Source organism: Clupea harengus, chromosome 14, assembly GCF_900700415.2.
Source record: "Clupea harengus chromosome 14, Ch_v2.0.2, whole genome shotgun sequence".
In the NCBI taxonomy this organism is placed as follows: domain Eukaryota; kingdom Metazoa; phylum Chordata; class Actinopteri; order Clupeiformes; family Clupeidae; genus Clupea; species Clupea harengus.
The window spans coordinates 4695610-4767698 of record NC_045165.1 but is presented as its reverse complement, the minus strand read 5'-3'; the positions used below and the strand labels follow the sequence as shown (position 1 = coordinate 4767698).

Genomic DNA, 72089 nt, shown 5'->3' with positions numbered 1-72089 from the left:
ATCTTGTCTAAAGTCCTATGATTCGTATAGTCATTGGACTGGTTTTCATACCTGATAAGTCTATCAGCCTTTTTCAGCGGCAGGGATCCAGGAGCAAGTGTTAAGGTTGCTGGATTTATTCATTGTCTCTGCACGGCTCCGACGCGTGCTCATTGAACTGAGTGAAGAATAATGTGAGAGTGTGTAAACGACTTGAGAAAAGCTGTTGCCATTTTCTGCCTGCTTCCTCAGAGCTCCGACTCACAGCCATGCCTCGGCCAGAGCTACGGCAGCAGGAAGTGGACAACCAAGCCATCTCCCCCTCCTGAGTAAACCATCAGGCTTGTTGACTGTGTGTTTACGCAGAGTGCTACCTGCTGCTCAACCATTTCTGTGTGTCTTGGACACTAAACGGTCATCGCTGAAAGACAGCTGAGGGAGATCCCCTCCGTATGGGCGGTCATGATAGGTAGGTAGCCCGGCCGGCACCACATGTCATGTCACACACACTCCCAGGTGATCTCCATGCAAAAAAAAAAAGGCTTGTTTTGGGTATTTTAACTGGGAAAACTGACCAGACTTACAAACAGAACACTGGGGAGTCGAATATGTTCTCTACGAGAGGAGACAACGAGTGCAGTGGGGAGGCTTTTCTTAACTGTAGCCATGAAAATCCATCAAGGAGGATCCAGCTAGGTTCAACTGACAACTAGGCTGAGTAAGGTTTTCCGAAGCGTAGAACATTACAAAGCTCTCTGAAAAGAGCTGAATCGACCAGAAATACCCTGGAAGTTTTCTTCTATCGTCGCGCCACAAAAACAAGCTCTGTTGAGTCCGTTGAGACTCTTTATTATCAAATCAGTATTGCACAGACATAGCCATGTCATCTTTTCAGAAAATCCTCTAAAAACATAAATAAATGAACTGTTTGCCCCCCTGCGCAGAACCCCTGCATCAACTTGAGCTCAATGACAAATACTCATGGAGCCCTTGGCCTGTCTGCTGTTAAACAATATCCAAATCAATGGTTTTTCAGTCCGCCCCAAGCATCAGCAGACTAAACAAAGCCATTCCATTGCCATGAACTAGCCAGTTTTTTAATTACTATTCTTATTTTTTATTTTCTAATATGGCATTCCAGATTCCCCGACCCTTTTGCACACCAAAAATCGAGCTAAAAAACGGCCCCCGTTGTCATTTGAATATAAATCTTGTGGGCTTAGGTTTTTCTGGCACCCATTCTTGTTTGCTGCATAATTCTGAGGTTTCTCGCCCCCTCTCTGGCTGTGGCAATCTCCATCCCGCTGATTGTAAAACTGGAGCGAGGGTCCATTTTGGTCGTGATTGAAGGAAAACGGCCTCGAGCGCCGGAGGAGGTCAGCAAAACACCAACACAAAGACTGTGGCCCCCGTGTCGAGTGTGATGCCAGCCGATAAGAGTGTCTGTGCGAGAACACAAGAACCAAACGCGTATCAGGGCTGTGCAGCTGCTAATTGTTTCCGTGGAGTTAATTGGAATGTAATTATAAATATGACCCAGAGACGCCATTAAAGCAGCAGCTCTGACTCCAACACTCTCAAGTCACACTCACGCGGAGAGATAAACTCATGTGGGGTGTTTGCCCTGTGTCTCATTGATGTGGTGGTTTTTTTTAGGGGGGGGGGGGGTACTAACATTTTGGCACCCCTAAGCCATTTTAGATTGCCCTTGTTGAGGCATTTTTTGTAAGTTAGACCGTCACTCGATAATGTATTTGAAGTCAACTGCACAACTTATTCTGCTCAAATTCCCCCCATGCATTTCCCTTATGTCTCAAGGGCTTCCCTGAACATACAAGTGTGTGTGTGTGTGTGTGTGTGTGTGTGTGTGTGTGAGTGTGTGAGTGTGTGTGTGTGTGTGTGTGTCTTTCCTCATGCATTTCCCTTATGTCTCAAGGGCTCCCCTAAACATACAAGTGTGTGTGTGTGTGTGTGTGTGTGTGTCTTTCCTCATGCATTTCCCTTATGTCTCAAGGGCTCCCCTAAACATACAAGTGTGTGTGTGTGTGTGTGTGTGTGTGTGTGTGTGTGTGTGTGTGTGTGCGTGCGTGCGTGCGTGCGTGCGTGCGTGCGTGCGTGCGTGCGTGCGTCTTTCCTCATGCATTTCCCTCATGTCCCAGGGGCTTCCCTGAACATACGAGTGTGTGTGTGTGTGTGTGTGTGTGTGTGTGTGTTTGTGTGTGTTTGTGTGTGTTTGTGTGTGTGTGTGTGTCTTTCCTCATGCATTTCTCTCATGTCTCAAAGGCTTCCCTGGCCATACCCTGCAAACAAACGAGAGCATGCGGCTGTCTGACGGAGGCAGCCACAGGCTTGGTGTGGTACACATGTGTACATGGATGTTCAGGGTGTAACCTTGGCAACCATATAGTGAGAATGAAGGGTTGCACGAGTACATCATTTTAGAAATTTGAGTAACTGTTTCCTGAAAATCATGCAATTGTGCAATGATATGAGTATAACGCAATGGTGAAGTATGAAAGATACCAACGATATTTTAACGATAGTTACCAACATTCTACAGGAGCCCAAAACACAAAATTCTGTCAAAATGTGTGAATATGAGTTTTATTGTGTTTACATTGTTACTACCCGGCTCGTGAGCTGCAACATAAATTGGAGACAGACCACAGAGTATACAAAAAATAGGGATTTATTTCAATAACACAAAAATACGGGATAAAATCGTAAATGCCAAGCATAAAAAACTATAGTGTGCACCAGCATGAAACGCATGGTGAGAATGCAATGCCCTTTCTGAGGGCAAACAGCATGGCTTTTATCCACACCTCCCCAGGTGTGGACAATCAAGCCAACTATGCCCAGTCACCACCCAAAGGCTGTTGCACTGCCACTGCAAAGCTAGTGGGGGTGTAGAGGGGCGTAACAACATATAGCCGCTGTTTATTTTTTGTTTGTTTTTTTGATTCGGTAAAACCTGGTTGATCATCATTAGTAGGCTAAGCCCAACCGAAATTGAAATTAGTCATATTTGCTTGTATTTATTTTTAACAACATTAATTTGTTCAGCCATGTTAGAGTCGTAGCCTAGTCTATTATCTGACAGATTCAATATTTGAGCCATCCTTGAGCCGTCTACAACTCACAATTGCTAAACGTTTATTTGATCACAGTCTGTTTTCATCAAAGAACTTCCAAACAATTGATTTTTGCTGTCACCATCCTTCCTCTTGTTTACCAAGGATGAGAGCTAGTGTGAAACTTTCACAGAGACAGACGATTTTGGAGTTGAAATGCCGTCCAAAACACTCTTACTCTTCTTTTCTGCTCTCTACTCCCTTCAAAACCTGTTTCACCCCCCAACTCATAACAAAGCAGCATGGGAAATGTAGTCAATTCTAACAATGAACAATGTTAAGAAACTGACCCATTTTAAGTTCTTACACTAGCATCACATGATTAATCAGTACTTGATCTTAATGTAGAAACCCGAGAATTGCTAGAGTACTCTGTGCAACCCCTAGAATGATCATGGTTTAGATTTCTTAAACCTAATCAAAATGTAGCGCCCCCAGCCCATATATGTGGTACTGTCAGTGACGCTTTACAGGTTTACATTTCTTAAACCTTATAAAAAACATACAGTTATTGACATTGTGTTGGTGCGGACCACCTGTGTTTTCCCACTCCTACTCATCACATTTAAAAACGTTCATAACAATCCACCACGCATGACCTAAAGCTAATTTTGTTGTTAGCTCTGTTGTAGAACAATTACTAATCTCCGTGTGAACGTTAATAAGGTATGTTCAAAATCATTGTGATTGGCTGATTGTGATCGTATAATTGTGATCTGATTACTCAACTCATCTATGCTTCACTGCAACCTGCTTTGTATATAAAATATATACTGTATATACAGTGGGGAAAATAAGTATTTGAACCCCTGCCGATTTCGCAAGTTTGGCCACTTGCAAAGATATTTGTGTGATCTATAATTGTAATAGTAGGTGTATTTTAACAGTGAGAAACAGAATATCAACAAAAAAATCCAGAAAACTGCATTTTATAACATTTATGACTTAATTTGCATTTGATGCAGAAAATAAGTATTTGAACCCCTAGCAAAACATGACTTAGTACTTGGTGGAATAACCCTTGTTGGCAAGCACAGACGTCAGATTTTTCTTGTAGTTGGTCACCAGGTTCTCAGGAGGGATTTCAGGAGGGATTTTGGTCCACTCTTCTTTGCAGATCCTCTCCAAATCCTTAAGGTTGCATTTACAATGGGAGTGAATGAGGGAATTAGGTTCAAGCCCTATATTCCACGTTACATGGCCCCATCTATAGTCCCCTCGATGCAGTGGTGTCGTCCTGTAGCCTTGGCAGAGAAACAGCCCCAAAGCATAATGTTTCCACCTCCATGCTTGACGGTGGGGATGGTGTTCTTGGGGTCATATTCAGCATTCTTCCCCCTCCAAGTCAAGTTGATGCCAAAGAGCTTGATTTTGGTCTCATCTGACCACATCCTGTCTCCCAATCCTCCTTAGAATCATTCAAGTGTTCATTGGCAAACTTCAGACGGCCCTGTACATGTGCTTCCTTGAGCAGGGGGACCTTGCGAGTGCTGCAGTACTTCAAACCATTACGGCGTAGTGTGTTGCCAATGGTTTTCTTGGTGACTGTGGTCCCAGCTGCCTTGAGATCATTCACAAGCTCCCCCTGTGTAGTTCTGGGGTTATTCTGCACCTTTCTGATGATCACCGATACCGCACGAGGGGATATCTTGCATGGAGCCCCAGACCTAGAGCGATTGACAGTTGTTTGGTGTTGCTTCCATTTACGAATAATCGCACCAATAGTTGTCTGCTTGTCACCAAGCTGCTTGCCGATGGTTTTGTAACCCATTCCAGCCGTGCAGGTCTACAATCTTATCTCTGACGTCCTTGGTCAACTCTTTGGTCTTGCCCATGGTGGTGAGGTTGAAGGTGTGAAGTATGATTCTTTGGACAGGTTTCTTTTATACACGTCACCAGTTGAGATCAGGTGTACCTTGTTAGGCCTAATGAAGACTAATCTGTGTGCTTCTTGGGCACATAACTGGTCATTGGGAGCCAGAATTCTTGCTGTTTGCTTGGGGGTTCAAATACTTATTTTCTGCATCAAATACAAATAATGTCATAAATGTTATAAAATGCAGTTTTCTGGATTTGTTTGTTGATATTCTATTTCTCACTGTTAAAATACACCTACCATTACAATTATAGATCACACATTTCTTTGCAAGTGGCCAAACTTGCGGAATCGGCAGGGGTTCAAATACTTATTCTCCCCACTGTATATATATCCTTTATCTTATATCTCATATAGGCATCTTATTTCTCATTGCGTGGTTGCTGATGTGTTGATTACCGTCAGACTTTTCTGGCTTTGCAGTCCTGAGCAAGTGGGAAATGTACCATTCAAAGTCCCAACACTGTGCTGCAGTTAGTCTCTTTTCCCAATGTACATAATGAAGGTCAAAACGTCCATATTTCACATTTTTATCACCACTCCCTTTCCTATCTCCCAACTCAGCCAGTCCCTATATGCTTGAGGCTTTTCGCTGGGTCTCGTTCTTGCATGAATGAAGATAGTAATTCATCTCACACTTAAGAGGTTCCATTTATGTGCAGCATCTTGAGCCATTCAACACAGGATTAACAGCATGTGTAAAGACTCTCCTTTAAAAACCACAAAGAAAAAAGTACTTTCAGTATTTTCATGTATTTCAAGGTGTTGAAAGCCTTGAATATTTCCTGTAAATTCAGCCTTTTTGGTATATATAGCCATAAATGCATAAATGAATAGGACCGGCCACTGTCCATTAGTGGACCCTGTCAAAACAGCTCTCGGGAGACTGGCACGGTCCGACTGCAGGTGGCTGGTCAGCCCACTTTGATCTCAGCCTGTGGGTCCGGAGGGCACAGACACAAAGGACATGAGACGTCGACACCAGAGTGGCTTTTCAAAGGGAGCCGTGTGAAAGTTATTCGACTGAGGAGTTTTATCCAGAAGAGATGCAGCTGGTCTCTTTAACTTGGCCTTCTAACTGTAAATTCGTTTTTTTATGGTCTTGTTTGGACCGGAGATATATGGTATTAAATATACACATACAAAATATGCTCCGGAAAATTAACAATACCAGTAAACTGTGAGTTTGGAAGTCTGATATCCAGCCCTCTTTTGTTGGTAACTGATCGAAATACAAACGAAACCCAAACCCCTCTACAGTCCCTGCACTAGACATACCTGGGCTGGGGTAGCATCAGCAGGAAAGAATACAACATGAATCTATTGGAAAAGTTGTTCAACCAGCCCAGCATGGTAGGGTGTCACTGAGCAGATAATCACCACGCAAAACAAGACCATTAACCCCAATTAGTGTGTAACCGTAAATGTTTTTCATTAGAGGAGACAAAAAACAAAATGGTGCTTGTTTTCTTGTTGAAATACCCTACTTTGTTGTTGCATCTGGCCCATGGACAGGGTCCGCCACTTTACCGCTCTATTACCTTCTCAGTTACCTTACAGAGGCCCCCAGAACACAACAAACACACATCCAAACAATCAGCATTCAAACCTGAATCCGTCTGATTCGACCTCATTTGCTTAATGTGACGAATACAAATCATCTCTACCCGTATCATCGGTAGACTACTCGACGGTGTCACTGACTCATCCATTGAATGCCTGAGCAAATACGCTTTGTTTTACAAATAGCAACACATACTCTACACTACTACCAGCCAGACTTTATTTTGGCATTAATATGGTGGAAAAACAGCAACATCAGTGTGGCAAGCCAAAACGGACGACAAAGCAACATTAACCCACAACATTATCATATTAACAAAAACTGAATATAATACTTGATTTGGGTAGACATTTTCATAAAATCAATAACTCAAATTTTTATTTTATAACTAATAATATTTCCTGATACTTCTTACTTTGTATTCCAATCAGTCCCTCCAATTTTTCACGATTCAGCGATTTGCAAATTGAAGGCAAAATCAGCAATTTACCGCATTTTTGACGCTGCATGTTTTCTTATTATACTTACTGTATGTGGTGAATAAGAAAACATGCAGCGTCAAAAATGCGGTAAATTGCTGATTTACTAGTTGCAGAAAATAAACCTTAATGGTAAATTGCAACTTATTTCTGCTTCTTCTGGCATCCTGATGGTGGAATACGATTATGCTCTGTCTGTCTCAACCATGTTTTCTGTTCAGTTTCCTTTAAACAATAGTACAAGATTACCCATGATTACTGGGTACTACTGAATATTAACAAGAATTTATAGACAAAGGTTCAAACCATTCTTTATTTAAGAATTAAGAATAAAAATGTTTACAACGTTATCACTTACTGCTTATCACCTTTTAATCACACATCCACATCTAGCTTGAACCATGTGGATTTTCTTTCTTTTAAATCTGATAATCTGTTAATTTTACAGGGCAAGGGTGACGTCGTAATGATTCTACCTGTGACCTGACAGAGTATACGCCACGGCATGGCAGTATGATGCCCCTGCCCCTGGACCAGCTAATGTTCCATCTCCCACCCTTGTCTGCAGAAGTGGCCATCTCAGTGGCGCGCTCAGTTAGCAGCGCAGGGAAGAACAGTGGGCTGATGGGAATGATGCAGCCATTATACAGCGGACCTTTCCGTGGAGAAGAGGCTGCACTGAGTTGTCAGACATTTCAGGTTTGCCGGAGACTGCTCTGTGCTGAGGATCTCCAGGCCATTTGTGTTTATATATTTATTTGGATTATTCCCTGTTTTTGTGTGATGCGCATGGAATTGTTTTTCAGTTTGTGATGGCACGGCATACACACACACACACACACATACGCACATACACACACACACATACAGTACACACGCACACGCACACATACACACACACCTACGCACATACAGACCGCACATACACACACACGCACATACACACACACACATACACACACACCCACACATACACACACAGATACGCACATACAGACCGCACATACACACACACACACACATACACACACACGCACACATACACACACACATACGCACATACACACACGCACACACACGCACATACACACACACACACATACACACACTTTTGGGATTTAGCCTTTATATAGCCTTGTTTTTAAATTATTTTTTTGTATTATAATTCTTTTCTTCATCCAGGACTTAGGGCAGGGACAGATACGAGGATGAAAGTGTTCCGCTTGAAATAGGACAAGACGAGACAGAAAGCATTGCGATGCTGAACATGAGCGAGTTGGAGACGTGCAAGTGGGTCTTTAAAAATTAGGCACACACAATTCCAACTAATGATAGCGGCGTTATCTAAGACACACTCAACACTCACTGAATTATAAACATGCACAAGGAACACTCTCTGCGCTAAATGAAAGCTAGCGAAGCGAGGCACACAGCATAATGGTGACCATGTAGGGAGACACACTTAATTAAAGGTCACCTATGCCATTTGCAATGAGCCATCCAGCAGGGAGAGGAGAGGGGCGGTACTGAAAGACTGACAGATCGCACACACACACACACATAAACACACTTAACCCTTTCATGCACGGTGTCCACGTTTGGGGAGAGTTCATTGAACTCCATTTTGGATGAGTTAATCATGATGACGCTCTGCACGGGGCAGTATCAGTAGATATATAGCAATATTGCAACCAGGCCTGGAATTTTCGTCATGTAGAGGTCTTTGGTAGGGCATATGCAAGGGCATCAAGGTGGTGGTGATTTTATTTCACTGTGTGTCTCTGAATGGCTCTACACATTAATGCCCCGTCCCTCTTGCCCTTCCTTGGTGTGCTTTCTGAAAAGAAAATAAGTTATAGGGACAAATAGCCTATCAAGTGGGCAAAAGCTCACCGTTCCACATAAAAGGTCATGAATGATGACTGTAACAACGAGCATAAACCATTTTACTCTCTCTGTCTCTCTCTCTCTCTCTTTTCTCTCTTTCTTTCTCTCTCTCTCTCTCTGTCTCTCTCTCTCTCTCTCTAACATGTCCATTTGACCTCTATTTGAGAGGTCTGTAGCCTTTTTGACCTTTCCTTTAACAGCATTCGACTAAATGTAGTGTACAATCTGGCAATGACGTAGACACAACTTTGATCCTTCTCTAATGATCAGTTGAAACAGAAAAGGGCGAAGTAACGTTATACAGGAATACTGACTACTGACAAGATAACATTATGTTTCAGTCAAGAAGTGAAGACATCTGGCTAGATTGTTCTACACCCAAGCAATATTTGATAAGCATCTTTGAAAGGTTAACCATATTTTAGGTTTACATAGACATAGCCTAGTTCTGTAATGTTACATTGGGACACCTCTTCATAACATTAACATCTGATAAATAATTAACATTAATCAGATAAATTGGATGTTTCTCGAATGTAAATATCTCTCTTTTTTAATGATTTTGTTGCTGTTTCACGCCTTCCACTGAGAAAAAAATTGTTCTTGATCATGATTGTATATGGGGTCTTTGATTATGACCGTTTATGTTTAATAAGGCTATGTGTTTTTGCATCTCCCATCTGTCTATCTTAATTTCGTTGTAGGACAGTGCAATGACATAAAGACTAAAGGTCTATTATATAAAACACCATTAGGCAAGGTATAGTAAACTATACACTACGGTACTATATTAAATGAATCACTTAACACAAGGTATAGTATGCTGTACACTACGGTACTATATTAAATGAATCACTTAACACAAGGAACATGTTTACTGTACACAACTGTACTATACATGCATGAATCACTTAACACAAGGTATAGTATGCTGTACACTACGGTACTATACTAAATTAATCACTTAACACATTTGTGTGGTTATCAAAATAAAGGCTATACGTCTAAATGATTAGGCCTACAAATCGGCTATCTGAAAAACAATTACAGTGATAAGAATTTGTATGAGTTACATTGTTTGATTACAGTTTGTATCCACAGTGCTTTGGTATTAACCTGAAGCAACAGTGAAACAGTTGCATTAACCACGCCACCTAAACGTAAGCCTACTTTTTCATGTTCATTTATCATGCCCCAGCTCACAAAATGCACTGGACATAGAGGCCACCACCTCATTGCAGTTATTAATACCCTTTAAACACAGAAGGTGCATTGATTATTTTATTCATCAGATGGACCAAACATTGGTTGACCGCAATGCATCTCAATATACGAAGAGGACAACAACTTAATGATGCACTATTATGTAATAACACATACTTTTCCATCGTAATCCAAACAAGACTGAAATATTTGTCATGGCAAACCAGGCTCGTGCGTTAACCTGTGCCTTTGGTATAATGTGTCTTGATTAGCCAAATCTCCTCTGCCTCCCTCAGCGCCTTGGCACCTGTCAACAAGTTCTGACCTCCTTTCTAAAACGGGTCCTTTTAAAGCCAAGATGAGAAACCTTCTGCCATAGGTAAGCTTGCTTGCTGCCCCTTCATATAAAGACTTTATAATGCCACAGGTAGACTTAGAACTACGTCATGACCATGCAGTTCTTTAGAATCCCTGAGTCAGCCATGTCACCCATCTGAGCATTGCTCAGGCACTTACAGAGAGTCAGCCATGTCACCCATCTGAGCATTGCTCAGGCACTTCCAGAGAGTCAGCCATGTCACCCATCTGAGCATCTGAGAGGCCCCTATTCCCTGCAGGCACCTGGTCTCTCTAGTAGAACCCTAGAGGCCCCTCTTCCCTGCAGAAACCTTGACTCTCTAGTAACACTTCATCTTAACACGGGTATATGATCGATACAGTCATGTCATATACATGTTACGGCAGATGCTATTTGTTGCCGTTAGATGTTATGATAAACATTGACAATAACATTGGCATTGATAATCATATGACAATCGCATAACTGTGTCATGTTACCATTATCATTAATCAATTAATCAATTAATCAATCAATAACTCAACGTGGTGAATGTTATAAACAGGTGATCTGGAAAGTCTGGTGCTTGTGCAGCACTTACAATCGAGTGAATACTTTTAAGGAGCTATTTTTCATGATGATAGTTTTCATGTTGTTTATGATTATTCTTTGAAATGACATGAACCCAATCCATTCTTGTATCACTGGATATTGGTATAGGCTTTCATACTGTTAAATGAGGTCTGTAGAGTATCTTTGTTGATTTCAAACATGCTTCACATGTTGACCTGTATTAAGTTGACCTGTTGCGCCTGTTCCTAACCTCAATCAGCACTGTAAAATAGTGGACTGGTCATGTTGACCCAGACTGTTTGCACTCAGAGATCCTTGACCCAGAACAGGTTGCATAGCTTTACTTAAAGCACTTAAAACCCCTAACAGGAATCACAGAGAGAATATCATCAGGATGGGGGGCAAAGAAAACCCAGGGAAACAACGACTGCAGCCGCCCGCCCGCCCGCCCGCGTAAGTAATACAAGAAACCGAATGGCGCTCTTGCTCCCACAGGCAGGAATGGAGCAATCAGTTCTTACCGGGCAACCAGCAGATTAGAAAAAAAAAAGCAGCCAGGGAGAGATGACTGCACAGCCAGGAGAGAGTACTGCGCTCCATGATTAAATGTCAGGTCATGGTTAATGTCAGGTTAATGTGGGACCTGTGGGAAAAAAAATCAGTATGCCCAATGTCAGCATAATGGAAAGTAAGTTGTTCCAGAAGAAATAGAGCCAAACTACTAACTGCACTTTTTTTTTTTATCATTGCCCTGCGGGCTCAACCAGATAGATATGCATCCTCTTCCAGAAGGGAATTGAAATCTGCGTATGTGTGAGCGGTTCCTTCTTCATAACACAGACGTCCCTTCGGAACGGTCAACACATTAGCCGTATTGGCCCCCTGTGGACATTAGCATGCCGTGTGTGTGTGTGTGTGTGTGTGTGTGTATGTGTGTGTGTGTGTGTGGGCCGCTGGTCAAAGCAATATCATCTGGACCAGGATAGTTTAGGACATCTCTGTTGAAACGGATTTGAAATTACTTCCACTGATCTCCGACACCCTCAACAAGATGTCATTGGCATTATTACAGACAAAATCTTCAGGAAATCAAGGTTTAGATTGAATACTAGATATACTCTTACTAGCCCTACTTACTTTTGACTCAGCAGCTATCACCCAAAGCCAGTGGCATACACATGCAGTAGCGGTTCTCATATCTCGAATGAGAGGCTCTAATCATCAGGCTATCAGGCCTCTCATCAGGTGTGCGGGGAGGAGAGAGCCGCTGGAAATGAGAAATCTGTTCATGCTGCACTGAGACCGGAGACTGACTACTTCATTTCAGTCCATCTTCATTTGTGCAAGGGACATGGTAGGGTTTTGCAAAAAAGCTTGTTGTAATATTTGGCACTACGTTTAAGCAAGGTTGTCTTATAGTTTGAACCTGGTGCAAATTAGACTAGTTAATCTACTCCACCCTACCACAGATATGATCAGGGTAACGTTGAGAGTAGTAAATAAATGCTAGGCTACCTAGAAATTGGAAAACCAGGACAATATGTCTTTTACTGCTAGGTACAGCAGGAAGTACAAACAATTTCAGCTTGAATGTTTACTGTAGTTTCAGTTGTGCTGTTTTAAAAGCTTAACATACTTGTTTTAACACCAGCAATAGATTTCAGCAGTCCAATTCATTTAGATTGATGTTGTGTCTTTTTCAGTGAGGATGCACTTTATAGTACTCCTAAAAGTTTTCTCCTAAATCCTATTCGCAAAGCTGCAGCCGAGATCAACTTTTACTAAGGAAAGTCGAGAACTCCTAAGCTAAGGGAAAGACTCTGTTGCTAGGGGTGACGTCAGGCCTCATGCACGAGCTTGCTTTCAATGGCTTTGGTGATTGGTTGATGGGTGACAGGCCCGTGCTGGTGAGTAGACATGCCCTCTACATAGCATACCGCAAAGAACGCTAAACTAATAAATAAATACATTTGCCACAGGCTCCAAATGAAATGATAACGGGATACACTACTCACTGACTCACTGAGTGTCTTTGCTGTTTTCAAAACGCATCTCTGTGATGACATGTCAGTGCAGACAGGAGTTAGTTTGGTTCTCCAATAAAACATCATATTTCAATACAGTTTCGCAATAAATGGGTCGATTCAGTTGGTTGGTGGCCTTATTGCATCTTTTACAAGCTCCGCAAAATATTCCCTCGGGATTGAAACGGTACATTTAAAGTGATTCTGCATTTGCATTCAAAAACATTGGGACGTGGAATGAGAGAAACTGCCATTCTCCATTTGTTTGGGAGTTGGTCTCAGTGAGTTAGGAGCGCTCTCGACACCTCTGGATTCTCCCAGACTTAGTGTGACTGAATTACTCACTTACTCACTTACTTAATCAAGAAAATGAGTCCCAGAGTTAAGACTGACGTGTCCTTTACTTCGAGGAGTTTTTTTCCTAAATTGGCAAAATTGGAGTTACTTTTACTTCTTTTTACTTTTGACTTTGACTTTAACTTTTTCTGAAGAGGCTTTGTGAATACGGCCTCAGGAGTCAGAAGTCTTGCCTGAGCTACAGTTTTGACCTCATTTCAAAGAGGCAGTGGCCACTAACCTATTGCCACTGAGCTAAATTTGACTAATTCTGCGTCCGAATGAACAGGCCGTCAATGATACAGCATATATGTGTGATCATAATGTTGGCCTACCTTAACATGAATACCTATGGTGCGGTGCATTGATAGATAGATAGATAGTTAGTTGGTCTGTAAATAAACAAACAGCAATCTATATTTCACCAGCACGTAGTCAATTGGCACATGCCGACAAGTAAACTGAAGGTTAATGGTGGAGAAGCAATGGCTATAGATATTACATCCTAACTAGAGACAGAGCAGGGGTAGGGAGAGGGAGAGGGAGAGGAGAGGAGAGGAGGAGGAAGAGGAGAGGTGGGCTTGACAGGCACCATTGCCTCGGGGAATATCTGATTTTCTGGTACCTGATTTGAATCTTGGACCAGATGAGCAATAGCATAATGTTCAGGGGCTGGAAAATGGGGGAGGAAAAAGGCAGTGTCAGAGAATACATTTGCATCTGCACTCATAAGGTTAGCAGACTTATCAAAGTCAAATAAAGTTCAGGTGTCAGTTTAACCACAGACCTGCAAAAAGGATACGTTCAAAACCCGGAAAATCAGAGGGAAGTACAGCATGTCCAATCCTTTAGTCTTTAAAACCCACCTGCGGGCTGACTAAGAGCATTCATGGAATGCTTTTCTTGTGTAGCGTATAAATCACACCTAAATGGTAATGGGGGTGTAAGGTGTGTCACTCTTCTCCCATAAATCTTGGTCCAGTTTGGGTGTGTGTGACTCTAGTGGGCCCAGTGTGTGTGTGTGTGTGTGTGTGTTTGTGTGTGTGTGTGTGTGTGTGTGTGTGTGTGTGTGTGTGTGTGTGTGACTCTAGTGGGCCCAGTGTGGTGTGTGTGTGTGTTGTGTGTGTGTGACTCTAGTGGGCCCAGTGTGGTGTGTGTGTGTGTGTGTGTGTGTGTGTGTGTGTGACTCTAGTGGGCCCAGTGTGTGTGTGTGTGTGTGTGTGTGTGTGTGTGTGTGACTCTAGTGGGCCCAGGGAGCAGATTAAGATGCAGAGATGAGGAGTGTGCTGACCACTCCAAACAGTAATGCTTCTCAAGTGGCAGGAGGGGAATAGCCCTCTGTTTGAGTGTGTGTGTGTGTGTGTGTGTGTGTGTGTGTGTGTGTGTGTGTGTGTGTGTGTGAGTGTGTGTGTGTGTGTGTGTGTGTGTGTGTGTCTTTCCTCATGCATTTCCCTTATGTCTCAAGGGCTCCCCTAAACATACAAGTGTGTGTGTGTGTGTGGGAGCTTTTATAGAGCTTTCAGGGCACTCGGCCATTCTCTGAAATCTGTTGCCATCTCGGGATCACACACGTGGACGAGGGCGGCTTTAAACACAAAAGACACATACAATAATATCACACCTGGACACATGCGCACACACACACACACACACACACACACAAAGACACACACTAACTCACTCACTCACTCTCTCTCTCTCTCTCTCTCTCTCTCCTCTCTCTCTCTCCTCTCTCTCTCTCTCTCTCTCTAACAAGGAAGTAAGCATACACACTTTCAAACGTGTACACACAAACACACACACTCACACACACACACACCACACACACAAACACACACACTCACACACAGTATTCATTCACACTGAATGGCCATTCAAACATCTTCACTTTTCAAATCAGCCTCACTCTTGTCTTTCTCTCACTTTCTCACACACACACACACACACACACACACACACACACACAAAACACAAAAGAGAATCAGGTCCTCAACAGCACCTTTATCATCTCCTTTCTCTCCGTGCAACTCTACATTTTCAGCAAGGCCATGGCCACATCCGTCCATGGGCCTCTTATCTCTTCAAGTGGCTGTTCTAATGAGACAGCCACTCACTACCAGCCGTCAGGGCTAATTACATGCCCTGCCTAATTTCATTAAACTCTTCAAGTTTGAGATTCAGTTCCTTATAAGATTCCAAATTCCCAAAACTGCTGTTTCCTATGAGCAAAATACCGCAGCCTTTACCGTTGTGTGCACCAATGGTGGCTTGCTGAACGTTGTTAAACAGCATATCCAGCAAAGACACCAAGTGACACTTGTCATATGTCATCTGAAAATAATAATTCAATTTGTCAGATGTTTGTCAAGACATGAGGGGAGGAACACAAAACCAACACAAAACACACGACTGGAAGCATGTTTATCTCATTCCTGATATTCTGCATTCTCCATCTCTCTCTTCTTAATTTCCTCTAGCGTTCTCCTCTCCTCTCTCTCTCTCTCTCTCTCTCTCTCTCATTCGCCATCCTAAGGGAGTTCGAGCCTCCCACTTACAGTCATCATCAAAAGTTTCTTTGAGGTTTAGTGAACTTGAGTTGCTCTGTTTGCCCTCATAAATATTCTGACACTTCCCTGCATAAGGAGAGACGAAAGTCTGGGATGCGGAACACAGACATAAAGTGCGGCAGAAAGAGGGGAAAAACAGAGAACGAGAGAGAAAGAAGAGAGAGAGAGGGAAAGAAGAGAGAGAGAGAGAAAGAAGAGAGCGAGAGAGAAAGAAGAGAGAGCGAGAGAGAATGAGAGAGAAAGAAGAGAGAGAGAGAGAGAAAGAAGAGAGAGAGAGAGAGAGAAAGAAGAGTTACCTGATCCCCCAAATTCAACAGGGGAGCTGGCTGTCATTGCCCTGCTCAAGACTATGCCACCACATCCAGAGTGTGTGCCGCAGAAGAAGCTGACCTTGATTCTCCTCCTCTTCTCTCTCCCTCTCTCCCTCTCTCCCTCGCTTTCTCTACGGGACGTAAATTCATCATGGTGACGGAGGTTAGAGAAAAGGTGGTCATATGATTACTGTTTGCTCTGAACTCACAGTTTTATTCTCCTAACACAGAAAGTCTAGAGTTACACTTCTCTCCTCTTTCTTTCTCTTACAGAGGCTGTTGGCCAAGGATTTCATTCACCCACAGAGCAGCTCGAGGCCCAAGCACAGACAGACCCCACAGACAGTTCAAGGCCCAAGCACAGACAGACCCACAGACAGCTCAAGGCCCAAACACAGACAGCTCAAGGCCAAGCACAGACAGCTCAAGGCCCAAGCACAGACAGCTCAAGGCCCAAACACAGACAGACCCCACAGACAGCTCAAGGCCCAAGCACAGACAGCTCAAGGCCCAATCACAGACAGCTCAAGGCCCAAACACAGACAGCTCAAGGCCCAAACACAGACAGACCCACAGACAGCTCAAGGCCCAAACACAGACAGACCCACAGACAGCTCAAGGCCCAAGCACAGACAGCTCAAGGCCCAAACACAGACAGACCCACAGACAGCTCAAGGCCCAAACACAGACAGACCCACAGACAGCTCAAGGCCCAAACACAGACAGCTCAAGGCCCAAACACAGACAGACCCCACAGACAGCTCAAGGCCCAAGCACAGACAGCTCAAGGCCCAAGCACAGACAGACCCACAGACAGCTCAAGGCCCAAACACAGACAGCTCAAGGCCAAGCACAGACAGCTCAAGGCCCAAACACAGACAGCTCAAGGCCTAAGCACAGACAGACCCACAGACAGCTCAAGGCCCAAGCTCAGACAGACCCCACAGACAGAAAGACTCATCCACTCTCACACCCACTTAGATGGAACACCTCTGTCTTATATGTGAGTTTGTGTGTGTGTTAGTTCAAGAAACACAAACAAACAAACAAATAAATAAACACAGACAGAGGCAAGACAACACGTAGCATATCCCATGTTCAGCACTGATAGCCACTTCAAAGAGAAGTGACTAATGATGTTGTTTGGTCGTTGACAGCCATCTTGTTCAGTGGGGGGTGCTGGGTGCCCTGCATGTCACAGATCAGAAGTGTTCCGTGCTGCAGAACATTAGAACTCGAGCAGCAGCTGTCATCCACTTCCGAACCAAAGACTCACAAAACAGCGGGACGGCCAATTACCTCATTAACAAAAATGTCCGTGTGTGTGAAGCATTTCAGAGATTCATATTTTGAAGTCACTTTGATGTGTTTTTAAAAGGACCAGTTTTATGTATCTTTAAGAGGACCGCTTGATGTCCCCGCCTTCTAGAAAAAAATACGTTGAATAAGATTCCGATTTCTACTCACTAAAAAATTCACAGTGAAGCTGTTGGAGTGCTTCGGATTTGATCCAGGGAGTTGCAAGATTGAATCTTAGTCCTACAGTGGTCTGGATCACTCAAATGAATGTCGTATTTTTGTCAGGAAAGACGTACGTATGACTTGAAGCACTGTTTTAACCCTCTGAACATTTTAAGAGGAGGTAGCTCGTCACTAGTGATCTAATCAGAGCGTTCTCAGTCCAGCTCATCGAGTCCCCAGAAAAAGGACATTTTGTTCTGACAGTGTCATTATAATGCTCTTGATTGGCTGAATCCAATGTGCTCATCCAGTCAAGAGTGCCAAGGATGAGCTTAGGCAGTCATGAGCTACAGGGACAGACAGAAAACAGGAAGAGGAAGTGAGGCAGGCATGAGCTGCAGGGACAGAAAGAAGAACAGGAACAGGAAGAGGAAGTGGGAATCTGGCAACCAAGAATTGACAAGGTCTATCTGACATGTCCACACCTTTTTGTAACAAATAATATAAAATAATAATATAAAATTGGCAAAAACACAATTGAAAATCTAGAATCAAATCCACACATTTATTTTCATAAAATAAAATAAAATAATATGAAAATAAATGCAGGGATTAGTGGTCATTTGATTTCTAGATTTTCACTTGCGTTTCTCTCAGAAGTGCACTGTGCACTTGGACCTTGATGAGTCTCAGCTGATGACATGCATCTCCCCTCTTATTTGAGCTAGACCTACCTTGACAAGAATGGCTAATCAACATTCATCAATTAGACTACAAGTACACGAACACTGCACAACGACCCTTGAAGAACATTTCAGATGTAGGTAAAGTGTCCCTGGATGCAGTCTAGGCTGCCTTGTCGGTGTCTATTCAGACTGTGACAGTTATTATTTCATCTGGTCATATAGCAAACACTGTATATCCAAAGCATGGTCAAACAGCATATTACTAGTTTGGTCCAGTATGGCTCTACTTCCAATATCCTGGTCCAATTGTCTCAGTGATTGTCCCTGTTAGCTGCAGTACCGCCATTCAATTAGCAAGCCATTGTTGACGAGGCCTGATTCCAAGACATTGATTTACCCCCTGAATAAAAAATAAGCCAAACAGTCATGCACACAGTGTTTGACAAGGCACCCCTGATTAATCCTGATTTTCTTTCTGCAGCCCCCTTCATCATGAGAATGGGTCCATTGACTTGACAGGGGATTTAGCCTACTGACTGACTGGCACATTGATTTATCTGCTGACAATCTGATGTTGACGAGGCCTTTGAGGTCAAGTAGCAACACTTGCTCCCACCCGCTCAGCTACAGATAAGCTACCAGAGGTGATGACCCATTACTCCGCTCTCGCCATCAGCGGAATCATCGGGCTGGGACTCCGGGCGAGGCTGTTTTTTGTTTGAGAGGCTATGGATTAGCTCTTCCTCTGCTGTTTCATCCTCTCTGGCTCTGGCTCTGGCTCGCAGTCAATAGCCCCAGCCTCCAGCTCTGACACAGAATCCGTGAGCGTGCCCTCCTTCCTTCTTGGTGTTTGACCCGGCTTGGCATCTTTCAGCGAGGGAGCTCACACATCAAACTAGTCCCATAGCGTGGGGTTATGCTCTGGCATAACCAGGCCATGGCCTCCGTATCCTAAATACAATATGTCTGTGTGTGCATGTGTGTTTGTGTGTTTGACGGGTGTGTATGTGTGTGTGTGTGTGTGTGTGTGTGTATGTGTGTGTGTGTGTGTGTGTGTGTGTGAATGTTGCTCTGCATCTGAACAAGATCTCACATACAGTTAGTGCTCCGTTGAGTTTTTTTAAAGGGCAGTGTGGAAGAACTCACAATGTCTCTCTCCTGTATCTTTTTCTCTCCATCTGTCCGTCCATCTGTCTTTCTTTGTGTTCGAGAGAGAGAGAGAGAAAGAGAGAGAAAGAGAGAGAGAGAGAGAGAGAGAGAGAGAGAGAGACAGAGATAGAGAGAGAAACAGACAGAGAGAGAGAGAGAGAGAGAGAGGCCACATATTGTGCAGAAACACGTTTTTAATATATTTCCTCATTGTCCAGACGGGTTCGCATTAGCGTGGTCTTCCCTCAGACACAACAGAAGTGCTGCAGAATAACCATATGGAAATCCATTCTCTGCATGGGCCCTTTCTCTGGGAGATGATTGATGACCTGCTTTACGGGGACGAGACAGGAAACACAACACAACAAATTCGGCATGTCACCATGTCAGCCGTGCCCAGTTATGAATTATTTCAGACACACTATGGTGTGCTGCTGGACATATTAGTTGTCAGTTTGATGAGATTCTGTGTTTGTGTGTGTGTGTGTGTCGGGGTATATGTGTGTAGGTGGGGGTCTGTGAGTTTGTGTGTGTATCTATGTGTAGGGTGAGAGGTAGACAATCTGTATGTATGTATGCGCAGGCGAGAGACAGTGTGGGTATGTGTGTGCAAGTGTATGTCTGTGTAGATGAGGTATGGAGAGTGTGCGTGTGCATGCGTAGCTACAGTATGTGTGTGCAAGTGTATGTGTGTGTAGATGAGGTATGGAGAGTGTGTGTGAGTGCATGCGTATCTACAGTGTGTGTGTGTAGGTGAGACATAAAAAGTGTGTGTGAGCATGTGTATGTTTGTGTGTCTGCGTGTGTAATGTGTGTGTGAGGGAGAGAGAGGGGATTTTGATATGTTTGTCTGCGCTGGATTTAAAAACAGTTAAAGAGATATTGGCATGTGCCCTGCTGTTTTATGTGACACATTACCACTCCTTCACAGCCTCAGAGTCAGCATTGTTATGTGCCTCTTCCAGGGCTGACAGATGGAGGAAGCAGGTACCACCGCCGAACCCTGCCCTGCTGAAAACACTGGATATATGATCATGTAAGAACATAGAATTTCTTTTAAAACACTGGATATATGATCATGTAAGAACATAGAGTTTCTTTTAAAACACTGGATGTATGTTCATGTGAGAACATAGAGTTTCTTTTAAAACACTGGATATATGTTCATGTGAGAACATAGAGTTTCTTTTAAAACACTGGATATATGTTCATGTGAGGACATAGAGTTTCTTTTAAAACACTGGATATATGATCATGTAAGAACATAGAGTTTCTTTTAAAACACTGGATATATGTTCATGTGAGGACATAGAGTTTCTTTTAAAACACTGGATATATGTTCATGTAAGAACATAGAGTTTCTTTTAAAACACTGGATATATGTTCATGTGAGGACATAGAGTTTCTTTTCCCATCTCTGGATGATACACAGAGTGAGAGAGTAGTTCCACTGTCATCATTGGTTAACAAGGGTGTGTCAGACATGGGTGATGTCCACAGTCTCTGCACAGAGAGCCAGAAGACAACAGAGTGCTTAGAGTGTTGCTGGATGGCTTGTACAATTTCACTGAGTGAGTGAGTGAGAGAGAGAGGGAGGGAGGGAGGGAGAGAGAGAGAGAGAGTGAGAGAGAGAGAGAGGGAGAGAGAGAGAGGGAGAGGGAGAGGGAGAGGGAGAGAGAGAGAGAGAGGGAGAGACTGTGGTAATGGCCCAGGCGGCCCTGTCCTCACTATCAGGAAGTTCTTTTTCATGTTCCTGCACAAAGCACAAGTCCCCCAGCAGCTTTTGATGTTCATCTACATCACTTTAATCCTTCCTGCCTCTGAAGACAGCTCTCTCTCTCTCCATCCCTCCCTCCCTCCCTCCCTCCCTCCCTCCTCCCTTCCCTCCATCTCTCCCTCAACCCCTCCTCTCCCCTGCATGTATCAGATCTCCCTGTAACCATCCCCTCCTGTGAAAACGGGTACAAACTGCGCTATCTCTGCCTCCCCAGGTTTCTCCACGGGCCCTTTGATTTCGGCGCTCACGTTGACGGCGACAACAATCTGCTCCGCTGTGTCGTCTGCCTGACTTTTCTCCCCCCGTCGTCCAATTGCACCAATCGTGCCTCATCATTAAAGACAAACACTACTCAACATGGAGGGGGAGAGTATCCCGGAGACTTCAAAGATTAAATTAATCTCACGAGATCCCTCTTTTTCTTTTGAGGCGCTCCATAAAATGAGTCCTGTAGGAGTGAATTAACTTTTGTGGGGTGGGGTGGTGAGGAGGGAGGGAGAATATAAAGGCAATCGAGGAGAGAGGCTACTGCAAATGTAACTGGTAACCCTTCCCTTTACGGTCCCCTAATTACTAGTATTAGTGTACCTGGTAAATATATGGCATATTATAGTAGGTCTATAATGAAGCAATTTGACACGAGTGAGTGTGGGGTTGGTAAAGGATATCCCCCACGGCTCTCTTATCTCACCAGCACAGGTCCGCCGGCGCAAACACTCTGAAGACCATCAGGACCAAGTGCCGAACCTGGGGTGACAGGGCCTTTTCAGTTGTTTAAAGTATTATTATTATTATTATTATTATTATTACAGTAAGCTCACATAACCGTTAGCCTAACATTACTGTGTGGACACTAATGTTATAAGATAAATATCGTAGTGTTCCATAGTTTTGCCCTAGCAATACAAAAATTGATAGACAAAAAATGAGGAAGCGGCAGATATAAAGTACCATTCAATAGGATAACAACATTTGCTAGTAGGTTACACTCAGTGGTGGAATGTAACGAAGTATTTTTACTTCGTTACTTTAATTAAGTACATTTTTACGTATCTGTACTTTACTTAAGTAAAAATAATAGTGCATACTTTTTACTTTTACTCCGTTACATTTTTTAGCTATTATCTATACTTTTACTCCGCTACATTTCTACAATATGTGCTGTTACTCGTTACATTTTATGAACATAGTTTCGCCAAAATGTTGCCTACACAAAACTATGGATTGCGTTGCTGTTTTGGAAGTTTAAACCAATCAGGTGGCTCTATCAACTCCAATGATGTCAGAGTGCGCGTTTGGCAGCAGCACTAGCGGTAGCTTTGCCTTTTATAGTTGAACATTCAGCCTGACTACTGCCTATTCAACATGGATCCAAAGTCGGCCTGAACTGAGCCCTCTGATATGAGCCACCCTTGGCCCTATTTAAAAGATATGTTCGAGTTCAAAGGCCCCAAGAATGACTCCTGGAGGTTTCAATGCGTTTCCTGTCTCCCTCAAAAAAAGGAGTTGCTAGCCTTCAATAATTCGCCCTCAAATTTAAAGTAGCATATCGAGGTAAGCAGGGTGATGGCTATGCTAAGTTAATGTCCCTGACTTTTGAATATTGATATATGTATTTAATTTGTTTACTGACATGATATTATAATGTTATCTAGCGAAATGCATGTTGACATACAGCAATAGCATCAAAAAAACATGATTGGACCTTCATTATATATTTAACGTAGTGGTAAGATAAAGCTGGTAGGTTAGCTATGTCAAGCTAGCGTGCCTTGTTCTGTCCAGTTTTACAATCACATTTGTTTTTCATGTTCCATGTTTCCCTTTTTTACACGTTTACAATTAAATAAAAGATTTAAAGATATCACATGGTGTCTTTATTCGTTTGGCTTAATGGTATTAACTTTGCAAATAATCCCTGGTAGATAACTTGTCATCCGCAGAATTTTAAGATATAGTGTGAACAGTATTACAGATGGTAGGCACAATAAGTACACCAACCTTTCCAATTAACAAATGTTGTTGCTTATAATTATTGCTAGTAGTGACATCTGTAGAGGCATTTATTACCAGTAGCTATTTCTTTATCAAAATGGCACAGCCTAGACATTGAGAGACAACCCATTGCGTGAGTACTTTTACTTTTAATACTTAAAGTAAATTTAAAAGTAAGTACTTTTTACTTTTACTTAAGTAGGATTGTTGATGTAGTACTTTTACTTTTACTTTTATCTTCCTGGGTACTTGTACTTTTACTTAAGTACTAAACTTCAGTACTTCCTCCACCACTGGTTACACTAACCTTAACATTAGCAATAAGACTCTAGAGCAATAGTACTGTAATACCAAAAACATTAAGAAAGTAAAACCATAGGTTTAAAGATTGATTTCTTTCACAGTAAAGGTTCAGTTAACTTACTGAGTAAATAGTTATGTTTGACTTAGTAACGCTGCGGAATATATATGGTACAAGTTTGTCTTGATAGCATGGAAAAAGGAAAACAAATGACAAAGGATATGGGAAGAGCCTGGTAATACCATGGAAACCAACGAGGCTTCCTTTTACAGTAGAGTTTCAGCTTACTTACTGAGGCAATTGTAAAAACATCAACAATTTGGGTAACAGAGGAGGTGTTTCTAACAATTAGTTGCCTGCTTTCCTAGGAAGTGTGCCATAACATCTGAGTTATTAGCAGGCTAAACCGGTCACAGCTCGATGGATTATGGTGAAGGTTTTTCTTAGTATTTCAGGTGTAGTTTCTCTGTATTTACACACTAATTACCTGTGGTAACGACCAAATAATATACTATAATTAACTTTATATTTTAATAATATAAAAAAATATATACTATAATTTACTTTATATTTTGATAATATAAAAAATAATATACTGTAATTTGCTTTATATTTACTAGGTAAAGGAAGGGTTACCATTTAACATTGGATTGTTGAATGGAGAGAGTGGAGTTAAGGACAATGAAACAGATTCAGAGATGATCGTACGTTTGCCTGCACTTGATTGTACATCTATGTCTATCTTATTCATAGAAAAGAATGTAGCAATCTGGACAATATGTCTCTTCAAAGTTAATACAAAGTGGAAGCACTACTTCAATTTCTGCTCTTTCAGGTTTTTTAATTACTCTTTTTTTACGCAGGAGTTGACCTTTTATTCTCACTTTAATCTGACACTTTTGTAATGTAATTTATTTTTTTCGTTTTTCTTCTTTTCTATAACCTTTGAAAACATAGTTTTCATGTTTACATTCAGGCAGGCACCCACTGGAGGCTGGATGAGCATTCTCAGAACATTTTGCAATCTTTTGTTCGCTCAGTTGTGAAAGCACTGTGAATTATTTAGGGCCTAGAGCATAGTGTGTTTCTTTCCGCAGGTCTTGGAGGGGGGGTTTGCATAAACTCAGGAAGACGTGCGGAAACTGCATGCTCATTGGGAAATGCACACATTTTAACTTCACAGAAGAGAGAGCACTGCAACTTTTACAGGTAATGATTCCCATGCTCATAATCTTCCCAAAAAGTCAGTTCAGGTGCAACTTTTTTTAATTTTAACATAGTGATAACTAATTTAATGAATGCATGAAACAAATCAAGCGACTAGCCCACCAGCACTGAACATCTTTGCTTATTGATGAAAGGTTTGTGTTTCGTCTGCGAGTTTCAAAATGAAGAAAATAATTGCATGTATATGAACACAATTTTCTGCTGAATTCCTGAAAGCCTTGTTAGGCTTAAAGACTGTATGATGCTCCAATCTTAGTTGCATTGTTGCATCATCCACCATATCATATAACTTATTAATCATCTACCATATCATATAACTTATTAATCATCTACCATATCATATATAACTTATGAATGATATATGCTTTTACTGTGTTGAACTATATGTTAAAGCAGCAACAAGGAGTTGTGGTCCAAAACTAGCAAGCTAACTACCTAAGAGGCATGCAGAAACCTCGCAAACACCACCAACAGCCCAGCTGACACTGATAGAAGCTTGCCAACACACTAGCTGGTGTCTTTTGGCAGTATAGCTGCCAATGTCACGCGTGTGAAAGCTTTGTCTTCCATTTCTGCAGGGTATACCAGCCCGGTATACAGAACTACATAGGGCATATCCTGGATGGCTAGTGGGAAAGACATAGGGGTTTATCTGTCCTTCACATGACCATATGCGATCAAAATTCATTTGAGGATGGTACCAAAACTGGTTGCCTATAAAACCATACCTCAAAAAGTATTGCATAGTGTTACTTTAAGGCCAGAATTAATATTTTTGTTGTATTCAGTCTTGCCTAAAGAAACACTGTCAAATCCCCGTGGTGTTTGTTTCTATTACTTGGTTTGCCAGTGCCACTGCTAAACTGTCGGCAGCATCAATAGTCATTTCAGCGTTCCTCCGTGTTGCACACACTTGAGCACAAACTCATTAGTCTGTTTGGCCTCATCTTTGATTGCCTCTTACCTGTGCAAAGAGAAGAATCCAAATGATTTTTATGCAAATGGCCTTATTTGGTTTGAAAAACGAGTGTCACGCTCATCGAGAATGCCCTGGTGGCCAGAGCTGACGTCGGGGAGGGGGGGAAAGAGGGGAGGGGGGGAAAAGGGGGGGGGGAGAAGAGCTGGCGATGACTTGAATAGAGGATGAGTGGATGGATGGGTTTTTGATGCGGGATCAGAAAGGGGCCGGTGGGAGACCAGGAGATGCAAATGCTACTGCAGATGAGGGGGGGGGAAGAGACGCCGTTTGACCTGAGGGTAGGGAGAGAGGTCACGCCCTTTGACCTGAGGGTAGGGAGAGAGGTCATGCCGTTTGACCTGAGGGTAGGGAGAGAGGTCACGTAATCAAAACTCACTGAGTGCACAGCAGCCAAATCTTAGGGGCCTTACCTTCAAACTATATTGCAGCTACACCCCATCGCTCCTGTAATACAAAAGCACACCTTAGCACTGTGTAAACTGGAATTATGTATGCATGTCAGTACGTATGTGTATGTGTGTGTGTGTGTGTGTGTGTGAATCAGTGTCTTTTTGCGCGTGCACGCGCAAGTGTGTGTGTGAGGGTGGGGTGCAGTGGTGTTAGGGTGAAAAGCAATTTCATGCACCAGGACACTTGATGTATAAACAAAATGAATCCCGATCTCGTCATGAAAGCCATAAAGCCGGCATACGATGCTCTGCTTAACTTCATTCTTCAAAGCCGATGTGCAGGAAATGGACAGGCTGCTCCTGACTGTGCCAACCCAACCCATTCGCAGAACAACCCCATCATCACCCTAATGCAAAATGGAGGCTTCAGATTGAGGGGGTGGGGGTGGGGGTGGGGTGGGCGACAGGGGAAAGGATACCATGCAAGAACAGGCTCCACAGTCACAGCAAATTGCATTACCGAGCCTTGATAAGCTCGTATTGACATTATATATATATGAAATATGTATCTCCAGGAGGAAGGCTGTCTCTACGCTTCAGGTGTTGCACTCATTGTGGTGCACTCAGATGGGACCTTCTGCTTGGCAGGCGGAGGAGATAAATGCAATTAAAATGGGATTTACTGAGAAGCTAAATGTAGACAAATTGTAAAGGTGCTGGGAGTGAAAGAAATTACTCAAGAACACTATCAGCTGCAGTCAGGCTGTAGATGCAAGATTCAAAATAAACCACATTCTGGTTTTGGCAAATGTTGAAATAACGGACACCAAATTAGATCTTCTTCCTGTGTTGTTGTTGTTTATTTTAGTGTTGGGTTTTTGCGTCTGGGTGGATGTGAAACGGTGTATTTTCTCTGCATTTCTGTAACATTTGGTGAAACACGTGTTAAGGTGACGTTATACTTCTACGACTCCGTTAATCCGTGGTCTCGCATTTCTGTAACGTTTGGTGAAACACGTGTTAGACACGTGCTGCTGCAGTGAGAGCAGCTTTTGAGAACGCAAAAAAATGATCCAAATATCTGTCATGTGAACTCAAGTCAAAACCAATCTCGAGTCATTCTAATGTATTAAACATCTCTGAATGACCTCTCCCTTTCTCTCTCTTCCTTTTTCACATGCATACGTTCTTTCATTCTTTCTTTGTCTTCCCTCTCTCTCTCTCTCTCTCTCTGCTACAGTGAGCTCTGGGAGTGAATATGTGTCTGCTGTTGTTCAGGCCCATTAGTCATCCTCAGCTCTCCCACGTCCCTGCCTGATGAAGAGAGCACGCCGCGCGGACCCTTGTGATTTGCATCCTGCCTTAATGTACTGCAGTGTGAGTGTGGGACACCCTGACCTGTCACACAGCCTCGCCTTAATAGGGGGTTGGGAGGTGGAGGTGGGGGAGACGGAGCAGCACTGCAGCTGCTGGAGCCAGTATGTCACAGCGATGATAAATGTTTTGGCGTATTCTATTAAAATATCGCCATGTACGGGGCAGCAGACAGGAATGGTGTATTCCTGCACATCATCACATCATATTCTGTCATGGGCTGTGTTGTGGCATGTCATATGAAAGGCAATTTGTAGTGGAAAAATTCCAGAAGCACCAGCTCCTCAAAGGAACTTCATTATGGTTTCACTTTCCTCAGTGAGGGCCTCATCCTCGTCGGGTGAAGTGGTACACTGGTCGTGGTCTCTCCAGGTTGCCCCCCGTGGATTGGCATGTGTTCGGGCCGTGAGATCCCCAGTGTGGCCCCAATAAATAATTCATAAAAGGTTCTCGAGAAAGAAAGAGAGAGAGAGAGAGAGAGAGAGAGAGAGAGAGAGAGAGAGAGAAGAAAATCAGCTTTGAATCAACCCAAGGCAATCAAACACATGAATAACCATGAACAGGTTCTTCTTCTTCTTGTTCTTCTTCAAAAACCTTCTCTTTTTTACTTCCAACAGCCTCTCTATTGTGTGACCCCTCGAGCCTGTCACAGGTCTCGCTCCCTACTGATTGCAGAAGTGCCATAGATCGGCCTGTAGACCAAAGCAGAGCAGAGCAGAGCAGAGCAGGGGGACTGACTCAGGTTCAATAAATACGTGGTAATGAACATCACTCTCCGGCTCTGCGCTTGCAACTCTCCTTTCCTCTCTCGATGCTGTTAAAGTGGTTTTAGAGCACGACTGGGGCGAGGGCCAATTAAAAAGCAATCAAATCACGCTGAATGTGCGCGCAGGTGATGGAGAGTTTCTAATGACAACTATTCACTGTGCAACAGGAACTGTGACAGTAGAATCTCAGTCAGTGCGAATCACTTGGCGATGCTGTTAAAAAGGTGGGTGACGAGGCACCACAGAGTGGCTGAGGTTACTTGTCTGTTGCAATGAGTTATCATTTCAAGATGGCCGACGCGGTATCCATTCAAGGCTTGCGGGGTCAATGAGTTATCATTTCAAGATGGCCGACGCGGTATCCATTCAAGGCTTGCGGGGTCAATGAGTTATCATTTCAAGATGGCCGACGCGGTATCCATTCAAGGCTTGCGGGGTCAATGAGTTATCATTTCAAGATGGCAGACGCCATATCCATTCAAGGCTTGCGGGGTCAATGAGTTATCATTTCAAGATGGCAGACGCCATATCCATTCAAGGCTTGCGGGGTCAATGAGTTATCCTTTCAAGATGGCAGACGCCATATCCATTCAAGGCTTGCGGGGTCAATGAGTTATCATTTCAAGATGGCCGACGCCATATCCATTCAAGGCTTGCGGGGTCACTCCCCCAAAACTCAGTGTACAGTGTGTAGCTATAGCAAATTGTGGACTGCATCTTTAACAGGTTTCAGTCTGAAACATATGTAGCCGATTGCATATGTTGGTTAAGTTTAGTCTTGAAAAGTTTGAAGCTGAATATTTTTCATACCACACTAATCCTTGACAACTTTTGTGAAAATCTATTATAAATAAATCTATTATGTGTGTGTGTGTGTGTGTGTGAGAGGTATTTGTTTTGGACAAGCGTGAGCAGGTCGTTTGCTGATCATCTGTTCTGCTATTTATTGATCGTGATTTTATGATGTGTCGGTCTGACCCCTCCCCCCTTGGTCAACACATTGTGCGTTGAATATTAATATTCCTCATCCACACTCTCTCACTCGCATGTGATGACATACAAAGCACTGGTGTATTATTCAACAATACGCTCATATAGATGTAGTATGACATGTAGCAACCTGACCTCAAGACGTTGTTTTGGGCTGATTGATATTTTCACGCTTATAAGTCAGTCAGTCTCAAATCCTGCCTTGCCTTCCAGCCACTTCTTTCATGTGGGTCCAATATCTTACAAGAGAAAGAGTTGGTGATGGAAGTGATGAATCGTGAGGCCTCTAACCAGCGGCGTTCCTCTCCCACCGTGAGGGGCATCTGGGCTGCTGTGTGTCATTACCAGACCTCAACACCGGTACCGTGCTGGAATGTTCCGTGCTGGGTGAGATCAAATTAGCGCCCCGTAGCCAAGGTCTGTCATCGGGAGGCGCGAATTTAAGTCTCACCTGTGAACCTTCTCTTCAGTTTGATGCCGCCACCTCAGGATCCTGATGACTAATTTAACACCTCATTTGTCTCCTCCTCCATCTTCTTCCGTCTCCTTCCCCTCTCCCATCCTTCTCCTTCTCTTCACTGCTCACACCTCCGCCATGTTTCATTAAACCCCTGAGACACACGCAGCCTGATGGCACACGGATATGATCGATTGAACGCAGGTGAGAGAGCACAGCCCTCCTTATGATGCAGCCAATGACGTGTGGAAGACCTGCATGTGTGTGTGCGCGCGCGCGCGCGTGTGTGTGTGTGTGTTTGTGTGTGCGGTATCACACACCACATACATCCTCATAATATCACACAGCAGGGCTTCCCAGCCCACTTCCAACACACACACACACACACACACACACACACACACACACACACACACACACACACACACACACACACACACGCACACACACACACACACACACACACAAACTGCCTGGGCCAAGACGAAGCGCCCACATCTGCAGCTATTTTTTCCCCCATTATCCTCATGCTAGTGTAGGAGTTTCAGATTCATCTTAACGGCATTAGTCAGGCTCTCTCGCCGACGGCCCAATTCGATGCAATGGCTTACAGGGCCATCTCAGCTCTGGTGGTATGTTGGTATTGATCACCGCAGTATTAAGAGGAGTCAATTGAAAATAATGATTCTTTTCTATGCCGATGAACACATTGCCGGGAGAGATGGTGATGGTGATTGGATGCTGTTTTTGTTTTTCCTTGCGCGCTCTCTCTCTCTCTCTCTCGCTCTCTCTCTCTCTCTCTCCCTCTCCCTCTCTCACTCTCTCTCTCTCCTCGTGTATGGGCATTAGTGGCATCTTACATTAGTCATTATCTCGGCTGTCAGCATCATCTGTTTTTCAGGGCTCAAGGGCGAGAAGCCAATGAAAAGCAACGCTTACGTAAAGAGGTGCTTGTGGATTGACTGTTACACTACTTGTACACTTGCTTGTCTAGTTGCCTCACTTGTTTTAAGGGAGAGAAGGAAAAGAGGATAGAAAAGAAAGAAAGAAAGAAAGATAGTGAGTAGGCACTGTGTAGCCAACATAGTTGAAATGACCTCCGCAGCCTGTTGCTGCCTGTGATTGAATGAATGTTTACTGATTCAGCCTTTGATAATTTTTCCCAGTTTATGTTCCAAATACCCCTGATTTCCAACTTGAAACATGATTCTAATTGTACTCCTTTTCTCCGCCTTTGCGTAGGAACAGATGGAGAGTGTTTGCCAGTAAACAAGCAGTAGCTTATGGGTCGGGCAGCATGGTTGTTACCCTGAGCACTAGTTGTAATGGCATCTTGCTCTGTTTGTCTGTAGCTGATCTGTGGATTTCTGTGCCTGTGTAGAGAATGTTTGGACACACACAGACAGACGTATACGTGCTGATTCTAGCTGTGCCTTGCCGTGCCGTGCCGTGCCGTGCCGTGCCGTGCCGTGCTGTGCCGTGCCGTGCCGTGCCGTGCCGTGCCGTGCCGCGCCGTGCCGTGCCGTGCCGTGCAGTGGTCTGTTGAAGAATCATGCAGCACAGAGGAGTGGCGACAGAGGGCCGAGTGGATGACCAGATTACATCCAGGTAAGTAGAGATAAACATACCCCTCGGGGGCCATTGTGGAGCGCTGCTTGAATATGCCTCAAAATGTCAGGAAAGCAAACGCTTATGACAGAGTCATTTGGCTTGATATTTGCTGTCGTCATAATGTAGGCCATCACAGTCACCTTTGTTCAACACTGTTGGACTACAGAAAGCATTAATGCTGAAATACCTACGACAGGACAAGCCTGGGCAAGCAAATACACATTTTATGATTTGGGGATGCAAAGTATGCAAACACATTCAACTGTTTTTTTATACCACCAGAATTTTTATCACCACCAGAATGAACAGGGGGAACTGAGACCACAGTTTAAACGTGTTAAAACGCACAGAAATAGACCAATTATTACACATTTGTCTCACCATAGTTTTTCACATTCATCTTACCGGGAAAGCATTGTTTGAATATTGGAAATACGTATACCTCAGACATTCCTACCATGGTCCGTACTGAAAATCTTCAGGTCACGATTCAGACTTCAATCAGATTGACAAGCGCTGGATATGGATGATTGCTTCTATGGACAGCCTATGAATAAAGCTTGTGTTATTGAAATCCTAGCTTCCTACCGAACGGCCCAAAAAAGACATGGTAGGAACGGCTAACACTTGAAAACGAATAGCAGCACAGATAGACATTTAAAAAAAAAAGATAAGACGAAGGAGAGACAAACTAGACTTTAAAAGCCTCGAGAATCAACAATGAAGGCAAAAGCTCCAGGCTTGAGGCACTTCTCCATGGAAGCGGTGCCAAACAGGGACCACACGCAGTCTCCCCTCAATCAGAGCTGAGCGCTCAATAACGCTTACCCGCGGGCCACACATTTACCTCGGCGAGCGGAAGGGTTTTGACTGGTTCCAGTTGCAATGGGAGTTGTCGATCAGAAGATGCTTGTCTGGTTGTTTTGACCCCCGTCACTTCTCCTCCGTACAGCTCGCCGCAGGGCAAAGGCGCATGGCAATTAGACGTAGAAACTTGAAAACAATGTGCGTCACATGACAAAGGGTTCACAGGCTGAGATCCAGCAGGGCAATACTGGGCAGAAAGGGCAAGTTGCAAGAAATATTCATTTCGGATTATAAAACAAAAAAGAAACCTGAAATGAGAAGAGCAAAAAGTGACTTCCACTTCAGTGCCATTATGTTAATATCTACGGAGAAAAAAAGAAAAGAAAAGAGAGAGCTGATCTAGTGTGACAAAACAAGACGAAAGGGACCAAGTGAGAGATAGAGAGAGAGAGAGGGAGAGAGGGAGAGAGAGAGAGGGAGGGAGAGAGAGAAGAGAGAGAGGGAGGGAGAGAGGGATAGAGAGAGAGAGAGAAAGAGAGAGAGAGAGGGAGAGAGAGAGGGAGGGAGAGAGAGACGAGAGAGAGGGAGGGAGAGAGGGATAGAGAGAGAGAGAGGGAGAGAGAGAGAAAGAGAGAGAGAGAAGATTAACAGGGGATGACAGCGGTGCTGAGATGAAAAAAGAGAACATTCCTCGCTGCCACCACACAGGCAACTGAAAATGCCTGAGAGCTCATGTGAACACATGGGGAGCTACCAGTTTCATCCAACTTTATTCAAATTTATAGCCACAGCCTCCAACTGCTAGCGGGCAGACTGACTTTTAACACACACACACATACACACACTGTGCATGTCCCAGTCCTCGCTAATTCATGACTCTCATTCAAATATACTACTCTTCACCCCTGGAATACAATTCCCAGCTGTTAAAGCCGTATTTCATAGTGCCGTTATTCATGATGCAGTATACTTAAAGCACTCCTACATGAAGACTGCCTTTGATAGTGAGCCACCTTAGAACATGTGCAAAACAAAAAACAAATACCTCCACAGTTTGAGAAATACAGACATAGAACGGATTTTTTAACTCTTCAAAGTTCCTTCTGAATCTTCTCTTACGTATTTCATGAATCTGTGTCGTATAAAAAAAACACCCATCTCATCCTCACAGTACATTTTGAGACTTCAAATAGTATTTAATCTTTTAAACAGCAGACGACTGAGCCATTTTTTGTGTACATGCAGATAAAGGGACTTGGATGAAATACTCCCAGCATGGTCCTCAAATAGAGCAGGCTGCCTAAACTCTGTGATACCCACAGGGAATTACTGTTTTCGAGGTAGCACTGTTAGAGACGTGGCTGTGAGCATCTTAAAGCACGCAACACCACTAAAATAAACTGCTACTCAACTGACTTGTCTTTAGCGTATAACACTCTTGAAATAAGCTGCTATTGAAATAACTTGCTATCTTCAGTTGTAAGTTCAATTTGCATTGTTTTGTGTGGAATGGAACAGTGTATGTGTGTGTGTGTGTGTGTGTGTGTGTGTGTGTGTGTGTGTGTGTGTTGTAGGTTTTAGGGAGAGAGAGATAATTTACAATTGATGGCCTCCAATGCTTAACAGCAAATCGCGGGGAATTAAAACGCTTAAGATTAGTTATCTGGCTGTAAATGAGGTGTCTGGGAGGCTTATTGGGATGAGAGGCTTAAGGAGGCTATTTTAATTATGTCTATCTGATACAAATCCAAGCTTTATTTCCTCCTCTTCTTAACCCGTGTGTAATCAATGTCTTGCTCCATCTTTCTGGGGACTCATTCTAAACACTAGTGACACAATGATGTTGAAAGAAAGAAAGTATAATATTCAATATGTTTGTTTATTAACATTGTTTAAATCTCCAGTGCAAAAATACTATTTCATACACCAATGTCCTTTCAGTTATTTTCACATTTTACATGGCATTTACAAAAAGTGTCACGAAAGGGCAGAAGTGTCAAATCTTACATTCATATGTACACATATTGATTAAAGGGAGACCTCCATTAAAAGTGCCATCAAAGACACACAGTGTGGAGCATTTGGCATGACAGGGAAGGCTGTGTGTTTGCCCCTGAGCCCACAGTCCACCCATGTGTTGTGCTCATCACATCTTTCACTCATCATTATATGTCATTACCATTCATTTTCACTGATTTATTACGGTGCTTAATTTTTAGTCCTGTGGTGACTGTAATGGGATGCTATGCTATGCTATGCTTTGCTATGCTATGCTATGCTATGCTATGCTATGCTATGCTATGCTATGCTATGCTATGCTATGCTAGATGTCTAACGTCTGACATACATGATGCTGGTAGTTTGTGCATCAGCTCTGTGCGTTCCCAAACATTAAAAACCCTCACATTCACCAAACCACGTGGTCAGCTCCTCCTCAGCGGTCTTGAGGATGAGGAGGGGGAGAAAAGAGAAGGAGGAGGTTCCCTCCAGACCTGGTCCAGAGGAATGAGGTTTAGCCCAGGTTGAGATACATTTATCCAGACCAGATCTACTTTCGAGATTCAGTCCTGGATCACCAGACGTGGATGAGTGGTCTGCATCTCACTGACCCATCTGTGGAGATTCAGTCCTGGATCACCAGACGTGGATGAGTGGTCTGCATCTCACTGACCCATCTGTGGAGAAAAAAACAAGGAGACGCTCAAGCATCTCCATCTGTCGTGCTGAGAGAGAGCAGCTTCATGGTCAGGTCAGAATTGAAACTGGTGAGGTTTACCGAAACTGGAGAACGGCGCAAAATTATTAGGCCAAGTATTTTTCCTTTTCATGCACACATAAAACCCCAAAGAAGTGGCACAAATATGGCCCATTATAAAAATAGATGAACAGAAAAAAGTTGAAGGTCTGGAATTTCTTTCACAAGACAAATTCGCTAAAAATGTTTGCCATTGAAACAGACAAATCAGTCAACACACACTCTTAGAGGCTGTATAAGTGGCCATTACAGGTGTCCCTAGCCTGGTTTAGATGGCCTTTTTTGAAGTGGGTTTCTGAGAAGAACAGCAGCCAGAGAGGTATTCTGTACCTTTGAAATGGAAATGGAAAGGACCCAAACAATAAAATCATTCACTCCTCAAAATGACATTGACATATGTACTGTCAATGTAAAGGGGGCTCAAGCACTGGGCTCTGTAAAGAGCCTTGAGACTATTTTATTCTTGTGGTGCAATATAAATAAAATTGAATTGAATTGAATTGAATTGAATATGTAAAAGGATCTACATTTTGAGATTGTGGACTGCAGGCATAGACTTGAACAGTTACTGACTTAGCTTGAAAGCACACTGCCTCACGATGGTAAGTAATCACTGTGACCTTTACTATGGAAAGGAAGTCGTGATGTCCAACATGACTGAACCCCTTAGGTGGGGATCACACTGACCAGTAGTCAGAGCAGAGTTTTTTTTCTTGTGTTTGCCAGTGGAATGTGTGATGCCTGCTACAGTCACGATAGCTTCCTGGGAGCGGAGTGTCAAATCCAGTTGAACTCGACTCTACTTTTGGAGCCCAACTCGCTCAGGGCTCCAATTTTACCAACCAACCAACCAACTAAATTCGCTGCGCATGAACTAAAGCTAATATAATAACTCAGCAAAATCATTTTGCTAATTCAAAACCATGAGAAAGATCCTAAGCGCAAACATGGGTGGGTCAGCGCAATGCTCCCACACACCACACGATAGCTTTAGTTCATGTGCGTCAGACGAGCTTTGCTCGTTGGCCGTCAATGAAATTTGGACCTTTGTTGTCAGCGCAGCATATCTTGGTTCAGGCATCCTCACCTATCAAACTTGTTAGGTTGTAAAAGGTGACCTATAGAGTGACAGCAAGGCCATTTACATTCTCACCTCTGAAATAACACCGTTAGATACAACCAGGTCGAACTTAGATAGAGCTGATAGAACTGAGCCCTACACTTATTGTGTTTTCTGCTGTTGCGCCATTGTTTCCAGTGTAATTGTGCTTCAATGTGTGGCAGCGTCTATGCTAAGCTAACGACTCCCTATTCAGAACACATGATGTTGACACACGTAGCGGGCACGAAAAACATCAATAAATACAGATCCTTCCCTTGCCATGTCGCCGAGCCAAACGAACAAAATATAATTATAAAATCATCCTTGCTTTCCACGTTGCTGAGCCACAGCGCTCTTAAACTCCATATCTTTCTGGGCTGAGTAAATGGTTTATTCTAGTTGTTTCAATGGAATGTGGATTAGGCACTAATTACCATCAAATATATTTATATGGTAATTTGCTTTTCAAAGGAATAAGCTGGCTAGCATCTGCTCTCGTTTTCTCTTCTTTCTTCTCGGAAGGCCTTTGCGTAAGGACTATTTATTCATGTTCATAAACAACAAAATACAAAAAATAAATTAACCGACAAGTATGCAGTCTCATCAGATCAGTGTTATTAAAAAAAACCTGCACATTTGAGATATGCAATTTCACTGTGATATTTCAGCGACTTTCACAACAGACCTTTTATCAGACGTCATTGATGCAACGCTAAACAAATCCTGACCAAATGTAGAATAAAAATTGAGACACTGAGTCTCAAGAAGAATTTGACACCAAGTCCAAATTGAGTGCTGATCCTTGCGGAGTCCTAATTATAAAGGCTGTCTCATCCTACGTGTGGTCCTATGTTTAGATATTAGTATGCCGCTGATGCTGCCAAGCTTTTCTGTTGACTGGAAAATAATGGTAGTTGCTTGACTGATGTTATTGTAAACGTAGACATTTTCACTAGGTATACAGTACAATTTCCAAGAACAAACATAAAATATTCACTCAGTTAGTGGTTAGTCTAATTCATACTTCCTCCTGGCTATCTATGCTTTTCAAATACCATGTTCGTCTTCCCCCTTACATAATAAACTACCAAGCAGTGTCTTGCACTGAATTAACACTGAGCAATAGAAATGCCCATTTTTGAACCTGAACTATTGTCTGAAGGTAACAGAAGGCCTTGTAGCTCTGTGATTCAGACAGACAGATACAAAAACCCCAATGTATTCTTTATAGTCTCATTGTCATACTTATTTAAGCTTATTTAGAGGTGGAATTATGTGTCTTTACGGTTCAATATCCCCTTTGTCGCAACATGTGTGTGCCCGAGGAACTGGCCAAAATGTAGTACCGTTAATATATGCTGATTGGCAGTCTCTGTGATCTCTAACATAATTGGCCTTAGGTGGCAAACACTGAAGATCTCACGCTTTGCATATTGCTAGACGGTGATACTACAAGTCCCGGCAACATGCTGTATCGTGACAGGAATGCCAGTTTCTGTGAACCCAAACAGACACACTCACAGACACACTCCACGCAAACTACATGTTCACCCCAACACATAATTAGATAGCTTACCATCTCTGCGTATGGAGATGGTAAGCTATACTTACTGTTAGATCCAGCCCTCTAAGGCTGTTCCCAACTCGCTGATACCTTAACTCATCTTGTGAATATTTTTTGCAAAGATGCTTGTTTGTTTTCCTATTATGTTTTTCTTTGTTCTTTCTTTTCTTTTTTTTTTTGGTCGGACCTTAATTTTCCAGTCGTAATGAGAGCGCAGAGCCGCGGAACCGCCACCGGAGCTGCGGAGCCCTAGCACGACTAATTCTCATCTCTGGTTCCGTCCCCCTGCGGGCCTTGGTGGCGAAGGCCTGAATCAAAGGCTTCGTTCTGAATCCCTCAAAAACATGCGCTTTTAATCATCATTCGTCTGCTCCGCCGAACTACCTGGCAGGGGTGGGGGTGGGTGGGGGGGGCTTATTCGGATGGGGACTTGAGCTGTCACTCAACGTGCACTCACAGAGTCAGAGTTAGATGCCCTCGTTCACCAGAAGAGCAAAGCAGAAAAAGGATGAGATATTTATAACGTGACATGACAGTGCGCTCATTATCGGATGAAGTGTGTGTGAGTGTCGAGACCTGCTAGTAGTTCACAGACAACTTTATTTTGTTTAATTGGTTAAATAATACAATAGCAACGGTATTTCTGTATATCATGGAATGCCATGCATACCCCACGGAGGACTTGTCTAACCTGTTTTTCATTGCCTTCCCTGGCTGAGGAGACCTCTTTCCTATTTATGATGCAAATAGAACAAGAGTCATGACAGGCAACAGAATCTCCTGAGTCGTACATATTTAATCCGCCTCATGCAACGCTCGTTCTTCTTTGCCGTTCCCGTTTCATATCACAATACTTAGCGACATTGAAAAACAGCCTCGGCGTAAAAGACAAGACAGTCTATTGAAATATACATAAGGACAACAATCCGCAGAATGCGGTAGGAAAAATTTCCCGAACACTGATCACAGACATTCAAAGCATCCAGACCACCCCAGATCCCACTCAGACCAGCTATGCTTTCAACCAAATCACCATGACATCAAAGGCAGCCGGATCCATGCAAAGTTCACCCCCCACCCCTTTTCCGACCAGTGTGCAGCTTGTGAATTCAAAGCACAGAAACGGCCACTTGTTTTAGCGGGCCCCACAAGCTTGCGAAGCCAACCTAGTCCCTTCAAGAAATTGTCCAAAGATCTTGACACGGCCGCCCCCGGGGCAGAAGTCGATAAACACAGCTTTCGGTGCAAATGATGAATAAATAAATTATCAAAGGGGAGCTGGGGAGAGAACAAAATCATATTGACTGCCTGGCATGTTCCCTTTGCCTGGGGCCGAGGCAACAAATGGCCAGTCCTTGCTGCAGATCTATGTGGACAGAATGGCAAAGATCCATCACGTGTAGGAGTGCAATGAGCTCCGCAAACCTATTCTGGCCATATGGGGAGGTGGGTGTGGGGGCGAGGGGGGAGCCTTCCTATAATCAATCCTCAGGCAACCCCCCAACACCACCCCCCCACCCCTGCATCCCCGGTCTTTCACCTTCACTCAATGGACATTTAATCACGTAACTAAAGAGGTCAGGAACAGCAGCTCACCCCCTAACTACCACTGATGAACACATTTATATGTATAATGGTGGGACTAATCTATTGCTTGTTTCTCTCCTGCTAGGGGCTACAGCTGGTTTCAGAAAGAAAAGACGGCATTGTCGCCTATGTGTGTGTACACGAGTATCCGCTTACACTGTGAGGTCCAGTTTCTACACCAAAATTACTTCACAATTAACGTTCATGCTAAAGATGTGCTTGCCAAAGCCATTTTGGTACAGATACACAAGTATGATTGGCAGATAGACACAGACGGGGAATACATATGCACTGTGTACATGAAGTACACCATCGCGGGCATAATGTGTTTTGCAGACGCACATCTGTGCCCTAGCACTGGCTATCTAGGTCAAATTTGAACATCTTTCGTTAGGGTCATAATTGATAGCACTTTCATTTTAACCACATAACAAGAAATATTTCTCCATTTCCTCATTTCTTTCCCTTTTGCAACCATGTCTCAAAATATATCCAACCATGTGGAAGGGCAAAATAATGTGTGTGTGTGTGTGTGTGTGTGTTTGGGGGGGGGGAAGAGAGATAAAAACAGGGACCTCAGCTTCCAGGTCTCCGGGAGATGCGGCTGGTTGAGAAGAGACTTTGATGGTTAAACCCTGTCTTAATCCATCCGTCTCTTGTGAATGTGTTTTTCTTGCGGAGCCTTGATAAGTGTTTTCAGTCCTGTGGAGGCAGACTTGCTCTTCCCCTCTCTCTTGCTTTATCTCAGCTTTGTTGTCGTCGTTTGCTTTTTTCCATCTCATTCTCTTCCTTTGCTGGCTGGCTGGCTCGCGCGCTTAAATATTCTGGTGGGTTGCATATGGGAAGACTTGCGAACCCTCTGTACGTGTTTCCTCCCTCTGTGTGTCTTGTACTTATGTGTCTTGTGCTGGCTTCTTATTTTCCCACTTTGCCCATGCATGAATGCACACACACACACTCACACACACCACACACACCACACACACACACACACACACTCACACATGCATGCAGAGAGTTGCGGAGAGTTACAAACAGCCATTCAATGTCATTGCAGTTAACTACAGAATTTCAATCCCTTCGAGTGACACATCCACCACTTCTTCGCACTGCTGTCGTTTTGTTAGAGATTCACATCAACAGGGCATCCAATCTGGAGAGCGAGAGACCTATCTGCTCTGATGCACACAGTGCTTAGTGCCCCACTCTCCCTTAATAACGTCACATCATTGCGTTGGTTATCATTCCATTTCCCTCCACAGTCCTGCTCGGTATTATTATGGGAGAGCAGTGCCGTCCTCCCTGCAAGCATCCCCTACCACAGCACTCTCTGGCCATGAGGCCTGGGCTAGCTTTGATGCAGTGGTGCTTCATGATGACAAATATGCCCAAATTGCTGCCTCTGTACCATACATTATGGGAAGTGTTTTTCTTCCCAAACACAACACAGAGGGGGGGGGGGGGGGGGGAAGTGGGGAAAAATGTAACCACTGAAATACTCAGTCATTATAATGCACTGTGAAAGCTTGTAGGTACATGACAGGACCTAAATGCAGTGCTTTCTGAGGTTCCCCCGAAAGCCAAAATGCCTTTTGTTTTGAATATACAACGGACACACAAGGTCTTCTAGTATACCGGGGATGAGTCATTTTTTCCCCTCCTCAGTGATAAAGTAAAATTACACCCCACATCCCTTGCTGCTGTAGAATCCGTGAGTAGAGTACGATAGAGGAGAGGAGAGAGGAGAGGAGAGGAGAGGAGAGGAGAAGAGAAGAGAGGACAGGAGAGGAGAGGATGGGAGAGGAGAGGAGAGGAGAGGAGAGGAGAGGAGAGGAGAGGAGAGGAGAGGAGAGGAGAGGAGAGGCCCATAGCACACATGTCCATTAGTGAGATGTGCGTTCTCCATGGCAGAAGAGCCAACTCTGCCATCCCCTCCATTAGAGGAACGGAGGGAAACTGGCTTTTTATTCAGGGAGATGTTTCATCACCCTAGCCTGTCATCACTGCATCATTCACCTCACACACTGTGTGTGTGTGTGTGTGTGTGTGTGTGTGTGTGTGTGTGTGTGTGTGTGTGTGTGTGTGTGTGTGAGCATGTCTGCATGTGTATGTGTGTTTGTGTGTGTGTCTGTGTGTGAGCATGTGTGTGTGTGTGTGTTTGTGTGTGTGTGTGTGTGTGAGAGCATTTCTGCATGTGTGTGTGTGTCTCTCATTCTATTTTTTTCCCCTTTCTTCAGAGGATGTCTGTGCTCGCTGAGATGCTTGTTCTCTAGGGGACTGTATTTGCCCTAGGCAGCCTCAGCCCTGGGGGAAGAGGAGGAGGAAGAGGAGGAGGAGAGAGGGAGGAGAGGGAGGAGAGAGAGGGAGGGAGGGATGCGAGGTTGAGAAGAGGGTGGATGGGTAGATGGTGCGGTGGGTGGGTGGGTGGGGTGCATCCCATTAGAGCTCTAATTACAGCCCCTGTGTGATAACCGCAGCGCACTTCACCAGCGCACTGCCACGCCGGGCACTTTATTACTGGGAGGTTGCCTTCGTTAATACCTCCATTACGAAAAGACAATGACTTAATTATGGAGTCGGAGGAAAGGAACACGGAATGTGCGTCATAATCAATTTAGGCACGGGTAATGGAGGCGGAAGAGCTGTTTACCATCATCTTGACAAGGGCCATCATTTAAGCACTGGCTGGTAGCTCAGGTCTTGTTGTCGCGAGTTAGGCCGACATGGCGAAGCAGAGCCTCCAGAGATGATTGTGATTTTAAGCGGGGGTGATAAGGCTATCCTTTAAGGGTGATAAGACTGTCCTTTAAGGGTCCGGTATTGACGTCACCCTTCACACTCTCCCCCTCTTTCTGTCTCTCTCACTCACAGACATGCACGGACCATGCGAGTCGTAATCTTGGCCTATCACTGTGACATGGACGAGACAAAGAAAACCTGTGACAGATTGATGCCAGGCTGTGAAAAAATGAGCTGAGGCGGTCGGGGGGACATAAAAATATCCTTTAAAAAGTTGCACAGTTGTATTTCTGCCAGAGTTTTGATGAGCTGTGAGTTTGGTTTAAAAAAAAAGGGGGTTCGTTGGTGCCTCTGTGAAGTCTTCCCTCATGATTAAAAAAGCAAAACTATTCATCATGGAACATAAGACAGCAGAAAAAAACAGGGCTTAAGACACACCATGCAAATATTACTGTAACACCATAAACAGACTTTCTTAAAGAAGCTATCCATCATGTGTTTGGATCAGGCCACATTTGGCTTCACCTGAGGTGACATGGCATCCCTGTGTGGAATGCCCGGATGCTGTTTGAAACCACTATTCAGCGAGAATGTACGGTGAAATAAATCATCTGTAAATTTAATACTTCATTTTGACTCAACATATTAAAATAGTAAGTTACCTGCAGATAACATTATTGTCTGCTAACTTGCTACACTCAAGAGTGAATACGTTTGCAAAATGATGGAGCTTTCTGAGCAATTTGAGTGATTACATTTTGTATTAATGCTATTTGAAAAGGTTGCACACATTTTAATTAAATGGTAATTGGTATTTCAATGTGGCATCATTGAAACTAAAATGATTAATTAGGACATGCAGAAAAACAGGACATGGTCTCTCTTTTGTCTTTGTATGTGTGTGTGTGTGTCTGTGTGTGTGTGTGTGTGGGTGTGTATGAGTTTGTGTGTGTGTGTGTCAGTGAGTGTGTGTGCATGCATATGCAATCATGGACACACGGGTGTGTGAACACACTTTGAAACTACAAAAATGTACATTACCAATCAAATAAATGCACAAGATGAACCCATCATTTAAACTACCTAAACATAATTGGTGACGACGAAGGAATCTGTGAGACTAAATGGGGTATTATTATTTTATCGACTATTATGAGAAAGAGACATTTATTTCCCATGTGTTTTGCAAGGAAGTAAACTGAATATGTGGGGCTTCCCTAGACACTGACGTCTTACTATAAACTCATTAATTTTCTGTTACAAATGTAAAGCACATACTAATTCTAGCAAAGACAATGCCAAAATGTCTCTGCTAATAAGACGGTAAATTGAAAGTGTGTCCAAGTGACGATGTGTGTGTGTGTGTGTGTGTGTGTAAAAGATTCTTGAGAATAAATGCCATTTTGGAAAACATCCAGTAATTTTTTTTCTTTGCTTCAATTTGTGTGGCGCTATTTAACGCAGATTTAATTTGTCAAACAAATAATTGCATTCATGACCACATGAAAACAATTAAGACTTAATTAACTTTTTGTCTCATTTCATCGTGGACACGGACACATGGTGGCAAAGATAAAAAATGTAAAACAATTACTAGCCTGGCTTGTGGTCACTCCTCTACCTCCTCCATACATTTCACAGTGTCTACTGAGGGAACAATACCAAGCAACAATAACAACATGGCTTTGTTCCTCTCCGATTCCTTCCACAGAAAAGCATCCGCATGACACACAACTGGTACACATAAACAGAACACTCCCTCCCCTGAACTCTGAGAATAGTTTTCACAAGTAAATGTTCAGCACACCTTGCGACATCTGGTCTGCCAAGTATGCGTTCAATTAAAAAGGTGAGTTAGACAGCTAGACACTTGTGTTTTTATGTTTTTATGTACGTTGTTCCTGGCCGCAGGGTTTTGGGTTGATTTAGTGATAACACATATGAGAAATACACTGGAATCAGGACACTTAATACCCTTGGTATCACAAACACCTAGTACGACAACCTAGCATGCAAAATGCTAAAATAATTGTGACATAAACAGTGATATCCACTTGCCTCAGGTAAAGATAAACAACAGGGACAGTTTGTCAACCTTTGTGCTAAAACACACATCTTCCTTCACACATCTTAACACCCTACCTACCATCATTTGTGACTCCATGACAAAAAAAACATTACTCACTGCATGAGGATGAGGACGATGAGGCAGAAGCCGGCCATGACGATGAAGGGCATCCCGGGGAAGGTGGGCAGGGTCAGAGGGTACATGCCGTTGAAGATGACAGCGGCGAAGAGGATGCAGGTGGCCTCCACGGACGCCGAGAAAGAGAACATGGCACCTGGACGACAGGGAGAGCCAAAGGTGAGAGGAGATGAGGGGAAGGAGATGCAAGAAAAGGGGTGGAAAGTTCTGTGAGGGTGAGGAGGTCAAAGGTCACTGTGGGTCAGCAGCGCTCCGGAGGTGGTCACAGTCTATCGCTAAATCCAGGGGAAGGATCTCTTGCCCAAATGCTGACAGTAAATGGCAGGTCTGAGATTTTAATACGCAGCATCTCCTCTCAGCTAGATAACTGCCGCTTAAGGCCTCATGCGCACTGGCTGCGTTGTGTGTGCATTGCGTGTGCGTTGAGTGTGCGTTGTGTGTGCATTGTGGCTGAATTCCCTACTTACCTGCGTTACCCATGTTAATGGGTTATCGCCTGCACACTGCCAACGTGAGACGCGCATCTCTGGCGCGGCCGGAAAATCAATGACAAAAACCCCCCCCAAGTGAAGCACTTGCAAGGCAGACAGTGTGAGGCTGGCCTAAGCCCTTTCTGTCCTTTTGTGCCTTAAAGTAAGAGTGTTTCCTATTTTACACTAGTCTGTTTCCATGACGCATGGTGATGGAGCAAAAACTGGATACGTTTATATATATATAAATATATATTAAAAACAAATGATAAATGTAGCCATTCATAGAAGCCTTTGAGGAAACAAAAGGTTATCGAGACCGGCAAGTGCATTCCCTGCAAGAGCAGAAGAAAAACTTTTTTTTGTATTATTGAGAGGCCTTGAGGGGCAAAACAATGCAGTGGGTACACCAATGAAATGCCCCCTTAGCAGACCGGTGTGTGTGTGTGTGTGTGTGTGTGTGTGTGTGTGTGTGTGTGTGTGTGTGTGTGTGAGTACTTCTGGATGTTAGCGGAACAAGGTACACCGATGAAATGCCCCCTTAGCAGACCGGTGTGTGTGTGTGTGTGTGTGTGTGTGTGTGTGTGTGTGTGTGTGTGTGTGTGTGTGAGTACTTCTGGATGTTAGCGGAACAAGGTACACCGATGAAATGCCCCCTTAGCAGACCGGTGTGTGTGTGTGTGTGTGTGTGTGTGTGTGTGTGTGTGAGTACTTCTGGATGTCAGCGGAGGAGTGGAGGCGACCATGCACTTGAGGACACAGCAGAGAGGCTTTAGCGGAACAAGGTACACCGATGAAATGCCCCCCTAGCAGACCGGGGGAGATCTGCTATTCCCTCTACCAAGTAGAGCGGAATGGGACGAGGTACACAAGGGGGCAATCTCTGAGTGCCTCAGACATGGAAATGTTATTGATCAGAGGCAGAGGCAGAGCGGTGTGTGTGTGTGTGTGTGTGTGTGTGTGTGTGTGTGTGTGTGTGTGTGTGTGTGTGTGTGTGTGTGTGTGTGTGTGAGTGTGAGTGTGTGTGTGTGTGTGTGTGTGACTGTGTGTGTGTGTGTGTGTGTGTGTGTGTGTGTGTGTGTGTTGTGTGTGTGTGTGTGTGTGTGTGTGTGTGTGAGAGTACTTCTGGATGTCAGCGGTGGAACAAGTGAAAAGTACACTCTTAGCATCTGTCCTTGTTCTGCACTGCACAGCAACTCTTGAGGGTGGAAATACTCAATACTCGATTGAATCTGCATTAGTTTAAGTGCAGAGCCACTGTCTACTTTGCTATACTGTATGGCCAGGTGTAATACTCGTGTGTGTTGGACGTAAAGAGTGACCCAGAGTGCACTTGATCACAGTCCTGGACAGAGAGATGGAATCCAATTATTTCGATTGCCAGGTTTCACTAACACTGCAAACTGAAAAGTACACATTGCAAGAAAGTTGTAGGAAAGTTACTTAGAGTTGAACTGTAACTGTGTGCCCACACTATGAATGTGGTTCTCTCTCTCTCTCTCTGCCTCCCTGATATGAGAGCATGAGATTCTCTCTCTCTCTCTGCCTCTCTTTCTCTCTCTCTCTCTCTCTCCCTCTGCCTCCCTGATATGAGAGCATGAGTTATCTCTCTCTCTCTATCTCTCTCTCTCTCTCTCTCTCTCTCTCTGCCTCCATGATATGAGAGGAGGAGATTATCTCTCGCTCTCTCTCTCTGCCTCCCTGATATGAGAGCATGAGTTTGTCTCTCTCTCTCTATCTCTCTCTCTCTCTCTCTCTGCCTCCATGATATGAGAGGAGGAGATTCTCTCTCTCTCTGCCTCCCTGATATGAGAGCATGAGTTTGTCTCTCTCTCGCTCTCTCTCTCTCTCTGCCTCCCTGATGAAGGAAATGAGATTGTCTCAGGCTGTTGAGATTGTCTCAGGCTGTTGAGATTGTCTCAGGCTGTTGAGATTGTCTCAGGCTGTTGAGATCGTCTCAGGCTGTTGAGATTGTCTCAGGCTGTTGAGATTGTCTCAGGCTGTTGAGAACTCACCTTGCTCATCTGGCTCCACAATAGCAGAGGACAGGGAACGGATGACAGCTTGATTGATTCCTGCAGGAGCTCCTAACACTGCCACTAAGGAGGAGAGAAAACGAGAGACAGAGAGAGAGAGAGAGAGAGAGAGAGAGAGAGAGAGGGAGAGAGAGAGAGAGGGAGAGAGAGAGAGAGAGAATCTTTTCAAAATCTTGAATTCCATAACATCCAATCTTCTGTATTGGACAGACAAAATATACACCGATAAACACAAATATTTTGTTGGATTTACTTAATTGTAATGTGGACATTGGTTGTATATTAATGAAATGTGCTCAATCAACACAGCGTTTCTGTTTCAAAATGTACTAAAGTCATTTAGGTCCCTTGTAAAACAGACACAAATTAACCAACTAATTCCAATGGAATTGTTTGAGGGTTCATGAAAGAGGTGCAATAGATTTCTTTATTTAATCATTTTTAGTGTTATGCAAGTTTGATAAGCAAGTGCATACTGAGTGTAATCTTACACGGGTTGTATTGGAAATGTCACTGCAACTAGATTAGTACACTGCAGTGTCACTGCTTCTAGAAATGACACATTCTGAATGAGTCAGGCAGCAACATTCAGAAGCATCCGTTACAGTAAGGAAACAGAACAATGGAGTCACTGAGATCTCGAGCGTCACCAACACCTGACATGCTCATGGTGGGAATCAAGTATGGCACATTTCAAGGCAACGCATAAAGACACAGCCCTTGTACTGGTGTCTGAGAACTACTAACATAAACAAACACATATAAAAAAGGTTTGGTAACATTAATATCTAAGCTTGATTATTTGGGAATCAATTTAACAAGGAAGTGGTGGCAGTTTCTCCAGAGACCCCATGTGATCATTTACGTTCCCTGTTGGACTTCCTTTATTGCTTTATGCTGATCTCACATGCCTGAACTGGATATGGTGAACACTATGTCCAAATTAGTTGCTTCAACACAATATCACGTTTAAAAGACACACAAGCCTGGTTGGTGTAACTCAAATGTAGTATAGTTTAGCAAATTTGACAACCCATTTTTCCCATTTTTTCCAAGGTGTTCAAAGTTCGCACAAGGCACATGATCTTAACTCCTTGTGCCTTTCAAACAACTGAACAATTTCATGTGTGTCTGCGGCTCTCAAGAAAACTGATATCAGCAGCTATGACCTTACACATGAATGGATCACCTGTCAAATGATTTTTTTTGCAACCATATTATAATCATGTTGCATCCAGTGCCATGATGACTGATGGCTGTGATGGCTGTTCAGAGGCAGGTTAATTGGTTATTCCCATGGGACAGCACTAGAATCTGAGAATATTAGGTTACTACAACACAATTATGTAGAAAAATAACATCTTCTAGGTATGGAGCACTGAGAGGGATATAAATACGTAGCCAAGCATAAATATATCCGATAATCAAATTATATTAAAATCAGGATATTGTATCCAAGCAAAAATATATCGAATGAAATGATAATGAACCGACTGTAGCTTTAATTTGATATAAGAGATTATGAGTCTAACAGACCTGTAAGTCAATAGGAACAGTCGATCCAATAAAAAGCATTTAGCATTTGCTGGTGACCTTTTCATTACTTCATTTTCTCCCAAGACATGTTCTGCCTGCCTTCTTTCTCTATCTCCCAGTTCCATGCAACTCAGAACATAATGGAAAACACCATTGGCATTCAGCACTGGGTATGTGCGATAAGAATAGCATTTTCTTTGCGTCTGAATGCAGCCCTCTCCATCATTGCCATAGATATTCTGAATGTATGATCAACCCCCCCCCACTGTCTTTCTCTCTGAAACTCAAATTCCACATTGGCATGTCATTGACACGACACATGTACATATTGCCACAAGCACTTCACTCTGACAGCTCTCCTCTACTGGGGTTAAATTGGGATTTGGAGGCTGGCGGAGTGGAGTTCGACATCTTCTGGTGCTGACACGGGTGCTAAGAATGTACTCTTCCGTCTATTTGTTACACGGAGTCTCTGGCTTTGATAATATGGAAATTAAATTAGTTTGTTGCGTGTGTGTTCCTGTCTTAGGAGATTTCGAATACCCTGAGGTGGTTTTGATATGAAAATGTTTTCTGTCAGTCAAAGCTATATCAATTTATTTTGATTCCTTCCTGTTAAAGGCATGTTCCACGGCAGAGACTAACAAAACCACACCTAACCGAAACAAATAAAAACAGCCAGAGACACAGGGTACTTCTTCTTTTCTGAGAGGGCAGAATAGTATTTCTGTGAGCACACTAATGAAAAGGGACCATGTTCAGCAGTGTGTTAAGAACTGGGTGATTCATTTCTTCAGTTCAAAGGCAGACATTTGCATGTGTTAGCATATCAAAAGCATTGTGTCTCTGCCTGCATTGTGTTTATGAAACTGAAAAAAACAAACATACTGTGTATATAATCACCATCTATACCTTATCTGTGATACAAGCCAACACATAAAGCAACATACCAGCAGTGCAGGTTGTCAGAGAGAGAGAAGAGTGACTCAATAACCTTTAACCAATAACCTTTCCTTCAATCACACAGACCCCCCCCCCCCCCCCAATACACACAGCAATGCCACCATGCATACATAATTGATATTGATTTTGTCCTTTCCCTCCCTCCCCCTCATGTATATATAGATATATAATATATAATATATAGTATATTTGTTATGTATGCCCCCCCCCATACACACACACAGCTGTGTGTACCTGCCCATGTTCCCTTTGGCATCAGACTGCAGGTGGTGACACTACTGCGGTGTCGCGGTGCCCCTCATTACCTCAGGCCATTAGGAGAGAACAGAATGCAGAGGCTCAGGCCGTCGATGCTTATTCAACTAACGCCCCGGGCCCTGTTTTAGAAGCACCCAAGTCTCCCCGCTCGATAAGAATAACAATGGCAATTAAGAATATCAATAAAGAGCTGCCCTTCTCTTACAAGTGTCAACCTGTGACCAACTGAACAGAGCCGCCACAAAATGTCTGCCTCTGCTACTGCCAATATATCTGCCTGTCTGATGTGCAGTATAGCTAGGGAGGTTAAACCCTGATGAGGCCACGTAACATTCATCTGATGAACCGACAATCTTATTTAGAGTGGTTCAAAGGCATTTGTTCAGTGGCCTAGCTAGGCTGAGTCTAAAAAAAAAAACAGTTTCTTTGAGCTGGCTGTTTGGAAAGTTGAAAGTGTTCAGATTGAATATCCCAGAGTCATAACACTGTCTTTCCCTTTAACAAATACAAGGCCACATACGTATGAAGCGGTAAGTGTGAATAACAGTTTGAATAATGAATATGGTACATTATTCATGGGTCATCTACTGGGCCCCGCTCTTTGCCCCTCCACACATCCTTTGCAAATTAATTCCTTTCATTTAATTTCATTCACTATATTTTACTGCTTTTACTGTCGCAGTTGTTTTTATTTAAAAATAGAATTATGTGAAGCTGTCGCAGATGTATTTATTCAAAAATATCATTGTGTGAAGCTGTAGATTCAATGAAAACACTTACGTCAGAGAGTAACATGATTTTTACAGAAATGGTAAGGTCCTTCTGCTGCTTGTGGATATTTTTTAAACGTTATTTGCATGTTTTAGTGACGTTTGCCTTGTGCTACAGATACAGCGTGCAACCTGTTCAAACCAACAAAATCACAATATTATCAACCTGCGACAAATATTAGTATTGACCGCAAGCCATGTCATTGGCTTTGTATGCATGGACACCTTTCCCACATGCACTATGCAATAGAGTTTCTGAACGCGAAAACCTCATCTGGTGGATTTCATTTAACAAATAGTCAATATTTGCGATCCATATTGAGGATGTTTTTTTTTCTCCCTCCCATGGAGTTGGATAAACATGTATTATCGGAAGGTCAGATAAACAGAAGTGGCCAATGCACTGACGTGTATGCTCTCAGGAACACTGAGGCCTGATTGATCTGCTCCATGGATTAGCTGGGACTGGAGATAATGCATGCGCGCACAGTAGAAGGGAGCGGAAGGAACAGCACAAAAACATTCCGGTAATGGCGGACGATTTTGCTAAAGGTGCTAAAAACCACGAGCTGAAAAGAACAATCAAAGCACTTCAACGGCACACACACACACACACAAAAAAAAGCCTGGCAAGACTACAGTGTGAGAAAACACACTGGAACTCCTTGGGCCATAATTTGGAAGGGTGTTTAGCCTTCTAAGCATCTAAGCCTGCGGGTCACCCATCTAAACACTTGGTAAACAATAGCTTGTACGCACCCAGCTAAACAGTGGTGATGACTGCAATGTATGTATGATGATAAACTCCTGTTTAGCTGGCCACGGCTGACTTGGCTAACTGCATGGTGATCAATGGAAAGAATGAACCACCTGCTGCATGGGCCTCTTATTCTATTGGCTGAGCAAGACCTGTGCATTACGGCCTTTCAAATGCACCATATTGTGTGAGTATAGTATGAAGGTTAGACTGATGAAGGCTAGATTTTTTACAATAAGTCATTGATATAAGAACAAAAACAAAAAAAGTATATATAATATAGATACATTTCAAAACCTACGTAATTTCGTTTTTTTTCGTAACGTGGCCGATATCAACCAACATCACAGGGCAGATTGCATGACTGCTCGCTTTAACATTGATTGTAAAAAATTTAAATGACTTGATCGATACTAAAATGAAAGGAAAATGATGAAGAAAGGCCACTGAACTGTTGTAGAACCCTGTTGACTTACTACTCTACAACTCCACTCTTATCAACCTTCAGAAACACACACACACACCCAACGACATTTATAGGAAAATATGTGATTTCATAAATTCATATAGTCGTTAAAAACAAAAAGGTAAAACCTAATTACATAATTTCCAGCACTATGAGATAATTGCAGGCTGACAGCAGTGCTGAGGCACTCACCGACGGCAGTAGGTCTACTGATAGTAAAGTGATGTGACTATTGAGGCTCTTCCTGATGCATTCAACGACGGCAGTAGGCCTACTGATAGTAAAGTGATGTGACTATTGAGGCTCTTCCTCAGAAGACTGAGGCTGTATTGAGGCTATTTCACAACCTTTCCATGCATTCCATGTACTTCTGCTCCAGCCGGCACAGATGGCCATGAACAGGAGTGCTCTTGAGAGGGTGCGGGGAGTGGCGGGCACAGCTCTTGAGAGGGTGCGGGGAGTGGTGGGCACAGTTCTTGAGAGGGTGCAGGGAGTGGCGGGCACAGCTCTTTAGAGGGTGCAGGGAGTGGCGGGCACAGCTCTTTAGAGGGTGCAGGGAGTGGCGGGCACAGCTCTTGAGAGGGTGCAGGGAGTGGCGGGCACAGCTCTTTAGAGGGTGCAGGGAGTGGCGGGCACAGCTCTTGAGAGGGTGCAGGGAGTGGCGGGCACAGCTCTTGAGAGGGTGCAGGGAGTGGCGGGCACAGTTCTTGAGAGGGTGCAGGGAGTGGCGGGCACAGCTCTTTAGAGGGTGCAGGGAGTGGCGGGCACAGCTCTTGAGAGGGTGCAGGGAGTGGCGGGCACAGCTCTTTAGAGGGTGCAGGAAGTGGCGGGCACAGCTCTTTAGAGGGTGCAGGGAGTGGCGGGCACAGTTCTTGAGAGGGTGCAGGGAGTGGCGGGCACAGCTCTTTAGAGGGTGCAGGGAGCGGCGGGCACAGCTCTTGAGAGGGTGCAGGGAGTGGCGGGCACAGCTCTTGAGAGGGTGCAGGGAGTGGCGGGCACAGCTCTTTAGAGGGTGCAGGGAGTGGCGGGCACAGTTCTTGAGATGGTGCATTGAATGCCTTAATCTTCTAAAACCGGATGCTGCACTCTATATGTTTCTGTTAAGGTCAAACTCATACACTTTGATGTACAAATTGAACAAGTATTATTCAAGCTATGCAAATGCAGAATGTGCTCTTTCTCAAGAGGGGTTGCCAGAGACACACACAATTATAACACTGTCAAGACATCTCCAGGCTTTTCTGAGAAAAGCATATCTAATTCCAGGGATGGTATTAGACAAAAAAACATTTGCATCTGTTCAATGTTCAATCTCAACATGAGATAATACCCATCATTCAACTTGGCCTCATTGCCAAGAAATGAGCTTTCATGAAATGTTTGTCAATTGCATGTGCACATGAATGTGTGGACACTGAAGCATGCAGTGCAGGTTAAATTAAAATGCTAATATATTTATGGCTCATATTCATACTACCACAGAATATTGAAAACGTCGCGCGTGCATTCCCATCATGCTTGAGATGATGGAAAAATAAGAGCTCAGGACATCTAAATAAAAGCTGAACAACTCAGCACAGGCTGCATCATTAGTTAGATGGATTCCCTCATAAATTCAGCTCTAAATGTGCGGCACCAATGCTCCAGGAGCCCTCGCAGGCGTTAACCCTCGGCAGGGGGGAAGTATGCTGCTTTTTGAGAATGCAGTATGGAAGGGCTCCGCGGGAGGTGCGTTATTGGACGGTTCAAAAGCTCGGCACTCAGGCGCTCGGAGGGCGCTCACTCAGCAGGTGTCTCGAACTCAGCATCTCCCTTCCGTTGGAAAGTTCCTGTCGTCGCACTTAAGAAGCAGTGCGAGTCGTGGCAACAAGAAAATATCAAGAAATACCCTCTTCACGGTAATGCGTCATTGCATGGCTAAGGCCACGATCACACCGGCAGGACCTGTAAGCCATGTTTGTTTTGATGCACCCAACCTCTATGGCAAATAAGCCATGGGCAGGACATGATAATACTCTGCGTGGTTCATCGTCTGTCCCTTATATATGTGGCAGATAGCAAAATCTAAGAACTAAGATTATTGAGGGTCAGCTCTACCAATCGTTATTGACAGTGAAGATTATTTCCAACCTAAAACTCTTGGCAATGTGCCCCTGAGGGAGAGAGAGAGAGAGAGAGAGAGAGATTTCAGGACCCAGGACAGCTGCATTCTGATCAAATCTCTCTGAGTAATCAGGAAAGCTGATTTCTCTCATCACTGAAGCTCACACCTGTCAAATTCAGTGTGCAGTGTTGGAACAGAGTGAGAGGAGAGAGATGAACTAATTCCAGACTCATTTCCCATACACTGAACTTCAAGTTATCTTGCCTAGAACAACAAGCCTACAAGCCCCTCTGGAATCGACCAAGCCTTTCCAACTTCTGTCATCTTGTTACCAAGTTCGGCTTGTTCTGTCTTCAGTCCTCATTCTTCTTCTGTGGTTTTGAGTGACGGTGATTTATCAATTGCTTTTCCTTCATTAGCATCATTGCTCATATTCCCTTACTCCAACCATCCTTCACCACTAGCCATAATGCTAACCTGTTCTGCTATGTAGTAATATATCTTTGAACTTCAGTTTCTCCCCACAAACCAATCCAAGCTCTACCTGCCTGACTGAAATAGTGATTTGTCCGGCTGTTTATCCTCAGTCCTGACACATTAGACACATGGGCTGAGAAAAGGCCTTGAGTCTCTCTCTTTGCAGATTGCAGCTCGCATCAACCTTGCTGCAGCTCTCTGAACGTCTTACCTGAAATGTAAGTCTCAAAAAAGAAAAAGAAAATGTTCTTTAAAGGTTAAGGACATCCACTTCTTTTTGAGAACTGCATCTTCTCCTGCAGACTGGACAATATTTGTGGTGATGTCTGCCATCCCGGGACTCCAGCAGGCAACCTTCAGAAATGCTGTGACAACATGTCGGGGGAACAGCATCCCTCATTATGTCACAGTCCTCCTTTCAGAAACATTTTGGAAGTAATACAGCCCGACAGTATGAGTTCTTCTTGTGACAGGCCTGAGTCACACACTTATACTATACTGCAACACTGCGGCTTGCTGGGACTCAGGACGTGTGCTGCTGTGTTCATCTTTTTTTTTTCTCAAAATGGTTTGACAGCCGGAAGGTTCAGTGCAGGGAAATATTCTAATCGGAGTGTATAACACAGATAAGTAGTGAGTACCTGGGTGGAACCAGTTCTGTCATCACACATGGGCACAGGCAACCACAACACACACCCCTCAACCCAACCTCAACTGTGAATGACCCGTATGAAAACATAAATCTGAAGGCTAAAAGACAGAAACAATAGAAATAATCATTTCTATTTCTGATATATCTTTGCAGAAATAGTGACGGTTGACACTACCATCACACTGCAGTACAAAATAGACGCTGGTGCAGCATTAGCTCTGACTAGCTGACTAGCTGTCGGTGTTAGGGTAGACCTACAGATGATGCCAAGATCAGTACCCCCCCCTCAGGAACTGAGTGATGATGTTTGGTGTGGACCTCAGCTGCAGATCTGTGTGGTTTAGCAGCTGTTTAACTTCCTCAAAAAACTAACTGATATCCATCTGGGTGATTATTTTCAAGATGTTAGGACCGCAATACTTTATAACATAGTAATATCAGCATCAGCACACTCAAAAAGAATGGTGAGGTTGTATTTGTTGCAGGGCAAAATGAATGCAAAATTTGCATGAAAATATGTGTAAATACATGTAAGAATTCCATTCTTCTGTGAAAACAACATGTCCCACAATCCACTGCAATTTAAAACAAATGCAAATGGACAAAAAACAAGCAAATTAAGAAAACATCAGTTTGACAACACATGCGCAGCATTTGCACATAAGTGTAGAAGCAGGCTGCAATTACACCAAACGACAACGGAAGTGTTTCCAGAAGACGCTCAAAAGTGATGAACACATCTGCCTTGTGAAACACATTATCTTTTAATGAATTCACTTTATTAACACTTTATTTGGATAGTCTGCCTACAGTGTCTTCACAGATGGTTTGTTGAAACTGAAGTTCAGTCTTGCTAATTGTACACCGAACATCACCTTCACCAAAACTCAGCCCCTAACCTTCACCATAAAACAGAGTTTCAACAGATTATTGTTTACATCTACATTTACATTTAGTCATTTAGCAGACGCTTTTATCCAAAGCGACTTACAAGGATGTATACACATTTTTACATTTACACTGATGGCACACTGCACATCAGGAGCAATTAGGGGGTTCAGTGTCTTGCTCAAGGACGCTTCGACAGGGAATTGAACTAACAACCTTCTATATGTTTATAATCTGAGCATCTGTATCTGTAGATAGTCTACAGAGAACCTAATTCATTTGCTTTGTGTTTTGTCTGTTTGCATTCGTTTCCTTAAGAGCTCTCAGAGCCACCATAAGGACTGCAGTTCTGTGCGCAGGGCTAAATTAATGCTGAAACTCATATTTTTAAAACTTTAATTTAAATAGTGCTTGCACGTTTGAAGAGTGAGAACAAGACGACAGCCCATCTGGGGTTTCTGGCAGTGAACCCAAATTAACTGATTTATTTTCCACACAGTTTTTGAAGGGAACTGAGCAAGATGTGAATGAGGAAGAGTGATGAGATGCAAGTTTTTCTCATATCAGGCAGGTGATTGGAGGTGATTACGGTCTTGTGCTCCCGACCAACACCTTCCCTGATTGCAAAAGGGCCTCTTCGTGGAGTGACATAAAACGTGATGATTCTGATGATTATTTCCCCTTAGGATTTGTTATGCCATATTTTTAGCTCTCATACACATTTTCTCGGTTCATTAAAGGTGACATTTTCTGCCTCTGTGTCCATCGTCCTGTTTTCATCCATCTTTTTTTTTAATGCGGTGCGGCACAGGCATGTTAGCATGGCACTTCCTGACTGCTACAGCTACTCTCCTGACACAATTATAATCTAGAATTGCTCAGCTGAGAAGAGTTTCATCAAGGAGCCATCAGGAGTAGTTTCGATGATTGGGAGCACTTTCCATTCAAATCTGCTGCTCTGAAATTACAGCTGCATTTGGACCCATTTATCATGAGTTAAGCGGAAGTGTGGTAAAAAAAAAAAAAAAACATAGAAAGTCAAATAGGTATTTGTCAAAATAGAAAATGCTTGTTAATGTAATTATAACTCCTTTATTTTCTTTTGAATGTCTTGTGCTGCCTGTCTTGGATCAATAAATAGTAAGTTAAAAAAAACATATAGAGAAAATGCTATGGCTCATCTACTAGGTTCAGTTTAATTCACTGACTCTCTAAGCCTCAACTTGCTCAACTGAATTTTGTGAGTTCAGCTATCCACTCTAACCCACCTGAGATCAGCTATCCACTCTAACCCAACTGAGATCCAAAGAAATGTCTCCACAGCACAACGAACCCACTAAAACCAGATGGGACGCTAGTAGCAAACTAGAGCATTTGAAGGCCTCTCTGAAGATGCACCCGAGGCCGTCTCTGGATGCTTCCTGATGGCGGCAGGTTTATGGACGAGCCCCAGGGAGTTTGGCACAGAGATGTTTGGGATATTCAACTCTGTCAAGATGTTGCTCCTGGTAAGCGCCTACTTTTGAGCACCGCGGCACGTTGAGTGTAAACTGCCGTGTGAAATGTAGAAAGGTCTTGCTTACCTATGAACACCATCCACGTGTTGGTGGAGAACGCCAGGAGGACGAAGGACGCCGCCCTGAACACCACGCTCAGCTTGGCCAGGGTCATCTCTCCCACGTAGCGCAGTAACAGGGGGAACAGGCCCAGCAAACAGCACCCCTACAGGACAGAAGGAGAATGACCTGAGAGTGCAGACAGCGCTGTACTTCCATTCACTTTATACACTGCAGCCCTGGCAATGCTAAGGAGATAGATAGATAGATAGATAGATAGATGGATACTTTATTAATCCCGAGGGAAATTTAGGTCATCCAGTAGCTTATACACATACACAAATACCATTTTGGCATGGCGTGCTGTTGTTTTTTAGCGCCCAGAGTTAATTGAAGGTAAATGACAAGAGGCAACACAATAAAGGAAAGCAATCATTAACTGACACCGCGAGCGGGGATTTGTACATAATGCTTTCGATAAATTATTGGGAGAGCACTGCTAAAAGCCGGCGCGGTAACAACACTGTATCCGGCAGTAAAGGTGATTTTGATCGTGCCTCTGTTCGGATACTTCGAAACAAAGCAGTGATAAATATTTAAGGCGTCAGTTTCATTATCAACCCAAAATTTTGACTTAATTAACCTTCAGGGAGTGCGAACGTGAATGAGGGAGGGAGGGAGGGAGGGAGGGAAGAGAGAGTGTGTGTGTGTGTGTGTGTGTGTGTGTGTGTGTGTGCAACAGTCTAACTCATCTGCCTCTCTTGCTCCATCAGACAGGTTTGATTTAATTATTCGAGTCCTGGGGAGACAAGTTGCCTGCCATCTCGCCCCTCCTTTCGTGCCTTTTCATATTTGCCAGCCCAAACTTAATGGGAGCACATAAATATTTCCCTGGAAAGGTCACCATTCACTGTTCTTACTGGCTAGCGCCTGATAGTGTTAAAGACAAACTCCTCTGGGCTGTATTATCAGTCCTGCACATAAGCCTCTGAGTTGTTTACAAACACACATGTTGGAAAGGAACAACACCTGACTGCTCAGCAGTTATTTTCTGACGACCAAAGTAATTACAGATACAAGCAGAGATAACAATCTGTTTTCTAAACAATGACATTTAGAGTAATTCATTACTGAAGGTTAACGGTGAATTAGGTGGACACTCTTGACCGTCGCTTGCTTCTTTCAGTTGTGCTTGAGAATGTTTGTGCCACTTCTCTGCTCTCTTTTACACTTTCTCTCTCTCTCTGTCTGTCTTTTTCTGTCAAACAACATTTCTATCCAGCCTTGCTCCCTCATTTTCTGTGAAAAAAGTGTATCCATTGAACAGGTAGAAATGGTCCAGTTCATATATCTCTCTGTCTCTCTCTCTGTCTCTATGGCTGCCTGTGGTGTCCAGCTGTTAATGTACTCTCACCTTTCCCTTTCGATCAGCTCAAAGATAAGAAAAAAAAACACGGGCAATATTTATTTTATATTCTCTTTTCATTTCAGATCAATCAAACATTTCTTTTTCTTCCTGTTCAACAGAAGGCAACCATCAAACATTTCCTTCGCCCGCTTGACGCCCGCCCTCACCCCCACCCTTGACCAGATGAATGCCAGCGTCTCCCCCTCTGCCACCTTGAGAAGGACACACCTGAGTCGTCAGCAGCGGCATTGTCAGGCCCCTGAGCCGCGGCCAAAACCGCACCTCGGGCACCCCGCTCCGAAAGGCATCGCCTTCGCCATCGGTGAAAAACATCGCTCCTTAACGAGAGCGCCTTTTGTTTAAACATCTTGGCCGTGACGTGCCATCGACCGTTCCCCCCACCCCGCACAGATGAGATTGCGGAGGCGGAGGCAGCAGCGGTGGTGGCGGCGGCATTGGTGACGGTGGCGGATTCTGCTGTCAGGGGCCGTCGGAGAGAACACAAAGATGCTCTCGTCAGCAGCTTCCACTTGGTAATTACTACTGCTGTACACATAATAGATGAAGGTTAAGGCTGTAGCTCGGCACTGTCCACGGAGAGAAAGGAGCCTTTGATGGGGTTTCTTCTACTGGTTTTTTTAAGAGGGTGGTTGAGTTCAGAGGGTGGGGAGTGACGAGGGCGTGACGAGGGCTTGAATCGATATTTCATTTTGAATGATATCGGAGGTAGATCTCGATTTTGTCAAATATACTTCCACGAACATAAAAGCAGCCTGAGTGCATCCTATGGCCACTATTGTCCGTAGGTAATTGCTGTGACAATTGTTAAGTTGGCCCTTCTTGATTCGGCCATTTTGTTTACGTCAGGGGAAGAATATCGGCACAAAAACAGCTATACACTTTTAGATGGTTGGGGTGGAAATGGTTTTCCTTTTCCTGTTCCTGAAGCCTGACATATGGCCATTTGTGCCGTGACCTCACTGTGTTTTAACCTCACTGCTTCAAGGACATTTCCACTAAAAACCCTGCTTGTCCCTGCTTACATATGGCGGCAGAGCCCTGGACGGAAGCCAAGACAAGGCCCCAAGGTCAGATCTAATGGCAGGCACACATAGTGTAAGGAACAAAATGGTTGATTGACTACCAAACCACTATGTAATGGCCATCAGTCGATTGTCCTGAACCCCTACGGGAAATCTACAGTTTGAGTTGCTGGGACTTTTATTTGTGCAGGTTGAATTGAGTCTTTAGGAATGACCTAGGATCCCTGCCAATATCATCTGCAAGCTTATGAAGGATGATATCTTACATACATCACACCACAGACCTGATGTCCTTGCTGAAGGGCCTTCAAAACTGAAGCTTTTATAAGCAGTTCAGCCGTAATTTATTATTACAGACTACTTTTACAGACTTATTCAGATTATCTCACTAAATGAGGGACATTATTGTGAAAAAATTATAGAAGAACTCAAACATTCATGTTTAACATTCAAACTGTACACCGAAGGTATTGCATCAAAAATGGTTCAAATGTGGACTTGAATGACAAAATAGAGAAGGCATGCATTTCAGGATTTTAACACAGGTCATCTTTAGGTCTAAAGTACACAATACTAGCAGGCACGGGTTCAATATCTATTTTATATATTCTTAACTGCTAATTGTATTTACTTATCTGAAAGAAACTGCGTTATGCCTGGTTAGCTCAAAAGCTACTGGTGCTTCAAACGACGGCCCACTACTGCCAATTATTGAATAAATAGTTACCCTGAGTCATTTTCTGAATTAAACGGCTTTTCAAAATGAAATCCTTCAATTGAAAAATACAATACAGATTTAGATTATGCCCAGTCTCTGGAAAAGCCTCATACAAAAGTGCTTGATGGCCGAAGACAAAGTTACATTTAGGAATTATGATGCCATTAAAGAAGTTACAACTGAAACTTACATTGTAAAAGCAATACAAATCAAATGTACTTTATATTTATAGCTGAATCAATCAGTTTGTGTCTGAAACCTTCAAGGACTCTTCCTTAACCTCACACTTTCTTGCACTCATGACCAGAACCCCATTGGCCGTCGTTCTGCCTTCAAACTAAAATCCTATTTCTTCTCTGAAATATAAGTAGCTCTCGCACTATTGCAGGGGGTGAAATGATTGAACTGTTTATGAAGGGAAGACCATCCACTCATGACCTGAGGTTGCGGAGCTCTTTCTAAAGAATCATTGAACATCATGAAAATCTAAAGAATTATTGAACATCATGACAATCCCCACACCTTCACCACCGTGACGCAACCATGAGGAAGACGAGTGAGACATCAACGCGCCGCGGTGCTCAACAGTAGGCGCTTACCAGGAGCAACATCTTGACAGAGTTGAAGATCCCAAACATCTCTGTGTCAAACTCCCTGGGCTCGTACATCAGATAGAGAAGGAGGATCGACTGTTCCCCTGGGAGAGAAAAAAAAAGAAAGAAAACGAGGGAATAAGAGACTGATTGATGGAAAGAGAAAGGAGTGAGATGAAAGCTCTTTTATAGTCGAACTTTATAGTGTGACTTGTCTGCAACTTCAGCAGAAGATGTTGGAAATGAAGACAGACTGCATCAATATTACACTTCACTTATCAATCCATACCTCTGCTGCACTATGCACAGCTTTAACACACTGCATGTCCATGTGGTTTATTATCATTATCATTATCATTATTATTATTATTATTATTGTTATTATATGTTAGTATTTGAACAAGTGGACCACTGGATTAGGCATGTTTTTCTTGAACAGTTTCTTGTTCTTGTGATGTGACTGTGCTGCCAATATTTATGTGATATTGGGTAACAGATTCCTAACAGCATGCCATAGAATATATATATATATATATAAGATTGTGTTATATTTCCCACTCATATCACTGTGGCAGGCTGCTCTGAAACAGCCCAAGTCCTGCAGTGTTGGGAGTTTCCAAACATCCAGTTTTTTTTCAAAGGAGCAGATCAATGTAAACATCTGATCTAGGCGTACATACACCATTGATTGAGCCAGCCGAGCCGAGCCGTTGCTTTGTCCGAGCAACGATAAAAAGAAAAAGAAAACTTTACCAAACATGCCCTTTGTGGTCCCTCAATTTGACCTCTCCCGTGAAGAGTTATAAACAAACTAATATTAAAGGCTGAATGTGAAGCCAGTCCTCCTCACCCACTGCCACGAGGTTGTTCAGGAAAGAACAGCTAATGAGCAGGAAGAGCTTCAGTCTCTCCTGTCCCGGCCGCCTTCTGAAGACTGAGCGCAGGGTCCTTTTCAGGTAGTCGAGTAGAAACAGTCGAGACCCTGTAGGCTTGGTGACCTCCGCCTCGCCATCCTCCTGCTTGGCGTCATCCTTCGGGGGGGAGCTGGGTCTCCTGGCAGCTGGCCTGGGGTCCCGCAGCCAGAGCCCGACGTACAGGATGATGATCACGTGACAGGCCATGTAGGTCCCGAACGCCACCGTCAGCCCGTAGTTCTTCTCCAGGAACCCGCCCAGCAGGAAGCCCACCGTTCCGCCGACGAAGATCATGGACTCGGCCACGGCCATGCGGACGGTCCTGGTCTTGTTGGCGCCACAAACGGCCGTCACGTCGGCCAGGTAGCTGAAGCAGCTGAGGAAGATGGAGACGTAGCCGCCGGTGAGGCCGACGATGGCGGCCGTCGCCAGCACCCACAGCACGTCCACTTGCGGCAGCTGGTCCATGCAGATGAGCACGGCGCCCGCCACCAGCGACAGCACGGACGGGAGGACCATGACGGAGCGGCGGCCGGCGCTGTCCGACCAGGAGCCCAGGAGCAGGGCCGGCGTGACGGAGACCAGGCTGAGGATGGCCATGTAGAGCAGCAGCACCAGGGAGGTGCGCTGCTGGATCTCCTTGTCATCGTGGTGCTTGTGCTCTGGATTGATGCAGATGGACTTGTCGTCGAAGAGCTCGTAGCAGACCTGAGGGAGGGGGAAGGGGAGGAGAGGAGAGGAGAGGAGAGGAGAGGAGAGGAGAGGAGAGGAGAGGATAAGGGAGGGGAGGAGAGGGGAGAGTAGAGGAGAGGAGAGGGGAGGAGAGGAGAGGAGAGGGGAGTGGAGGAGAGGAGAGGAGAGGAGAGGGAGGGGAGGGGGAGAGGAGAGGAGAGGAGAGGAGAGGAGGAGAGGAGAGGAGAGGGGAGGAGAGGAGAGGAGAGGAGAGGAGAGGAGAGGGGACCAGAATGGAGAGGGAAAAGGAGATTTTGAGGCTGGTGTGTGAATGGACAGAAATACAGCAATACAGCAAAACTGTAACACTGGGCTGGACCCAAAGGCACAAGAGTCCAAGCAAATGTTGAAAATACAAAGGTTAATCTTTACTCCTGACCAGGAATAAACATGAGGAACCAGGAACGGTGCTCTTTCAGCATAAGCACGAACATTTGACAGACAATGAACTGGAGAAAGGTCTAAGAAGCTAACAAGACACAGGTGGGCAGACACCAATGACACACACCAGGCGGTAACAAGTGGGGCGTGAGCAGAGGCACAAGAGACAACATAAGCACGTGGCCAACAGGAAGTAAACAAAACACATTTACTGACTATTACAAACTAAAAGTCCAAAACAAGGAACAGACCAGTGCCGAACGTGACAAGGTATATTTCTGCTTTCTTCAGAAAGAAGTCTTCAGTGTTGGACGTAGACTGTGTGTCTAGCCTCACATCCAGAAAACCTAAATAATAATCTAATAGGCTTTTTGTGGAAGATATCCATTTGAAACGACAAACAGACCTTTCCTGTGTTGTGTTTGTCTTTAACACGATACTCGAAGAGCACAGACAGCATATGTCTTACTACATGTCGTCAGAAGGATTTCTCATTTAATGAAATTGTACCAGAGCTGTTTGAATGGGGTTCAGCATGCAGGCAGATTTGGAGGAGGAATATGAGCATTGAAATGTGGCAGCGGGTGAAGACACTAATATACTCTTTTGTAATGGCTTCAAGTCTATTTGCAAATGCCTCCCGTGAATCAAGATGCTTCTCGCTATGCAAATATATGGGAGTCTTGAAACATAAAAAGACTACTTCAGATGACTTCACTAACTCGCAAGCCTGCACTGCGAGACGAAATGGCAGGTTGTTTGATTGCAGACACAAAGCCTGCCTGATATAGCTTTACTGCTGAGGTAATAAAGTTAAATATTCTCGGAGAAAGTATATAAAATCACCGACAGCATTTCTGGGTCATTCTGCTCAGGACCTTTTGTTCTCATTTCGCACCTAAGGCCGTCTGATATTTGTGTATCATCAATTGTGACATAGTCTATACTGCACAAAAGTTTGGGTCGGGGAGGACTTCACGGCTGTCACGGAGAAGAAGTATTTCTGCCCAATTGCTAAAGACAGTTTGATTGATATCAAAGGGTGTTTCATCTGTGGAGCAGGAGAGGGGAAGAGCAAGATGGGGGAGAGGGAGAATGAGAGAGAGAGAGAGAGAGAGAGAGAGAGAGAGGGAGAGAGAGGGAGAGAGAGGGAGAATGAGAGAGAGAGAGAGAGAGAGGGAGAGAGAGAGAGAGGGAGAGAGAGGGAGAGAGAGGGAGAATGAGAGAGAGAGAGAGAGAGAGAGAGGGAGAGGGAGAATGAGAGAGTTCCTGCTGATTTGGAGAGAGAGAGAGAGGGAGAGAGAGAGAGAGAGAGAGAGAGAGAGAGGGAGAGGGAGAATGAGAGAGAGAGGGAGAATGAGAGAGAGGGAGAATGAGAGAGTTCCTGCTGATTTGGAGAGAGAGAGAGAGGGTAAGAGATACAGAGAGAGAGAGAGAGAGAGAGAGAGAGGGAGAGAGAGGGAGAATGAGAGAGAGAGGGAGAATGAGAGAGAGGGAGAATGAGAGAGTTCCTGCTGATTTGGAGAGAGATGACTCATGGCCAGGTCAGCTGATAAATGTCTGCACCACTTTTTTGGGCTTCTTTTGTTTACGTCTCGTGGCACAAGGCAGCACATCTCCTAGTGAGGACTGGTGGTTCGCTCAGCATGAAGCATTGCTGTCTAGTCTTTCTCAGTCACACTCACACACACTCACACACACTCTTTCTCACTCTGTCTCTCTCGCTCTCACACACACACACACACAGGTGCACACACACTCACATAAACACAAACACTGTGGCCACACTTTTACTCACTCTGTCTCTCTCTCTCTCTCTCTCTCTCTCTCACACACACACACACACACACACACACACACACTGCTCTGTTGTCCACTGCTCTGGAGTCTAAAAAAAGGGGAGACAATGCCATCCCCCCAGAGCCAGTTGATGAATTGTTCACTTCCTGTTTTTACACCATTAAAATGCTACAAAAAAGCTCCAACATTTTGTCCACATCCCTTCTGTGACAAAGAAGAAAAAAAACAGGAGCACAGAGACAGAGACGGGGGAGAGAGATAAGGGTGAGGGGAGGACAACAACACACAGTAGCTGACAGGTTTACCTTGTTGATGATCAGCTGTTGATAAGCCGGGGTCACGATGAAGGTACTGGTCATGTACCAGAAAATGACCGGCTCGACCGTAACCAGCCGTCCCATCTTCTCCACCCATTCTGGCATGATCTCTGAGTGATTCGGTGGCAAGCGTGGTGAGAAGGGAGAACAAACTGTGTTCACTTTTAACAGGTCTAGCTGTTGCTACTAACCATATTCGTTTTCAAGCTCCCATAATCTGTACGGAAGAGAAACTAAAGATAGAGATAGAGAGAGAAACGAGCCTGTGGACGGGTTACTGTAGCTGAGTCACATGACGGTGTGGTAAAAGGAAGTGTCACCACACTCTCCCTTTACAACTGTCGACTCCATGTTGTAAAACTGACTCATGCACTTCTCCACTTCCCATAAAGCCTCCGCAGCATAATAAAGTCTAAACCAGAACTAAACTACAACTATAAATATTAAAAAACAACTTTATCCCATGAAGTGGCTCACTGAAGTTACTCACAGAGCAGACTGAAGCACATTATCTGTCACGCATCACATGTTCTCTCTGCTTATAGGTCATTCACACGAGCGCAGAGGAAGGGGAGTCTATAGCTCACCTAACATTTTTTATGCCAGCGTTAGCGTTTTTATTAACCATTAACGCATCTCTGGAGTAAGGGCTCCTGTAAAGAAAGACCCCTGTGAATATGACAGTGGGAGCTGGGTAGAATGGAAATGAAACAGTAAATCATGCAGTCGGGTCTGAGTGACTTGGTAAGAGGCCCATACTGTAAAATGTATCTTATATAATCCTATTTTTACTACATTTAAATCGTCATTTAAATCGTCATACTGGCATTGCGCCTAACAAGTTTATTGCAGGCAATAAAATGTCGTACGCGCGTCAACTGTCATTAGGCTTTTTTGCATCCGGCAGTGTCAGGAAAATGTCACACATATCAAACTAATGTTTATGAATGCAGACAATCGAAAGATACTCTAGTTGACGTGAAGGAAAACAAAACTTTAACTCATTAAAATAAAAACTTTGACAGTATTCAACATTCATACACAACAGCTAACACAAAGTGTTCATTACCAATTCTAATAAAGCCATTTTGTCCCATCCATCTATGCTGTCCTTTTGTGACTTGATGATGTATGATTCCAATTCTACCGTAGTGCCTCAGCACAGAAGCATGCCTATCTTGTCGTAGTATATCGCTCTGGTGAAGGTTATGCTCAGGGATTATCAGGGCCATTTTAAAGGCAGTGATCTCCCTCTGTTTTGGTCGTAGGATGGGAAATCTATGCAATCTCACCCCGGCCTCTCTCTTAATGAGGTGTATCCGATTCGAGGGGAAGAAAGCAGAACATCATCAAAATGAATCATTTCTTTTTTTCTGAGGGAAGAGGAAAAGAGCTCACCCCCAGAGTTCTGGCTGTGTATCCTTAACCCTACTGAGTCCGAGCCTTTTTTAGGTAGTCTGACATTTATTGTTGTTTTGTATATTTCCCCTAAGTAAAAACATTGAGGCAAAAGTGGCATTTATGATGATATTCTAGAAGACCTCAGCAATAATAACATGAGAGTAAAAGGAATGTAGTAAAACAAAAATTATATTTGAATCAAATCTAAACATACCCTTACAAAAACTCCATATCCCTCGGTAGGGATATTGGACTGCAAATGGTTTTAAGTCAGCAGCACTTCGGAGTGAGTGTGTTGGGTCAGGACTATTCCTTCAGGTCTCTCTTGTTTGTTGTCATATGTAGCTTTGGTGAGGAGACAAGCTAGCACTAGCACTAGCTCTAGCTGAGCCAGGTTTGCTGATCTGTTGGGTGTGGTTCTGTTCCTCTTTCTTCATTTCCCTGGAACACCTTACAGCTGGACACAGAGTGCAACCGAATCTCTCACACTCCCCCACTCTTATGTATTTGCTCCAATGAGCTCCAGACTGCAAGACTTGGAGATGCTGGGTTCTTAAAGCACCAAAAAAATGAGGTTTGGTCTAGAACTAGCGAGCTATCTACCGAAAAGGCATTCGATTCAATTCAATTGAAATGAATTTATACGGCGGCAATAACACTTGGAATGGTCACAAGGTGCTTTACAGAGCCCAGAGCATGAACCCTCTAGAGCAAGCACTAAGGCGACGATGGCAAGGATAATCTCCCTTCTAACAGGAAAAAACCTTGAGCGGAACCCAGCTCATAAGGCGGGACCCATGTGCTTGGGGCCAGCCAGGTAGATATATAGAAAAAGGTGAGAGAATCAGAGGAAAGCAGATTAATTCAGGCATCAGGATAAGATACATACATATTAACATACATGCAACGTATATATACAGGATACATACGATTACATGATACATACACGATGTACTGTACATTCATGATGCACACAAGATTGATAGTGGATTATCAAAAAAATGGAGAAAGGCCAGCGTTCAATGTATTGGTTGTAGCACAGCTTAGTGAATATACAGTGTCCTCATAAGGTTCGTTTCATAAGGATAAGCAAGGCTATGAAGCAGAAAACTGTGTCAATGATGGCATTCATTCGTTATATAAGGGGTGAATAGGCTGGCACACAATATGTATATAAGCTCTATCATAAGCAGAGGAGAACTAGTGCATAGCAGTTAGGTGGGAATGGGAAGCTGTTAGTAGAGGGTTTCTGCAAGTGAATCACGTGGAGAGACTGCAGCAGTATGTGTGTGTGTGTGTGTGTGTGTGTGTGTGTGTGTGTGTGTGTGTGTGTGTGTGTGTGTGTGTGTGTGTGTGTGTGTGTGTGGTGTGTGTGTAGATCAGGTGGAGAGACTGAAGCAGTATGTGTGTGTGTGTGTGTGTGTGTGTGTGTGTGTGTGTGTGTGTGTGTGTGTGTGTGTGTGTGTGTGTGTGTTGTGTGTGTGTAGATCAGGTGGAGAGACAGCAGCAGTACCCCACAGTGGTGATAGCCCGGAGCAGGAGGGGAGGAGAGGAGACAGAGTGAGTGGACAGATCTGGGCTGCTTAACTTGTATATAATTGTAGGTTATGGTGATGAGAAACGTTATGTTATCACAGCCATCTGCATTAGCAGGCAAAGGACCTACTATATGGGAAAGAACAGAGACAGAATATCAGTCATACACATGAAACAAGACTTCACATGCATCTCTCAGTGTCAATGCTTTGTCTAATTATCTAAACATAAATCTCATTTTACCATGTCATGCCTCAGGCTATGCAAGGTAACCACTAGAGCCGGCGTTCTGTATTAGTCGGAGGCTCATTAGTGAGCTATTGCTAAATAGGAGACAGGAGAGCATTGCAGTAGTCTAGTCGTGAAGTAATACATGCGTGGATTCGTATTTTTGTTGAAGGGATAGGACTTTTCTGCATAGATGAAAAAAATTATATCTTTTTAGATCTGTTTTATGTGTGAGTTAAATGTGAGGTCTTGGTCCATAGTTACAATATTGACCCTTGTGTTTGATGTTAGGAAGATGCCATCGTATATGAGTAGATGGCTAGATACTGTCATTCTAAAATGTTTAAGGGCCTACAATAATAACATCAGTTATCTCTGTGGTAAGGAGCAGTACATTGTTAGTCATCCATGCTTTGGCATCTTTCAGGGAAACTTCTATCTTAGGTAGCACGATAACAGTGTCGTCTTTTGGCAATATAGTTGGCAATGTCATGTGGTGGAAGATTTTCTTACATTTCCACTGGGTGTTCTGTCTGTTTATCTGTCCTTCACATAACTACAAAATTAATTGGTAAATGATTCCAAAACAAGTTGCCTAAAAAAAAAGAAGTTTTTGTATCGTGTTTTTTGAAGTCGATGAAACAACTGTTTGTTCACATGACTACTCAAACATACACATACACCCACAACAGAAATAACGGTCAAACAAGCCCAAAAAGTCAGCTTTCAAAAAGTGGAACAAAAATGGTGTACACACCAATGATCAAGGAAAAATAAACATAGGAAACAAAGTCCTTTGTGATAAGAACTATGTGGGTGAAAACATCTGACCTGAAACCATGGTGACGTTCTGATATCAATCAGTTCCTTGAGTGAGTCAGAGGGGTATTCCAGGTTTAGTCACTAACCTGCAGTATGTGAGTATGTGAACTTGGAGGAAGCACAAAGCCTAGGTTTAGTCACTAACCTGAATATGTGAACTCGGAGTATGCACTAAGCCTAGGTTTTCGATTTTCCAAAACAACAGACTAGGTTAGTATCCATACTCAGCAGGTTCATGTCCAGGCTTTTCTTGAAAAAAAGACAAATACTTATATTCGTTTATTAGGCAATAATTATAATATTTAAGCAATATGATTGGAGTGAGAGTGGTGTTGGTAAAGCATATCCTCACGGCTATAGGCCATAGGCACGAGGCCAGCTACTGAGTAGGTAATTATAGATGTGATGGCAGAATAATAAATACCTGTTATTACATGGATAAATGACGGATGTTTACTTTGTCTTCTCCTTTCAGATCAACCGTAGAGATAATTGAACATCAGTCGGTCAGAACAGTGGAATTCCCCCGCATGTTTACAATGGAAAGCAGCCTAGTTATATATACAGCCAAGTAATTCTATGAAATGATTAAAACAAAAATGTCAACAATATTTCTGTGTAAAGTCTTTTTCTCTGATGTGTTTGGTACTAGCTTCCTACATTTGCCTACAAATTGAGTTATTGGGAAAATATAACGTTATTACTTGGCCAGCATAGTAGCTTATCCTGCATTTGAAATGCACATGGTGAGGCTGTCAGAGCTGGCTGAGATCTTTTAAGGAGGAGGACCACATTTACACAGAGCCGCACCACTTCCGGGTCGATGTGCGTTTGGACTAAGGAACGGCTCCGTGGGCCAGATGTTATGGTAGTTGCAGTCCAGATCCGTCCCAGTGTCTTCTCTGCTATGTGGGTACCATGGAAACAAACACGGCTTCATTTTACAGTACAGTTTTAGCCTACTGAATAAATTGTCATGTTTTAGTAATTAGGAGTGTAAGAGGAAGGGCGATTTTCCTTATTAACAGCCTAATCCTCTCCATTCCGAGTCATAAATAATTTATTTCCACATCACTTTGTTCAATTTGTTTCTGGAGATATAGGCTGATTGTATACAGCTCCCTTGCTGACATCTAGAACAATAGTCATTGCAGTCATGTGATCTTCTATTCAAATTGATATGAATCATTTCTTACAGCGCTAAAGTGGGGGTTGCTGGGTCCTCCTTAGACTGCTGAGTCTGTTGGAAGACAGTAATGAGGAAGTCTGGAGGTGCTATCGTGAGAGCAAACAGTTTGAAACACACCTCCAATGTACACGCTGTGTACTCACTAGACAGGCCATATACCGTGGGCATCTGAAAGACAACACTAATTGAATAGGGACAAAACTGACTTACAGCTGTGTGAGGGCCACATGAAGATGGAGGATATTTAGGCACAAGAACACCGTCTTGAACTGGTTAGGTGATCAGTTCAGGCAAAGATAAGTGGCGCCAGAATGTACTTGACAAATATACAAAGACTAGACTAGGGGTAGTGAGAAATATAGAGAGAGCAAACAGCTAGTATAGTCAAGTAAGATTCCATGCTATAGACTAAAATGGAGGGTTGAGCGAGAATTTAAATGGGGTGTTTTGAGAAACTGGCTGAGGAAGTGGGGATTTCAGTTCTAATCATGGGGAAAGGTCAAATAGCCTTAAAGGTACAGTGTTTAGTTTGTAGTGGTATCTATTAGTAGAAATGGAATATAGTATTCATAATTTTCATGAGTGTATAATTACCTGTCTCTATGAATCATTGTGTTTTCATTAGCTTAGATTTCATTAGAACTCCTTCTTCTGCGCAGTCCACCATGTTACAGTAGCCCAGAAGGGACAAACCGAAACACTGGCCCGAGATGGAACACTGGCTTTTTGTGTTGTTATGGCATTTGATGGCCACCATAGGTACCGGAAGACATGTTACATTTGGCACATGTTGTGTTATCTAACCTTATATTCATTGGTAATGCAATTGGTGTGCTTTTTCAAAGCATCCAATTTATTTATTTTATTGATTTATTTAGCGTATAATTAATTATGAAATATATTTCCGTTTTATGAACTGTCTGAACCCCCTTAGCTTCTCTATATGTCTGTGGCGCAGGTAACCACACACCCTCCATGCTTAACAGGGATTTCATCACCTTTGCATTAACATCACAGCACAGGTTTGGTCCAACGGTATGTGAAAAACACATGCCCGAGGGTACCCTGTAGCATGGTGCAATGACAGATAGGAGCTTACAGAAACGTGTGTTTTCAACAATTGAGTAAGGGAAGCGGTCCTGGCAAATCATTTCACCCAAAGTTTCTATAATTCGCCTGGCAGTCAGGTGGTTGTCTGGGTATGGTGTTTGTGAATTGAACACAGCTGTGTATTAACCCTTTCGGGGGGGGGGGGGGGGAGGGTTTTTCTTTTTCATATGCCCCGAGGAGGTCTTGCAACACCCCCTCTGTGAAATAGGCTACGATGCTCTTTGTTTGCAACTCATGGTTTTGATGCGCAACACCTTATGTCTTTACAGGCTCGTCGAGAACGAGCTCCACTCTCGTTGAGCAATAGAATATAATCATATATTCCACTTTTGCATCAATGTTTTTAGTTAGGTGAAATATATACAAAAAACATCAAGGCATGTCAGACTACCTAATAGAGTCTAACAGACCTTGGTCTCCCAAGTGTTAACCAACACAAAGTTGATTGAGTGTATTCAAATTTGTTTCTACATTTTATCAGTTAAACATTTTTCTTCTTTTATTTGATTGGAGCTATTATTTATATAATTTAAACATTTTTAACTTCTCACTGCGTGATCAATCCTCACAATGTTCATGTTAGGCTCATGTCCGTTGAATTAATAGCTAGGCTAGCTATCCCATCTGACGTACAGGATAGATGGTAGACCCTGACCATATTATGTAAGTACAAGGCAGGCAACCTCCTCATCAAATAGGTAAGTAAGCACAAGGTCCACAGTGACTCATGGTAGAATCAGAGACAGATGGCGGGTTGTGACATCAGCACTC

The 72089-nt window shown here is 43.6% G+C and overlaps 1 protein-coding gene across 1 annotated transcript; it reads right to left on the bottom strand.

Moving 5' to 3' along the window:
• Positions 1 to 34100: 34100 nt before the first annotated feature.
• On the bottom strand, positions 34101 to 65319 carry zgc:174356 (uncharacterized protein LOC100137120 homolog). Its single transcript, XM_012824457.3, has 7 exons — positions 65021 to 65319; positions 61739 to 62510; positions 60895 to 60992; positions 57154 to 57292; positions 46679 to 46762; positions 44173 to 44329; positions 34101 to 34915 (listed from the first exon to the last, which is right to left on the bottom strand). Exons 1-7 carry the CDS (start codon positions 65135 to 65137, stop codon positions 34864 to 34866), a joined length of 1419 nt encoding a protein of 472 aa, XP_012679911.2. The 5' UTR covers positions 65138 to 65319; the 3' UTR covers positions 34101 to 34863.
• Positions 65320 to 72089: the final 6770 nt, after the last annotated feature.

Bases quoted from the DNA above. Each gene is read 5' to 3' on its own strand.
- zgc:174356 (XM_012824457.3), bottom strand. From the start codon at position 65,137: ATGCCAGAATGGGTGGAGAAGATGGGACGGCTGGTTACGGTCGAGCCG. The intron at 57,293-60,894 runs GTAAGCGCCTAC...TCTGTCCTGTAG, and splicing joins CTGTCAAGATGTTGCTCCTG to GGGTGCTGTTTGCTGGGCCT. The intron at 46,763-57,153 runs GTAAGCAAGACC...TCTCCTCCTTAG, and splicing joins CACGTGGATGGTGTTCATAG to TGGCAGTGTTAGGAGCTCCT.